This window comes from Dermacentor albipictus, unplaced genomic scaffold (assembly GCF_038994185.2).
Source record: "Dermacentor albipictus isolate Rhodes 1998 colony unplaced genomic scaffold, USDA_Dalb.pri_finalv2 scaffold_39, whole genome shotgun sequence".
NCBI classification, from domain to species: domain Eukaryota; kingdom Metazoa; phylum Arthropoda; class Arachnida; order Ixodida; family Ixodidae; genus Dermacentor; species Dermacentor albipictus.
Window position 1 is genome coordinate 1,639,058 of NW_027225593.1, and position 72,089 is coordinate 1,711,146.

The 72,089-nt window shown below is 46.6% G+C and overlaps 1 protein-coding gene across 1 annotated transcript; it reads right to left on the reverse strand.

Annotated features, from left to right (window-relative positions):
* Nucleotides 1-5,034: 5,034 nt before the first annotated feature.
* LOC139052836 (uncharacterized) lies at nucleotides 5,035-32,212 on the reverse strand. The gene is made up of 5 exons (XM_070529985.1): nucleotides 32,075-32,212; nucleotides 15,020-15,987; nucleotides 11,125-12,052; nucleotides 8,165-8,537; nucleotides 5,035-6,683 (listed from the first exon to the last, which is right to left on the reverse strand). The coding sequence occupies exons 2-4, from the start codon at nucleotides 15,910-15,912 to the stop codon at nucleotides 8,175-8,177; spliced, it is 2,184 nt and encodes a 727-aa protein (XP_070386086.1). The 5' UTR covers nucleotides 15,913-15,987; nucleotides 32,075-32,212; the 3' UTR covers nucleotides 5,035-6,683; nucleotides 8,165-8,174.
* Between the last annotated feature and the right edge of the window lie 39,877 nt (nucleotides 32,213-72,089).

Consider the following 72,089-nt stretch of genomic DNA (forward strand, 5'->3'; position numbering starts at 1 on the left):
GACGATTACGTTACTTCCTAATGCGAAATTTGAGCGCAGCAAATAAGCTGTTTCACCTTTTCGATAGATTGAGGCAAAGAAATCGAGCAACACATGTATGCGCTATCACAGATTTTTTTTTTATTTTTCACACGTATTCCTTTAACAAAGACTCCACTAACAGTTCTTGACAGTCATGAAGGAAGCTTTGTGGTCGGAGAAATAGACTGATATATTTTCGACTTGGTACACCAATGCTTGATTCTCAAAGACGAGATCTATACAAGTGCCTCGCGAGGTTGTCACAGCCGTGGGACGCGTTACGAGCGAGAGGAACGGGATGTTCTCCCGCATAAGTGTTAGGAAATTGCTGTTTGTCTTTATGTCAACATTAAAGTCCCCCACTACTAACATCGGTGTGGATCGATGGACGGTTAATGCGAGTTGCAGGAAGTGCACGACGTCTTTCGTGAGTGCGGTAGGGGCGAAGTAGGCAGCTACTACCAGCAAGCCGTTGGGCAACTTTGCGGCGCACAGTTCGCCAACTTCAAAGTTCGAGCCGGCGCTTTGACACCCGGAGACTCGCAGGAAGGGGTGGGAGGGGGGCGGCGTGTACACCCAGCGGCAAACGATGGGGGCAGAAGCGCGTGCAGCAAGCGGACAACACGATAAAGGGAGGAGGGAAGAGATAGCAGCGACTGACTGATGCCGCTGACGCCGATAGTGAGTCAACCCCAGCTGCGGAGTTGGTTTCAGGGACAACGCCGCCGATGCCGACACAAACAATATGATACCCTCGCTTCCGCAGCGCTAAGAACCAGGGGGGGGGGGACCCTTTCCTCCTCTTTCTGCATGGCGGCGACGGTGTTCTATGCAGTCACGTTATCTTGACTCTCTAGCGGCGTCAGCGGCATCCAGCGGTATCAGTCGGTCGCTGCTAGCGCTGGGGGGATGAAAGGGGGGCGGAGCTGGTTACGAGGCCGACGACAACGCCGACGCGAAACCCAGGAACGGACGCCAAAGAGCTGCGCTCTAAAAAACGGTGATGTGAACTCGTGACCCCAGGATGTTGGCCGTAAAGATTTCTCAGTTGGTTGGTCCGCCAGGCCCCAGGTTATACTTTGAAGCGGCATAGCTCCTATCCAGAGCCTCTTATTTACGTGGAAAGAGCCTGACGTTGTCCGCGATGGTTGATTCCCAGTGGTTGGAAGGCATACTTTCTCGGAAAAACGGCCGACCGTCGTTGAGAGGGAACTCGAGCGGATTATAAAATTATAATTGCTACCTTAATCGCGAACAGCGTGCTGGATTATATCACTTTGAATCACGGTCATTTCATTTCCATCAACTTCTCACAAGACACTTTGGGCAGCTCTCAGTCCCTTCACAAAGTGGGATGCGAAATTTGAGGTCAAGGACGCCAGTGTAGAGCATTGTTGCAGTAGCTGCGGTGAGAAATGTGCTTTAAACCAATTAAATTCTCTAAGTTCGCGACTTTGAAATAGGGTGTGACGTTTGCTGCCTACAAATAGCCTTCTCCTCTCTTATCGCCAAAAATATTTGTCCGTTTAAATGCAACAGTTCAAAAAATTCAACAGAACGCTTGTGCCATAGATGTTGCTGATAGCAAGGAGCCCTATGTTGAACTGTACCCATTCAATCTGCTCTGTTAACATTTCAAATGCATTGCGAGTACATAGTTTTGACTGTTTTTTCTCCTTAAAGGCATCACGCTCCAGTGGAGTCGGGATTATTGTTTTCAACAGAACTCGCTTGCGAGATCATCATGTATCTTAAGATGGGACAGTGCAGATATCGGCATTTGACTGTGGATTATCTGCATTTAGGTTACGGATTTTGTCCATATATGTACCCGCGCAGGCCATAAGTCCATTGATTTTTTTCGTCACCTCGACGTGTATATCCAGGTTAGTCATCACGTGGTGCTTGTTCGGGATTTTAACTGCGTCTTAGACACGCGAGCAGATGTGGAAGGCCCCGGCCTGGGGTTGCCCTGATTGGAACGCACGGGAGTTGCGTCCCCTCGTACAGCAATTTTCATTGCTGGATTCACATCGTCTTTTTCGTGGTTCTTGATCTGCCTGGACGTGGCGACGCGGCGCGTCGTAAAGCAGGTTAGACCATACGTATGTGCCAAGCACTTTAGGGCGGTATGTCACCCGATCTGATGTGATAACTTTACCTTCATCCCCTGTTATTTCCAATCACAGACCAGTTATGCTTGAAACTGGCTTCCCGACTTTCTCATCAGCAAAACCTTCTCGTCTAGACATCCACTTTCTACACGCGCACTCGCGCTGTTGTTTGTCAAGAGTTTTGCACGCCTCTATTTCTAGATCTGACCCAGAGTCATGGGACGCGCTCAAGGTGCAGTGGCGTCTGCATTGTTGAGTTAACGGACTTGCACTCAGACGATGTTTGTCAGATGACCTGGCGGATACTGCCACGAAGCTCCAGTTGATTGCCCTTAGGGTCAATCTACTGACTCCGCTGATGCGGTCATGGCAGCGTGAGCTATGGCGCCGCTTCCAACACCTCATCGCAGCGTCCTCTTTGGCAGCTGCTGCTTGGCGATGCAGACGTAATCCTTTTGCACACCCTGTAGTTCTGCGGTTTGCAAGAAACTCGCTTTTTCGACAGGCGAATGCATTCGGTTCGGCGGCCGCAAGAGCAGATTGTGTTACGTCGCTTCCCTCGTGTGATTACTCGCTCATTGTAACGCATTTCGAAAACATGGCCCGTACGAGTATCCAAATAGATTTTGACATTCGAGAATTTCGTACAATACTTAGTGGGATGCCTCAGGTTCCACCTGAGGTAAAAAAATTAATTTAAAAGGTTGTAAGTGTCAAACCCACTCTCTGATTATGAGGCACGCCGTAGTGGAGGACTCCGGAAATTTCGACCACCTGGGGTTATTTAACGTGCACCTAAATCTAAGTACACGGGTGTTTTGGCATTTTGTCCCCATCGAAATGCGGCCGCCGTAGCCTCCACCTGAGGGAGCTGACCGTCTTTGTGCACGACCATCAGCGGATACATAGAAGGGAGCTCAATCTTCCATGAAGCGTGGCTCGGCCCCAAGGCCGGACGGGTTACCCGTTCAGTTTTATCCAACGTTCTGGGAAGATATTGGTGCCACTTTCGTATCGGTTATCAGCCGCTGCTTTGAGAACCTTGAATAGTCCTCTAGTTTTCGCGACAGTCGCATTGTGCTGATACTTAAGGACGATCCATGCTCTGTTTGCCCAGACGAATGGAGGTCAATCACGCTTTTCAACGTTGACTACAATATCTTCATAGCTGTTCTCACCCGATGCCTGAGAAGTCTTATGCCTTCCTTAATAGGACACCATCACGCATGCTCAGACCCTGGCAGAGAGATGCTCACTTCAGGGTTTACATTCTTGACAAAGTTATTCCTCAGAATTTTGAGATTGGCAGCCCACAAACAAATGCCATGAAGCAAAACAACGACAGCGCATGCATAACTCCTTTGAGACTTAAATTTTAGGAGGGCGAAAAAATAACAAAGCTGAAACCTGAAAATTAAGCTAATTTTATTAGCCCGGATTTGCACAACCTGCGGGATCGACCCAGAAAAGTGATTTGAAACATACCCGATACAGAAAAATGGTGTTCGTCAAGAAAGACATTGGCTTTCACTGTTATATTGTTTTTCATATTGTTGTCCCCTGTTACAGGTTATCTTTAGCGATGTTGCATTTCCCCCTTATGTGATACATTCCAAGGAGGGCCTTTAGTTTATAATGAAATAAAATTTAAAAAAATAAATGAAATGAGATTGTCCGATGGCAGGATTCAAAAAGAGGTCGTCTAACGCGATAGCTCATTTTTACGTTTACGTTGTTTACGCTTACTCCAATTCGTACTGCCAGCACAGCTACGAACATTGCACTTTGTGTAACCATGCCTACTGGATTCATTGCTTGGCCCTCGCTTCGAAATTGCGATATTACGAAACTCATTCGTTTGCCTCAACAGTGCTCTGACAAGATTGAAAACGATGATTTAAAGGGGCTGACAAACAATTTTTATGGTGCCCGTTGTTTTAGTGCAACGGGAAACTTACTGCACTAAGTGCCCAATCACATAGTGGTAATGCGATATGCCTTGACGATCTTGTCGTGCTGATTCAACTTGCTGGAAACAGGGATAGGAGAGTGCGATATCGATGACACGCTGGCATTAGTGGGAAGCCGACGAGAAGTGCGGCTCTCGGTGACGAAGGCAGTGGCGTAGCGAGAAACTCATTTCGGGAGGGGGTCCTTGCCGGAAACTACCACTCCTCCCTCTTCTTCACGTCTTCAGCCAACAAACACGCACACCAAGAGCAACGCAAGGAAAATTACACACTTAATAATCAAAACAACGACAAACGAATGGAAATGAAAGTGAAGAACTGGCCGCAGGTCATATACGAGCCGACATGCTCGCATCACGCCTACCATGCTCTTGCCAATTGAGCTACTGCGGCGACCCCGGTTTACCATTCACTCTATGCGGTTTACTGCTAGAAGTAACCCTGGGAGTGTCAGCCAGCGCCACCACTCACGAACCTAGGCGTCGGGTGTGGGACATCCGTTTTGTCGCAGGCGTCACGAGTCCATGATCTATTTGGGCGACAGCAACCGGTCAATAAACGCCCACAAGTTAAATCCAGGCATCAATGTTGCCGGATTTTGAGACCCACGTAATGTAATGAACGAGAAGAAAGGGAACCGAGGGGGCCAATTTTTATTAACCATATCATAAGAAACCAACATACAAAGGCACCAAGGACGACATACGGTGCCTTTGTATGTTGTTAATTCAATTAAAGAAATGATAAATCAATGGACATGAAAGTGGATCAAGCGATACTCTTACCATTTGAGCTACGGCGGCGCCGTTTTCCTATCTACCATCTCGGGTATCAGTACTAAACTAACCCTGGGAGTGTTAAATTTCAGCATTTCTAGTATAAACAGCATGCACTGTATTCAATAAAAGGCCACAAACAGTCCGTTTGCCATGACACGCTCATTTATTGCAATCTTTTCTTACAGGCAACAAAAAACACAAATCTGTCAACAACGAGCTTGTTCTGTTTATTGACGTGCCACTGTGGCTATGAAATTCTGCTGCTAACACAAGTTGAGTAGTTCCTGCATGAATGAAACTCACTTTATGGAGGAAAAATTACTAGAAATTGTCACTGTGCCTAGTCATTCACTGCCCTACGCCGCCCGTTTACATGCCGTCAACATCTGCTGTGTCAATATGCCATCGTAATGGAGTTAGGCAATGTAAATACATGGCTAAACCTAAGATCACTACTCTTTTCGGTTTTGGATGCTAATTGTGTCCGTTGAGTTCTACCGCCGTAGTATCAACGCGTGGTTAGAGATCAGATTTATGCATACTGTTATATTTCTATTTCAAGAACGAAACGCCTTCTGACTGTCGATGTAGCATTACATACCGAGGTAATAAGTGCGATAATATAACTATATCTTACAGTTTATGTCGAGTGTGGGGTACTGTATACTTAACGTTTCCCCGGTATAAAAAGAACCTAAATACAATGCTTCAAAAGGGAATGAGAATCCGTTGAGGGAAATCAACAAAACTGCGTCACCTTCAATTCAAATAGGTTCGAGTTCTCGTCTGGAGTCTCTCACATTCAATGCGTGTAGCGAAATGATTCCAGCTCTAAATGCTAGCTGGGGCTCCACTGCAGAAACACGCTTGGATTATTTCTTACTTTCAGCAGGCATAACGATTACAATGCACAGTACAACACTGACAGCTGAAGCTTTACGGACAGAGTAATACAAAAGTACAGGAATGGTCTCGGAACTAGAAAACATGGTGGGAGACACGCTGCAAGACGCACGTTCGCTTTATTGAATGTTACTAATTACCGCAATAAAACCATGGACATTACTTTGCACAACACTAGCGCCTAATAAGAGCCTCAAATCACTCGCTCCGAAGTGCACAATGCAAATTGAAACAACAGTTGCACATAGTATCGGGTGAGAGATATATATTTTATTTATTTTATTTGTAAAATACCTTACAAGGCCCCTACTTGTGGATTGAGTAAGGGGGGCATACAATCAAGTACATACAATTAACAACAATAACAAATGAAAACAGCAGCCAAGTGCACAGCCTAAAAGTCATGAAACATATTAGCTACATAAAGCTGCATATGATCACAATAAAAAGGAACAATATAAGTTAGTAACAAACGTATAACACTTTCTATACTACACTACAAGCTTTCTTTCACGAGTGAAATCAGGGTCAGCAAAGAAAGATGGGGACGCCGCCATCGTTGCAAAATTGGCACGTGTCAAGCAAGCTCCTATCGCCATTCATGTAACTTGAAGTAATGCGACAAAAACGACACGACCTCCACTGCTTAAACACCACCACACAGTGAACACACACTGGAAAACATATAGATCGGCGATGGCAAACGGTGTTCCGTGGCTTCCTAACAGCTTCCTGGGTCGGCGATGTAACGAGTAGGAAAAATCAAGAGGCGCACAACCGAGCCCTACTAGTTGAAACGTTACAGCCTCTCTTTACAGCCGTACTTAGACGCCAGCAGGAGGAGCCAGCTTGGTTTCTTCTAGCATCGGGCTGCCAACCTGTGGTGCCGAAGACTGCTGAATGAATAAGATATTGGTAAAAGTTATTGATTAGCATTAAGAATACAATGAGGAAGCGATAATCATACAAACATGTGAATACCTTTACTCGCCTCAGTCTCACACTGCGTTGTGTAGAAAATAAAAGCATTCGTGCATGCCAACTCATTCAAAATAAGGGGTCGCGATATTTCATCACTTTCTAGTTTATAAAAGCTCTGTTTTAGTTACGAATGAAACATGTATTGCAGAAGTCTAGTCTTTCAATCAATTGGACCTTATGTGTTCCGTTATTGTCGCTGTGTCAGGACAGTATTGACTGTAGTTGAAGTTTGGGCATTATAATTTGGAGTCTCTCTTTGGAGAGCAGGAAGAAAGTATGACCGACCACCAACTGGCCCTTTTCACCGCCATTTTATTCGTCTAACTTGTGGTAATTTGTGCACCTTGGAAATAAAGGCGTTACGAAAAGGAGAAGGCCATTAGCAGGTCAAATTATGAAAAGAAAATAATGACGTTAAAGAAAATGCTTAGTTATGTCCAACACAGCTACTCACTGCGCGGCCCTGTTTGGTAGCAGAGCAGAGCACTGACAGAAAGATGTTTGCATCCCGCGTGCCCATTTTCCGCATTACGACGTCATGATGCATGGATCTCTCGATAAATTAAACCGAATGTAGTCTGTAGACCAGCTAGTATAAAACATGTTCTAGGTTCGTTTAGCGCTATTGGTATGTTTTTGTATAGTACATGCCTAAGACATTCGGTTAATGCAAAAGACGGCTAGATGAAATGGCATGTCACTTTTTCTTTATATATATACCGGAAAAAAAAACAATCGGTAAATGCTACACGAAATCTCAAGTGTCAAGCTCGTTTATTATTGAATTTTTCGCCTTAATTCTATTACTCCCCATACTATTTTATTCTCAGTAAACGAGCTAACAAGGCCGGCATAACCGGGACAGCATGTTTGCCTTTCAATAAACTCTCTCGCCTGTGGAGCTATCGATGAATAAGAAAGCCTGACAGCCATCACTGAAAACCAATCTGGTTGTCAGTCATGTCACTAGAAGTTTATTATTATGTATGAAAAAATGTTAAGGTTTAAATAAGAACGGAAATTTTTTTTATCCCCGATGTGACTGAAATGCTATCCAAGAAGATATTGAATACTTACGATATATGCGCCTTCTGAGGTTGTGCGTTTTATACTTCCAATTTAAGTACGTGGTACATAGAAACATCAATTTGAGCTTTAAGATTAAGTCATCAGGCTAATGACGCCCGCAGCAGGAATCTGACAAACTTAAGACTTCTTCGCAAGTTACTGTCGAATTCCGTTTCATCAAAGTATGAAACATTCGTGTTATTTCAATTTTTTGTTTATAGACAGCCACATTCACTTTCGTCATACTGTGTTTAACGAGCTACTCCTTCAAGCCCCTACCCCATGTAAACGGCGAAAAAAAAAAAGCCGCTAGATTGTTTTCACTGACCTGGACCAGCTCAACGTGACACGACGTCCGCTATCTTCAGGAAACTTCGAATGTGGAGCCAGCAGTCGTGGCCAATGTCGGCGAGCTGAAGCTTCCTGGCACCGGGATGACACAGGCACTGCACCGCCTCCTTGACGACGCCAGTCATTCTCATAAATTCGTCGATGCTACTGCTGTGGACGCGAAGCAGGGCGCTGCGGATCTTCTTCTTGGCTTCGGCCTTTGTGACGTCAGCACCTTCCATCACCCTTTCGAGGAGACGCGGGTGGTCACGCATCAGCTCGATGGCGCGGACACCCTCGACGCCATTTTGTTCGCCCAGCACGAAGTCTGCAGCGTCTAAGATGGCGGATGCGTTCTTCCTGGCCACTTCCTGCGTGTACAGAGATGAGCTATGGTGGGGAAAGCCAAGGAAATGTAAGCCTGCAAAAGTCAAACGTTCCAAGCACGTCTGTAGTGTACGCGAAAACGGGACTGAAGTGGATAGCGCGTGGGAATCGATAAGGAACTTGAAGGTCTCGATCGTAGCATAGCTTGCTTCATTAGAGAAATAATCTCACAGATTGCAGGTATGACGTCTACGCAACGTGATTTTGAACAATTAGAAGTTAAGCGCGATCCAGTGCAACCACAGGATTTCACATAGAGCAAACAAACATTACAGGCGAACGCCATGGTGGGTGCAGGAAGATCACATTCATCATCGTCATCATCATCATCAGTCTATTGTTACGTCATCTGCAGGACGAAGGCCTCTCCCAGCGATCTCCAATCACCGCTGTGCGAGCTGATTCCAAATGTAGCTTGCAAATTTCCCGATTTCTTCACTGCATCAATGTACGTAATGTATTCTTTCACAAAATTTTGGCATGTGTACAGTTGACGCATGAATCCGACGTGAATGACGAGCGTGCTGTCACACCTTGATAGCCGTAGTACATAAGCACTATAGCTGATAACTACGATCTGCTGACACGATAGCTTGGTAGTGTAATTAAACATCACGCCGATGCAACCCTGGTCAACACCAACTTAATTACCAATATATATATATATATATATATATATATATATATATATTACGCGCGCAAGGCATATGTAATGCTGAGGTTGTGGCTGTACGGCTTTGTAGATCATTATATTCGCAGTTATTATTGCAAAGGCTAATGTTAACTTTTTCTTTTGTTCGCGACCATTCAACGTCTTAGTATATAAATATACTTGAGGTAAGCTTGTTGACTCGTATTTTTTCAATTTCTTTTGTGGAAAAAATACACAGTTCGTATTGCCTTTGTTCGTTAGCAGAAATTCTTATTGCAACGTCTAGTCACCCCAGCGTGGCTTTAAAATGACTTCCCAATTTGAAGTCTTCTTCCATCGTTCATTAATTCGGCTTTTGTATCAGCATGTAGGACGCCGGTGAATGAATCATTGCTCTGTTAAAATGCTTCATGGTTTAAGTCTCGGTGACTTATGGCGATGTTCCCGCCTGAGACTTTCAATTAGAGTTTGGAGACAACATCTTTCACTACAACTGATGCCAGAAGTGAAATAATGGAGTGGAGCCCTACGAGATATGCGTGCGACGTTTGACGCTTACACGTCGCATTCGAGCATCGACTTTGGCGATGCATATTCAGGTTGTTTTCCAGCAGCAACCTTAAATTTCGGGGGATCTTCTATCGTGGTTACGTACCCTGTTTGAGGCTTATCATCATCCATGAATACTTTGTTTAGCGCAAAACGACACACGCAAGAAAGACGTTGTGTGTGTCGTTTTGCGCCAAACAAAGTATTCATGGATTCGCACCAACTAGCCCGCCAACGCATTTTGCTTATCATGATCATTGGGACGTAAGGCCTCTTTTGTGACACCGACGCTGTTTTCACGAGCGTGACAACGTGGCACATCGTGAAAAGGTCGCCGCCATCTTGTCAAAAACACATTGTTTTGCAATTCCCACGTAATGTAATCCTCGCACACTGCAATCCTGGTCCTTCTCGCCTATGAAATGCATGAACATTTTGCACTCCTTTGAGAATCAAATTGGAGCGGGAAGCCTTGCACTAATTACCCTGCACCGATGATCCGTGATTTCCTATATAATGGTTCGCGCGTTCGACACTCTGCAATGTACATTGCTCCTGTGGCACGGAGTTCCCATTCCAGTATAGGCAGCTGTGGAGATCCGTAGTACTTTCTTATTCATCGCGCTTAGGCAAATGGTGCAGATGGGGATTACAAGATGGCTTGGGAAAACAATTGGGAAAGAAAATGGGAAAATGGGAAAGAAAAAGTAATCGCGGTGCCACAGCCAGTTTCGAGTACTTAACCGCTCTCGCAGTAACGTTTTCTGGTGCTAAGGTCATGGTCGACTCGCATACCTCGAACAAGAGACTTAACGCGAATGTAAGGCGAAAAGCAAGTTCAATTTCTTCAAATGCCGGAGGGAATACTATACATGTGGGACACTTAACGATGCACGTCATTAGTTTAAAAGGTGCAGGCAAAGAAACGCGCAGTGTGCCACCGCCCATGTGTCAACGACCAAGCGATGCTTACTGCCCGATTAATCGGCACCAAGATTAATTCCGTAGGTGTCATGTAGTAGCCGACAGGGAACTCTGGCGACTTCATCATTCAGCTAACATGTGAATCATGTATAATAGGTGCATTAGTCTGCGCCTACTTGTAGCCTACCTTTATGGCGGTATTTAGCTTTATAAATTTGTAAGTACTCATAGTCTTCAAAGCAATGTTATCAGTCTGTGTACATATGCGCAGATCTTGGATAATGCTGGCGTTTATGAGGGAATAGGTTAATGAAAATCAAGAGTTCCGTCTTGTAACTTTCCTGGAATATTCAATGTGGACAGTCCTCTGCGTGCGCGATCTTTAGCAGGCTATCGCTTTCCTTGTATTGGCGATCACACAAAAAAGTAATAGTACAGAGTCATACCTGGATGTCCGCCAGCGCGCCGTCCTTGTAGTCGGCTGCTTCGAGGAACGCTTCGGCCACGTGTACAGAACAGTTGAACCCCATTTCATCAGACCAGTTGTAAACGATGCACGCAGGAGTCACGGTGAATTCGGTGAGGCTGATGCTCCTGCTAAAGCCTCGCGCGAGCACGTTCAAGTCGTCGTAGGACAGCTGCAAACCCTTGAGATTGGCTCTGACTAGCTTGATGTTAAAGGCGACTGCTGACACCAGTGCTCCCTCCAGATTCCGAAGGACGGAGCTCGGCCAAAGAACATACGTGGGATTCAGGTATATGTCTACCTCAGTGAGTGTGGTAGAGCCCCTTATATACGCTGCCAAGGCGGAATATTCATTGCGTTGGCATCTCAAGCATTCAACCCGCAACGAAGTTATCTGATCGCAACCACTGACAACACGTAAAGATGGGAGTATCGAGCGCGGGATGTTGGCAATTGGAATTTCCGCATTGATGGTTGCATTGCAGATTTGCGGGAACTGCTGCAGCTGCCTTGTGTTGTCGTGGCCGCAGTGTCCCTTGACGACAACGCGGTCATCGAGTCCCCGCTCCCGGAATGTTTTGGAGACTCTGTCGAGTCCGTCGTTGCAGGGCAAAGTGTTGACGACCACCGCCTTGAGTGCCTTGTTGTCCGCAACTGCACGGAAGAAGGCGTGGCACTCTGCTTCTCCGAAAATCCGCATGTCGATGCAGAGATGGCTGAGCGTCGAGTTCTGTTTCTGCAGGGCTTGGCACAAGGACTCCATGCACCTCGCGGCTTGGGGATCCGGAAATTGGGGATTTGGATTCCACGATGACGCAATACACTCGCATAACGTCGAAGGTAGCCTCAGCCGCCGTATTGTGGCACTCCGTGTAATGACTTCGGCAAAGAGGGTGACCGTACTCATGCTGGAAGCACATGTGGAGAAAAGAAATATTTCTTGAAGAATTATGCCTCAAGTAAAAAGCTATTTAGAGCTCCAATACATTCAGTGCAAGGAACTGAAGTCGAAGTATCTGAATTTATGGAAGATAATTTATGTTTCTAGAAATAAGGACCACATTCGGGGTTTCTACCAACCGGGAAACCCGGGAATTCTCAGGGAAAATGGATAGTCTCGAAATACTCAGGGGAAACTCAGGGAATGTTTTGCTTTTATCAGGACAAGTTAGCTGTAGTTTCATTGAAAGACGGCTTGGGACGTCGAAAGAAAAAGCAATCGTGGTGCCACAGCCAGTTTCGAGTACTTAACCGCTCTCGCAGTAACGTTTTCTGGTGCTAAGGTCATGCTCGACTCGCATACCTCGAACAAGAGACTTAACGCGAATGTAAGGCGAAAAGCAAGTTCAATTTCTTCAAGTGCCGGTGGGAATACTATACATGTGGGACACTTAACGATGCACTTCATTAGTTTAAAAGGTGCAGGCAAAGAAAAGGGAGTCGTGTTAATGCTGGCTCCAGTAACAGAGGAATTGTAGCGAATCGTCATTGACGCCGTGTCATCGGCACGAGGTAAGGCCTGAGTGGTTAAGGACCGATTTTCCAGACGTCCGATGTTACGAACATGCCCGAAAGTTCGCACGGCTTTGCGGCACCACCACGTACTATATTATAGTCAATGTATGTTGCCCTGACTGCAGTTCTGAAACGGCATTAATCAAGACAACCACCGCCGCCATTTTGATCATCGCGCCGCCTCGAACCGGCACTTTTGGACGCAGGTCCGTTGGCCGCCGTAGCCACCACAGCGCCAACGTTAGGCCTTGGTGCTTCTACGTTCTCTATTAAGCTCCTTGCGTGCGGTGCTGTGTTTTTCATTGAAAGAATTCGCCGCTGTCAGCAATGGCACCGACTTCGCCTATGTAATCTTAGCGATTGGCTTCGAAGCTCGCAGAGCACAGTGCGTTGCGTAATGCTAATCTCTGAAGGTTAGGCTTGCCTTAATACAGCATTATTACGCGCTGAAGGATAAAAAGCGTCGGAAGGGACAATTGTTATGGGGCACAGTATGTATTCCTTAATTATACACGCGTGCGCGCACCCCCGTCTGTTGTCACAGTGTGAGCTCTGATATATCTAATAAGTGTACTGGAAGGACTTAAGAGCTTTTTCTGACGTGCCTCTGACAATTTAAGCCCCTAACTGCAGCTAAACACATGCATTCATTCTTTTAGGACTGCCCGGTTTTTCGGATGTTTTTGCGGCCCCTAGGGAGTCCGAAATATCGGACGTTGACTGTACAACTGACCAAGAGTGTGCTTCAAGTGATCCACGCGGTGAACGAGTGACAGAAGGAGGATGAGGACAGAAAGGACCGACGCACTGAGGAATTAACGGGAAAGGAAGCGTGCCGCCGCATCTTTCAAGGAGCTTGAGCTCAAAAAACAAAGTGTTGGCTGACGCCGACATGCAAACGTTCCTCATTCAAACTTGCGTAAACTACTTAAAGCAGTCAAAGCCAACACTGAGATGTTGTGTACGGGCTGAGAGTATGTCAGGACAGTTGAGGATGACTTTCCAGCTTCTCCAAGACAATCTGAGTTGGGACAAAGTTCAGGCTTCATACCCATGAGCTTGCTATCAGTTGACAGAAATATCCCATATTCAAAAATATTTACTTAGGCATGCGTCTCCTGTTCATTCGTATTTGAATATGTTCGACTCAATTTGTAAAGGGATTTATGATTTTTTTCGCTGTGACCTGTTTTTATATAAAATAGATATTACTTCTCATTATTCAAGCTGCATTAAGCCATCTTTTTGTTTCAATATGCTTACTAGAGAGTGACAGCATCGAGCAAAATGGTGTCAGCCTGTCTTGGTATAAAGCAACGTTCTGGCTCAAAAGGAAATTTCGCAAAGGTGCTCAGGGATAACCTGGAAAACTCAGGGAATTTGGAAATCTCAAATTGTTAGACACCCTGCACATTATATTCCAAAGGATCCACAAGATCTCCACATCCATCTCGTCAATAAAACGGCTTAAATGAAAAAAGAAAGCATAATCATATCCATGAAGTCACATAGGAATCAGGGGCTGAGGTTCCGGCACAAAATTCAACCGCAACTAAGTTTGACCTTTTCTCCGGTGGTGCTTTCATTTCCCCTCGGAATTAGTAGCGATGATTTGAAAACTATAGGTAATCATACTCACTTAAATAGCGATTTCGTGTCCATTTATGAGCGAGTTCAGTGTCAAATAATGACCACTCACTGCTGTTTTCTAGAGTGACGAATACAACTGGAGCTTGGATACTCGACACCAATGGCAATCATAACAAACGGCACTACGAAGTCCAAGAAAATAACTAAACTCGCAATGACGTAAAGCGCCTTATGAACACGTAATTTCCAATCGTACTTCAACATCAAGGAACTATAAAACTTGTCCCCCTTTATTTGAAGCCATGAAGACCACTTTCACTCAAAAAATCTTGACTTTAAAGGAACTATATAGAGTTTTAGTTTAGGGGACGCAAGCCGCTTGCGTACGCAAGAACTAGGTGCGACGGTACTGCGCATGCGCAGACCCCTACGTCTGGGTCTGCGCATGAGCAGAACCATCGCCCCTAGTTCTTGCGTGCGCAAGCCGCTTGCGTCCCCTAAACTAAAGCTCTCTTATATCTCTGTGGCAAATATTCAATTAATAATTTGTTCGCTAAATTCTCCACAATTCAAAAGCTCGCTTCAGCGCATGAAATACAATAATATAGGCATTCCGTTAAGTTCTGTCCGTTAAATTATACTTGACACTAAGTATGACGCTTCAAGTTTTCTTATATGACAAGTTGGGCATTGCAAGGCCCGTAATACGTGCTGCGAGATGCTCTATTGGTGTGCCGTCGGTTCGTAATGCAATTCTAAGCTGTACTTACAATGCTTCGCCCGGCGTGACGATGTCTGCGTAGAGTTCCTGAAGGCTACGCATCTTGCAGATTGCGTCGACGATTTCGCTCAGGGGCAACCCTGTGTAATCAAACATGCTCGATTTCAGAGTTAGTTTGCGGAGCGCGCAGTCTTCTTTGGCGAGGTATCTGGCGAAGACCGCGTTAGAGGCTTCGTCGCGGTAGTGGAACACGTGTTGTGAGACACCGAGTTCAGTGATGCTCTTGTTGTCAGTGAGCTCCCGGATCAGCCAACATGCCTGATTAGCGGCCATTTGGACCTCTGACATGTCGAGTGCTGTCAGATGATCCATGCCTAAGCCGAGTGACCTTCCAGGCATGGCCACGTTGACTCCCCATTCCTTGTCGAACTCGTTGACACTCAAGGCGACATTTCCACGCTGTGGGATAGGATTGAGTATTTCGAGCAAGATACCGTCGTCGTGGGGTGATGATAGAATTGTTGGGCAGAAGGTAATGCTTTTCAAAAAGCGATTGCGATTTATCGCTGAACGCATCGAAGCGCGACTCATCCAAATGACCTTGAATTTTATCCCTGTGATGCAACGATGCTCGGCGAGAAGATGCTCGGCGAGATTCAATGCCCTTGCTTCGCGCGAGACTTGCTCCGGGCCGTATGCAGCGCACCCGCAAAGGCATGCCGCGCCACACGCAATTAGGACGGCACCTCTGCTATCTCCAAACCCATCTTCCCCAAGCTCTAGGCAAGCTCCTAGAAGAAGCTTGTTCAAATCACGACGGTGTTTCATTAAGCTGCAGCTGGCACCATCCTTCTTGGTACACGGAATGATCAGCCCATTCCAGTCGGTGTTGAACCTGTGGGGTGCACGTTTGGTGACGACAGCTTGCGAGGATTTAGACATGGTTCACCGGCCGCTTCTTTGGCGAAACGCTGTGCTGCCCCCTGAACGCAGTCCGTCAGTCGTCTCACGTAGAACCTGCGCATAGAAGAAGAAAAATATGGTTGCCGAAAAGATTTAGTGACTAATTTGTTGCCTCACAATTTAAGATGACCAGCGCGTTTCGCTCAAGGGAAGTTACTTCCGTTGTATAGCATGTTTTGACCACGAAGAGAAAGGATATCCCCAAACCTGGGCCAGTTATCTAAATGGCAAGAAATGCTGCGAAGATTGCGTTATGTTACTACTCGCCTATGTGATGAACAATTTGTGTCACGCCGCCAAAGCCATGGCGAGTGCCCTGACGTTCGAAGTGCGCCAAACCGCCCACAACGGTTGAAAAAATGTCGCAGTTTCGACCGAAAGGAGAAGCACCGATGATAGCAAATTAGTGGAAAGCTGTACGAAGTAAGGACAGTAGTTTCAGCAACCGTATATAAACTTCAAACATTCGCTTACTAACGAAAATAACAATGATAGAATATGTAAGCCTGACACAACGAGGACGTAGAAAGAAGCAGACACCCAGAGACAGCTCATTCTTTGTGTGTCGGCTGCTTTCTACGTCGTTGTTCAGTCGCGCTTGCACATTCTATCATGGATTGAAGCCAACAAGCCCGCCAACGTGATTTATCTAAATTAACAAGCACTGTGCCATGCGCGCACAGGTAAACATGACCACATCTGGCTCGATTAGCGCAAAAACTCGCTGTTAAAATGCTGGAGTTTGGAATTGCGGCAGCAGCAAGCTAATTGATCTTCGTGCGTCAGTCGCTTCTGCGCTAACGAAACATCGAAAGCACAGCGCATACCAAGCTACCGGCACTCTGCGCACTCTGCAAACATCGCAGGTCGATTTCAAGACCCACGAGCGCCGGCAAGGCGTCCCTACGGCGTCCGTCAAAGGCGCCAGCTACGGAGCCTGCCATTCGCGTGCCCAACGCCGTAGTAGACGCCGCAGTTGTCTCCACTCTATGGAGCGGCGAGTGAGGAGGACATCGACGCACCTTAGCAGCCGCCGGAGAACGCCCTCTGACCCCCGTGCATCGCGCGCGTCAGGAGAGGGCACGCTTCCGCCTCGCGTTCCTCGCTGGCGCACGCGAGGCGCTAGATTGAACCGCGTTCGCCGGCTCAGCCTCGCACGCTTTCACTCGCACATACAGCATATGCGGCACGCGGCGACGGTTTCATCGCCCTTGGACTTTATACGGAAGTGTCCATATAATTGCTATCGCAAAAGAACGCCTAAAAGTCCACAACCACGAAAAAAAGTTGCCCTTGGTCCCCGCATTATCGCCTCCTTTCCCACGGCGTGCTCGACGGCCTCAGGTTTGCGTGGGATCGCCAATGCTGTGTCCCTTCGGCGAGCAAGCCGCTTCGTGTGCTCCATAGTTCCATATTATAGAACTAGAGGGAAATCTGGCGCTTCGATCGTTGAACCGTCATGAGAATGATGGGAAGTACAGGATGTGGATTCGCATTCTGTTGACTGGCGAACTTGTCTACAAGTATTTTTTGGCAGTTTTGGTTTCGCTCCAAGCGCAATTGCTATAACCTGCAATATGACAGTGCAACGCTGAGCTCTCTGCATTTGTTATGTTGCTGGAAGTGGCGATAGCGCGCTGGGCCAGCGGCTGGGACGCTGTTTGTGTCGCGGTGTCGTGTCGAAGCCCTGACGACAAAGCGACGGTGTCGTAAATATTGAAATACCATATTTTGACCGTTTGTACCTTGGTTGTTAAGTGTGTTAAGTTCGTGCTGTAGCGTTACCTGCTTTATGAAACTTCAGAATAGGAAAAAGAAGGTACTGCTGATAGACGACAATCTAGTGGCTTGACAATCAAATTTTATTAAGGGCTTCATTATGCATTGCTCGTTTAGGTGCTCATTGAAATGCGTGTTTGAAGACTTTGAGAACACAAACTTACTTGTGGTAGGAAAGGTTGCTGCTTCCTGGCTGTTGTCTAGTGTTGCAAAATGGGTAAGTGGAAATATTACGCCACGCCATAACGCTTCGGAAGCGGAGCGTCAATATAAAATAAAATGAAGCCGCAGCGTCCTAGTTAGTACTACAGCAGATGTGTTTGAAAGTACTTGAAGACGTGACAATCGCGACAGCCGACGCAGCCATACGAAAGGGCGAGAGAGTTCGCAAGTGTCTGTCGTCTGCGAGAAAAATGTCGCGTTCGCAGCGAGCAGGCGTTGTAGCAGACGACACTTGTAGCATTCCTCTCAAAGACGCAACATTTTCTCACAATGCAACATTTTTATTTCCATATATACTTTATGAGTATTTTTATACAAGTACATGAACGGTTGTCATTGCTGTTCTACAAATAAATAAATAATTATTCTCTGGCGTTAAATCGTGAACAGTATCGCACAAGAATGCATACCCTGGTGGGCCCTCGTAATAAACCATAGTAACCCGTGCTTCAATCTCAAAGTCATACAAAGTTTATGTAACGTATGGTACGTTATATACATTCTAAGAAAAACCCCGGGGAAAACGGAAGTAACTGCGCCGTTAGGCGCTTTCGTCCCTCAAAGGACTAACTGCATGAATGTGCGTGCCGTGTGCAAATTTCGGAGAGTAAGTGTTTAGTCCCTGCTAGGAAAGAGAGCAATGGGAGGATGAACGGCAACAGTTACTCCCCAGTCACTTCGCTGTTTTCGTCCGTGTCATGGAGCGATGTGGTGAAAACGGTTTTGTCTATAAATCGTGAATGGTTCGAAGTTAGTGCATTGTCTATTGAACTACATGCAAAGCAGCACCTTGCCTCTTCGTGAGAAAATTACGTGAAACTTAAAACTGGAATGTGACGAGGCATGCCCGTCGTGTGCACCCCATAAGTGAGCGATACACATTAAACGCGCAAGTCGTTGATAGACGGCTAGATTTTCTTGGCCAAAACTACCGAAGTTCCTTCCGTTCCAAGGAGGTTGCGAACTGAAGCGATGTGTAGCTCAAACGGCACACGCTAAGTGACAGAGAAATTGCCCTTCTCTGTCGTCTTCGGTGCCCCGTTTGAGCTCGCTACACGTAGACATGGCGTAGTGCCTCAATTTAAATCACCCTAAGAATACTCGGGCTGATTTCTTTTCGCAGTCGCTAATGGTTGCGAGTACACTCAACGTTAGAATCTCACTGCATAGCTTGCACAAAATACGGAGTCACTTTTATATTGCCGCACTTGTGTTCCCATGCTTAACCTTGTCTAAATATCCCGTTTTGTCAACGAAGCGTCACAATCTCCTGTTTACAATCTTTGATTATGTCGGTGTTGGATCACGGATAACAGAGGGAGTTAAAATGGCATGCAATAATTGTACAACTAACCTCATTGTCAACCACGAGCTAACTGAAAGGATTGAAGTGCGTTCCTCTGTTCGTCAGGGGTGCCCCCTGTCACCTCTTTTGTTCGCAATATATCTAGAGGCTCTCTGTAAAAGGATTATTGATAGTCCGGATGTGCGAGGATTCAGCCTAGAAGGATGTGAGGTACGTTTGTTAGCCTACGCTGATGATGTTGTTTTCTGTGACGATAACGAGAGTGTTCGAGCTACCATGACAAATATGCGTGAGTTTTGTGACATGACGGACAGCAATATAAACCTGAATAAGTGTGCCGGCTTGTGGCACGGCCGGTGGCAAACAACGCCGCGTGTTTTTGAAGGTATGCAGTGGAAGTTCACGCCTGGGATTTATCTTGGTGTACCATTAGGCACACATCGAGGCACTAAAGACTTATGGAATGGGAAAGTGCAGGAATTAAAAGCTCAAACTGATAAGTGGGCCGGCGTGACCTCTTTATATTTGCACGTGCGGCTATCTGCAGAATCTTCTTGGTGAGCAAGCTGTGGTATCTCATGCAAGCCCTGAGCTGTTCCCGATTCAACTTCAAGAAATTCCATGGAGTATTTGCTGTTTTTGTGTGGCAGTCTGAGTATGAAAGAACAAGCAGGAACAACTTGTTTCGCAAGTTCGGTCAGGGGGGCTTGTCATTACCAAGTTTATACTTAAAGCAACTGATTTCTAGATTTTTGTTCTTACGAGACACGACAAATCCTTTCTTGCGAACAGTTATTCAAGTCCGATTGAGCAATGCCTTACCTAACTTTGTTGTCTCGATGAGGAAGGGTGGGTGTTACGCAACGAGTAAATTTTTACGTGAAGTGGTCGTAGCATTTAGATTTTTACACCACCACTTTTCCATAGAATATTTGGCTGCAGTCAGTCGTAAGCGGATAAGCTCGGATTTAATATATATTATGTTCCCAGAACCATTATATCGATTAATGTACCGCGAAGGCCAAGGGAAAGATGTCCTAAAACGTGTGAAACGAATGATTGTACCGGGGGGAGTGAAAACATTCTTTTTTAAACTACATACTAATACCTTGCCTGTAAAAACATGGCTAGAAGAAAGAGGGGACTATTTACCATGGGGGACTAACTGTTTGATTTCCAAGAAACCAGAAACTATAGAACACGTTTTTCTGGACTGTTGGAGTGCGGTCTTCTTTTGGGATATTATGCAAAGAACTATTAAAAAATAATTCCCGTTAGGAGCGAATGGTATCCGTTACCTATCCACAGTGCAAGACAGTATACCTTATGACATGTTCTTTCTTCTCGGCCTTCACAGTATCTGGAGAAACCGCATGTCTGTAAGGAATTGTGATATAAATGTGAGAACAGTAAACTCGTATTTTGCTGAAAATATCAGTAAACTACGGAAAGTGTTTCAGAAGTTAGCGTATGACGATGATCTATTGTCATTGATGGATGCCCTTGCCAAAATGAAAGTTTTGTAATTTCAACCGCAAGCTTCAAGTGCAGCGGTGGGAAAGCGAATATTGTCAGATGGTGGGAGCAGTGTGTATTGATGTGTTTGCTGATTGTCTGGAAATAAAGAAAAAAAAAGAAGCGGCGTGGTCAAGTGGTTAAAGTACCTAACATATGAGCGAGAGGACGTGAGTTCGAATCCTGCTCTCGGGCACGTTTTTAGTTTTTAATTTTTTTATTTGGGTATAAATGCTTAATTTAATTAATTCCACTTTTGCGGAGCATCGGAATGAATTACCGTTACTCCTTTGAGGACCATCGGGCAGGGGCAACTGTTAGTCCCCGAAGGAGTAAGCGCATGGGGAGTAACAGTTCATCCCATGTCAGTTCGTCCCTAAAAGGACTAACGGTTGTGGCAAATCAGTTGGTCCCCAAAAGGACTAACCTCCCTACCCCTTTTAGTACTTTTTTTCTTAGAGTGTAAGATACTGTAGAAGTAAGATTAGATTTTGCGCCATGATTTTGACATAGGTTTGTTTACTGCGCCGCAAGCAAATGCCATTAGTCTAAAGGTAGAAGTCAATCCGAAGCCCGTACTTCCCATCATGCCCATGTAGGTTGAGGAAACGCTCACGGGAGACCCCGTAGACACTAGCGCCACATTTTCCTCTGGAGTATTTATTTAGAAACTGTATGGTGTGTGCGCGCTCCCTCTTTCTCTTCCTCCTCGCTGAGCCAGTCGCCGGCGATGTCTGTGCGCGCGTCGGCCTTTCTGTGCGGCGCCACTGGCGCTTGGAAAACCTTAAAGGGCAACTCTGGCGATTTGTCGGTGTCCGCTAATCTTAATACAATTTTGAATATACGCTCGCTTTTTCACTCTGGTTATAGATCCGTTCCAAACAATATTGTATTTAGGTGTGCTGAAAATGAATTTTAAGCGTTGGTTGCGCGTTCTCTACTCGTGTCTTTTTACTAGCCACCTTGTGTTTGAGACTTCAGAGACTACGCCGCCACCGTCGGTGAAATCCTGGCTCTAATCGACACTGTCCATAGGACGGGAAAACTCTAAAATCTCCTAGTATCGTCAGGAGATATCATCGGCCATCAGCTTCGCTTATTTGGCGTTACCGCCACGTGTATCGCGTGTGTAGCAGGCGTTCGGCGTGTTTACACTGGGGTAGTGTAGAATCTGACGTCATCGACTCATCGTGATGCTACATGAGGCAGGCATCCGTTTCTGTTTCGGTACCTCGTTTATGAGCATATAAATTTATTTTTGAATTTCTATGCAAATTGAACCACCCTCTCGGTGACAGGACTGTGAATACCGTTTGAAAGTGACAATCGTCTCATCTAGTTTTATAAACATAGGAGTTGCCCTCTGAAGGGCTAAAGATAGCCCGACGTAGCGTGAGCGCGTAACGCGTCACGGCACGTTGTCGAGAGCAACCTGCGTCGATAGTGCGACCGATGGTTCGACGCACTGGCGTCGCGAACGTAACTGGACGCGACCAACGCGCCCGGCACGACGATCGCGCGATCATTGGTGAGAGAGGAATCACGTGACGAGCACAATCGGGCACGCACCATAACTGTGGAGCAGCCACGGCTTCGAATCGGAATGTCATCAGCGCACCTGGCAGCGGCACTTTGAGAAGTTTGCCTGCCCCATTAGTTCATGTTGCGCCGCCTTCCGCAGCAGTTCCTGGCGCCGCAGTGCTGTCGCATTTGCCGTAATGGCGCCAACGCGACTGCAGTCGCTTAGTGAAGAAGAACGGAAGCCCAGGGACGCAGAGTATTGGCGTGAAGACAGATTGTGCCAGAAACAACCGAATGACGCGGCGCAGAGCTGGGAATTGCACGTACTGCAACACGTTGTGGAACGCAACAAACAAGAACAACGCCATGCCGACGTTCCAGGGAAAGCTGGATGCATTTGCTTCATTTCAACGTCTCCCTCATCAGTTCACCCCACGTCCACTTTCGCTGCGGGCTCTCCGTAACACGAGTGACAATGGCACGGCGAGTCACAGTACTTATAATGTCGTCGTATGCTTGCTTCTAAATGACACAGACATGTTTGATGGAGTTATTGCTCAACATTTTTGCTGACAGTTGTGATTCTCCTAACATTTAAATATTTTACCTTCCCGATTGTTCGCTTACTCCGTATATGCCAGCAAATGCTGCGCCATATGCAGCAGTTAAGCGTAATAAATCAATAAAGCGTGACGTAGAATAGCCCGATGCAATGCCGTTTCGTTGGAGTTTATAAAGCACACAAATATAGTGGAATAACGCATGTCATATTCATGAGCTTTATTGATTTTCTTGCGATATGGCAAAACACCCCGATGCTTAGATTTGGGCGCACGTTAACGAACCCCCGGGGAGCCAAAATTATTCCGGAGTCCCCGACTACGGCGTGCCTCATAATCAGATCGAGGTTTTGGCGCGTAAAACCCCATCATTTAAATTGATTTCATTTCCTTGAAAGTATGTTGTTCTGGCTAAACAATTGAAGAGTCATTAGGCAGGTGTCCTTTATCGGGCCCTCCTCAAGAACGGTTGTATTTCACTTTCACACACGGAATGTAGAATTCCTATATGTATTTTTTTCTACTGCGTTAAAATTGTACTGAAATAATACACGCCGAGAAAACCTAAATGCATTGTTTATTTCATTCGTAGAAGCACTTTTTCTTTTGTTCATTCACTAGCTCCGCTAAAATGTATCTTGCTTATATATATACATTTTGATTCTGCTGGCCGAAGGACGTGTATTCGCAACTACTGTCGCTGTTAAATTGCATAAACAGTGTCATACGGCGCACCAATATCTCTTGTAGTACTACAGGTGTTGAAACAAAAGGAAATAAACGACCGTCCTTTTCTTTTTGATCTAAGCATGGCGCCGTAGAACTTGCACCCAATTCAATGCCGACAGCCTTAGTTGTTTTCTTGAAGAGACCTTTAACACAGTCAACTTTGTCCTCGACGTGCAAAACGTGACAAGAGAGCCATTCTTGAATCGTTACAACCAACACGGTAGTGCAGGGCAGTGCAGAGAATGTACGACTGCATGCCATTCAGCTCATCAACCATCTGGGCCGCATTCTGTTTTCATACATGTACTGCAAGGAATGTGGAACGCAACAGCGCTGTATTACAGCGAAGCTTGTTTTTTTTTTGCCTCTTCGTCTTTTCTACTGCTGCTGCTGTGCAGTCTTGCACGCCGCGTTGAAGGAGGTGGGGGCGGGGTGAGGGGGAGAAAGCTGGGGGCAAGATAGGCGACTTGAACAACGTTTCGGTGGAGCGGATCCACAATGCCCTCTGGACGCCGTAATTAGGCTTGACTTCCCCCACCCTGCATTAGCATTGCAGGGGCTGCCACGCTTGCCTCCGTGTTCACGCGTGAAAGGAACCACTCCTAAGGGAGGAGGTAGGGAAAGGGTACAACCGAATCAGTCCGACGCAGTGAAGAAGCGGGTGATTCTTGGTCAAGAAACGAGTGAAATTTCTGGCGCTCATGGCAGTTCATCTAACGTGACACGATGGCAAGAAAATGCCCCGCGAGAGACCATTGCAAATGAGCAATGCTTTCTTCAGCTGTCTTCCGTAAAGGAGTGAGTGAATGTACGACATGCCTCTCTGTGTTCTCTGCCCAGAGAACTCAAACTGAGCATTGCAAAACGTTCCTTTATAACACTCAACACAGGTGACTTAGTCCGCACCAATGTCGGCTGTACTAAGCTACATAGGAAATAACGAGAACGACAACGCCTGTTATGGTACGTCCGCACTAGCGACAAAAACGCGCGCGACACAACGCGCGCGGCGAGCGGTGCTGTCGCGCGCGGCAAGATTCACGAAAAGCGGCAGCAACGCGCGGCAAACGCGCGAATGGGTGGGAGACCCATTTTTCGCGGCAGACGCGAAACGTCCACCAATCCGAAGCGAGCCGCTTTACGAGCCGCGCTGTTGTGGCGCCACCTGTCGCATAAGCAAAGAATCATAATCTATGAGCTCCGAGACTGAACAGTGACACGCGCGCCGTAAAATCTCAGAGGCCATTTCCAGTCAAGGGGGCTGTTTTTGTTAAGCCTTACCACACCGCCACTGAGCCGTCGACGAAGAATTCGCCTCGCAATGGAGGCGTTTTTGGAAACCGTTCGCGGATATGCGTACCTCTATGATAAATCGAGCGTCGGACAAGGAGCTGCGCGCCAACCGCTGGCACATTATGGACAGCAGTTTGGCATGACAGGTGAGTAATTGGTGAAGGTGGGGAAGCAGAGTGTGCGCCTGGCCCTCAGTGTCCCTGTACTGCACTCAAAACTTTCTTGTCCGCTGTCTGGCACGTCGGCGTCACACAAGTAAAGAACAAACAAGTATTATAGTGTTCAGAGTCACCAGTAGCTCCTCGTCCGTATCCGACATGCCTGAGCGTGGCCGGCAGTGGCGCAAAAAAACACACACTTCCGATGGAAGACGAAATGGGCAGAACGGAGACAGGGTTGCCAGGTACAAAATGTGAAAAGTAGCCAAAAAATCTCGGAAAGTAGCCAGATAAGTAGCCAACTTTGGCCACATACAGAAATGTAGCCAAAAAAATTACCGACGATTACGTTACTTCCTAATGCGAAATTTGAGTGCAGCAAATAAGCTGTTTCACCTTTTCGATAGATTGAGGCAAAGAAATCGAGCAACACATGTATGCGCTATCACAGAATTTTTTTTTATTTTTCACACGTATTCCTTTAACAAAGACTCCACTAACAGTTCTTGACAGTCATGAAGGAAGCTTTGTGGTCGGAGAAATAGACTGATATATGTTCGACTTGGTACACCAATGCTTGATTCTCAAAGACGTTCACAAAGACGTTCACAACTGGGCCCTTAATGCCATATTGGCCTCCGCCGTGCATCAGTCGTCGCACTTGCATGAATGGGATTCGCGGAGATACGAGTCTTACACTCACCGCATTAAGTTGTGGAAGGTGCGCTGGCCTCGAGGGATATTTGTAACCGTTTGTTGTCGAAATAACAACCAAAACAAGCGCGAACGAGACCGACCCAACAGAACCAAACAGGCGCGGGCGAGAGCTGTGGCGCGAGCAGACGATAGTACGAAACGAGCGGATCGGCTGAGACCAGACACGAGTGCGCATCGAGCCGTAAGGAGGGTCCGCATGATACCAGCATCGCGCGCGCACGTCACTGAAGGGGCCGCTCTCATTGGTCTCCGCCATTCGCGGCTCGCGTCCTTCGTCTCCCACTTCAGCGAAGGGGGCCGGAGCTGGTTACGAGGCCAACGCCGACGACGACGCGAAACCCAGGAACGGACGCCAAAGAGCTGCGCTCTAAAAAGTAGCCACGCTATGGAAAAACGTTGCATTTTCATTTATTATGCAACTCTGAAGACATTATCACAGCCAACACTTAAAGTTGCTTTTAGTAAATGCAAGAACATACAAAAATATAATGAAACGTGTATAAATGACTACAGCTAAGAGCGCTTTGATCAGCATGTAATATGACTAGAATATTATCACAAATCAGAATCACAGTGTAAATGTTTGAGTTAATCTTGGCGCACATTTCTCGAAGAAGGTCAAAGCTCGAGGCAACCTCGAGCGATCGCTTTCGTGATTATTTACGTGCGATATTGCGTCTTGGCATCGGACGCGTCGCAGGCCGTTTGCTACGCTCTGCAAAGTGAGATGCCCAGTCGCGCGAAATCTCGCAAAAGTGATCGTATTCCAGAAAACAGCTCTATGTTTTCAAGCTGGGAACACATAAATGGACCGACTACCCCGAGAGCGCGCCGGCCAGACCGGCCGCTGACATGCTGGTAGCATGTTTACGTTTATCCCGTGACCAGCTGTCCAAGTGTTCGATTTTGCAAGCTTCGGGCAGCTTCGGGTTGTCTTAGGATCCCACCTCACGTTGCCTTCCCATCAGGACCGGCACTAGCTGGCTGCCAGCGGGCTGCCAGAACTCCGAAAATCGAAGAAGCCCTATGTGTGGAAGGTGGAAGGCCTGACGCGGAACGTCAATGCGAAGATGGAACACGCTGTGACGTCACCAGTGCGAAATCCTTTCCATGAAATGAAAGCGCCAGAGTCTGATTGACAATGATGATGGACCTGCTTGAAAAGATTTGAAGTGTCGTTGTTGCGGGTTGGCCTAAATATTTGCTAATGTTGCTGCATAATATGAGCTACACAAGTTTCTATCCAATTTTTACAATAGTCAAGCTATTTCAAAAGTAGCCAAAAAAGTAGCCAAGTAGCCAAGGCATTTTTTTCCCCGCCAACAGCCTCAAAAAGTAGCCAATTTGGCGCAAAGTAGCCAAATCTGGCAACCCTGAACGGAGAGCGCGTTGTCGCGAGAAGTATCGAATGGAACGAGACAACGCGGGACTCCACGGGCCGCTGCCGCGTGCCGCAAAACGCGACTGTGGACTTGCCCGCACGCGTCTGCCGCGCGGGCGCTTGCCGCATGCGGCGTGTCGCGCGCGTTTTTGTCGCTAGTGTGGGCGTACCATTACTCGAGAGCTTCCTGGTGCATCTGCGGGTGTCGTCGCAAAGGCCAACGCAAAACACGCTAGGGTGCGCCAGCCTCCAATACGACAGCCGTACGTTCCCATACCGAGGCGCAATGTGACCGTAACTTCGTCCATGCACGATAACGTTACTTGCGAGAGGGTCAGCTTTCCCATCTTACAAGCCAATGCAATGACCATGCACAAATCACAGGCTATGCACGACTAGGATAAGAGGCAGCCTCTCCGGCTCCTGTACGTCGCACTATCGCGTGCCACCACTGTTGAAGGCTTCCACCTAACAAATCGAAACAATGATTTTTCATTTCCGCATCGCAGTGGTACTGCGGATAGAACACTACATGACGAGGTGGTTCTGCTAAACAAGCGGAAATTAAGCACTTGAGTACACGATCGACAGCCTCCAACGAGCCGCAAGGAACTGACACGCCTCAATCGTGTCCTTCAATGTTCAGACTACACGCCCCATACATTGAAGTGAATTGCGCAATGCCGTAAGGAGACATGGTCGGCTTGTCGGAGACTTGTAGTGCCGAGGCGCAACCGACTTCAAACGAGTGTGCTACTGGAAGTGACAGTCTTACAGCAGTGCTGGAGTGGCCACTTACAAGAACAAAATGGCCGCCCGTCCGTCTATTTGATCGAGAATGCTGTCCCGACCACCGGATTGCGAAGCCAGGTGCGCAGTGGTTGACGGCGGTGCTGAGGCATGCGTTCTGCAGCTCAAGTGTGGAGAAGTCGACGTTGCACGGCCGCTATTCACATTGGCCTCTCGGCGACGCAAAAAGAAATCAAACGCTTTCATGCGCTCGAGTTCGCTCAATATGCACCCGGGGCATTGAACCCTGGTTGTAAATACGACGCCGTCGGTGTTCATCGCGAGTTCACCGTTGCTTTAAGGAAACGGGAAAACCGCTGGCTGCCAACGTTTATGCAAGAGCTGTCTCGTGTGCGCCTCGGGACATGCGATTACAACGCACCGTTACCAATTTTTTGCAACGGATCTGCTTGTTGGCCTTGTTGGTGATTGATGAAAGACACGTTTTTTTGCTGCAAGGGGTCGCAGCCCAAATTAAATCAGTGGGAAGTGCTGACCGTGTTGTCTTTCTGTGTGTTCGTTTTGTGTGTTTTACCTTAGGGCGAAAAACATGTCTTTTAACAACATCACCAACTTATTGAGGCATATCTCCTAAAACGAAGCACAGCAGTTTCCTTGGGTGAAATAATCATGCCCCTGCTTTCGCAAAAATAAAATTAATTAGCTTTAGTGGAGCTTGTAGATTTTGCTGAACGGCTGCAGTACTCGAGCCAGATACCCATATGCATAAGTCGTTTGCATATAGTCAATCACTCAAAGTAACAGGCAAGAGATTCCAGCTCGTGCTAGACTCAGCGTCTGCAAATTGTGCGACAAGTTTTAGGTATTATCATGCGTAGACGGCTGTCATCGGTAATATCACAGTACTAAAGCACGTAAGCGTAAATTCTAGGCTCATCAATTTGGAATGACGGATCGACTTTTACTCGCAACATAGTTAAAAAATAATGAAAAGAAAGAAAGGACAAGTATTAAACTTAAATTCGATTACGGGGCTGGAACGTGTCAAAACCGCAATTGGATTATGAGGCACGCCGTAGTGGCGGACTGCGGGTTAATTTTGACACTGTGAGGTTCATCAACGTGTCCGATATCTAAGCGCACGGACGTTTTCTATTTCGCCCCCGTCTAAATGCGGCTGCCTTGCTTGGGATCAAATCCACGACCTCTAGTAATGCCATAGCCGCAAAGCCACCGCTGCGGGCACAGAAATGTTGATTTGACGGTCGACAGCTTTCGTGGTGTCGCCTGGACCCTGCGGTGCGCTTTAATTAATGCGGCCCTGCTTCTGCCCGTGCTGCGTAGTTTGTCCGCTTGACATATTTTTATTTTTGAGAAATAGCAGGAACGTACTGTACCGTACCTTGACACTAATGGTATCCAGTTGGTATAGTAGTAATGTTTGCTTTGCTTACCTTCTCTCCGAACCCCGCCCCCCCCCCCTTACCTCACTTGTATCAGAACTGCCTGTTCTCATCACAGTTCTATCTACGTCCCCTCTGGACTCGCACCTTAGTAGAAAGGGAAGCGCTGCAGTTTCTACAATGCTTCTGAGGGCAGAACGTGGCGACGGCAAGGGGGCACCAGAGGCGATTGTGCTCATTCGACGTGGTGGGCTGAAAACTAGTTTTTAGTGTCGCCTTTCATCTCCGACTCAACCCTCTCATATATTGTCATGTATGCACGCGCTGTGCCCTCCCCCCCCCCCCACCTGATGCGAATATGCCGACCGGGTTGCAAAAATTTTTCGCGGTCGCCATCTTGACCCGTGCGAAATCATGCATGAAGACGGCAGCCCCATCGGCGTTGCAATGTCGCGAGTAATGGCTTCTGCAATCGCCTTAGCTGCGCGCCATGAGCAGCTCCTAAGAGCGCCGTAGCAAGCTGAAATATTGGGATCAAAAGGGCGTGACAAAGCCAATAGAGAGACGACAGAGGGGTCAATAGCAATGGTATGCAGGCATAGACACTGTCCATTCCACCCATCATTTGAAGCGAGGATTGGTTGCGCCACCGTTGGGAGAGGATTTTTATAGTGCAGGATGGCTGCTTTTGCAGGTCCTGACACAATAACCTGCATTCGTAATGAACTTTCTCAAGCAGCTGTCGTGAGACGTAAATTAGCGGCATAGACGGCGCCAAACAAAATCCCGTATAGCTACAGACGACGTGCCGTCAGTCTATACTGTCAACTGCGAGCGAACGCCTTGATAGCGGCGCTAACATTTAGCAGTATAGTAAACTAATAGCAGGAGCAAGGTCAGTGGTAAAATTTGCAAAACTTTTTTTTATTTATCCTGTTCTTCTCACAAATACTCGAATTCTTAAGAAAAGGTATACCTCCGTGTGATTATCGGACATATCAAAGTGTGCAGGGGAATACCGACATGTATAGTAAAGTATTTCTGAACGCGTCCACTTTATAAGGTGCCCAATGCAACTGAAATATGTCTTTATATGTATGAAAGCAAATATAGGACGAGAATATGCCCCCTTTCTATAGCAGTTCTGCAGCAACTACAAAAAAACAACACTATAACAGCCCAACCTGTGTTTTGGCTTCAATTCAACTTTATGCAAGTGGTGCTGAAGTATGTCAGCGTTATCGAAGTTTTGCCCCTCTCTCAGCATATATTACGACAAAATCGCCGCAATGAAAATGCCGTTTTCAAAGGCGTAGGCTGCAGCTGCGCCTGACCCTGGCGCAGGGTAGTCGTGACCTTGTGAAAATAGTGTTAACGTTATTTTCACTGCCAGTGCCGTTGCACTGGCAGCTGTTAACATCCGCATTTCGGCGACGCAAAAAGAAATCAAATGCTTCCTTGGGCTCGACTTAGCTCAATATGCACCCAGGGCTTTGAACCCTGGTTGCGACAGCACCAGCGTGAATACGACTCCGGCGGTGTTAATGGCGTCTTCACCGTTTATTTAGGAAACGAGAAAGCAGCTGCATGCTAACGTTTATGCAAGAGGTCTTTCGTGTGCGCCTCGGTCGCTCCGACTACAACACACCATTAGATGACCACAGAGTGGGCACGGGAACATTGCAAGAAGCATGGCTCCTGATTTTCGCTTTGCTCCGATGCAGGTTACGCTGACGCTCTTCTTCACCTGGCTGATACCGGAATCGCTATCTCCCTCATGCCCATCAGCTCAGATGCTACCACCGCCACTGCCCGACTGTGGCCACTTCAACAAATATTTCATCCCTGCGCACCCGATGGAATCGCTCGCCTTCGGCCGTTCAGCCCCATCGACGACTGCATCATCGCCCGCAAGGAATTTAAGCTGTGGCCACTCCGTCCTCGGATTCAGTGGGCACGGGAACATTGCAAGAAGCATGGCTCCTGATTTTCGCTTTGCTCCGATGCAGGTGTGTACGTTTTCCTTGTACGCTAAAAAAAGCGATGACATCTGCTTATTGCTGTTCCCGTGCCCAGGGGGGCTGTGTGAAACTGTGCATGATTGCTTTTCTATGGCTTTCCTACTCTTGTGTTCCGGCGACATAGAAACGAACCCTGGCCCCACCACTCGATCCGAATCCCTAATTAGAAATTGAATCACTACCTGAAGACCCTGCAGAACAGATGACCGTAATTTTTCAACTGCTCAAAGATGTTCACTCCCGCTCATTACAAAGTTCGAAGGCACAACATGAGCTGACCACAGACATTAAATCCATTAAGGCTGGGCAGAAAAGCATCGAAACAAAAATAACTAACGTTCAGAAGCGTCTGGATGAACTAGAAGAGAAAGGGAAAGTTCTTGATACCTTCAGCCATAAGTTTGCAGGCATGCAAGAATGTATTGAAAACCTAACTGTACAAAATAAATTTTTACGAAAGCGTCTAGATGATATGGAGGACAGGTCACGCCGCGATAATTTGATTTTCCATGGACTAATAGATTCATCTGAAACTTGGCAACAAACTGAAAGCACACTGACCAATGCACTAACAAAGGTTCTTAACTCGCTACCAAACGACCCATTTGAGCGTGTTCATCGTTTAGGGATATTTTCCCCTAATAAATGCAGACCCATCATTGCGAAGTTTACCAACTACAAAATAAAAGAACTAATCCTATCACATCGCAATGATTTCAAGGAACAAAAAATTTCAATAAGCGAAGATTTTTCACCCGCCACTCGAACTGCGAGACGGAAACTTACGGAATTTGGAATTGGCCATCCGGGTTCACCCAAATTTCGCCTTCGCTACAATAAGCTATACATACGCGGCAAATGCTTCATGTACAATCCTTCTAACGACACAATCGATGAAATCGAGCAGCCATCCGAACACGCGCCCCAAGGATCAAGCGCTTCGTCACGTGGGGCGTCCTAGGGGCGCGAGAGGGGCAGTGGTCATTCATCATCGCCATCTGGTGTTACGATTCTGTATACTAACATCAGAAGTATCTTGAATAAGAAAACTTCTCTTTCTCTTTCATCGGCAATCGACACCTGTTCTGCGCATATCATCGCACTTACTGAAACTTGGCTATCATCTCAAATTCACGATAATGAACTCTTTCACAACGCACACCGCTTCGCAGTATATCGCAATGACCGAACTAATCAACGGGGAGGCGGCGTACTCCTTGCTATTTCGAAGGACTTACCGTCATCATGCATCTACACTAATAGCGTCTTGGAAACTGTCTGGGCATCAGTTACTCTTGACCATCAGAAAATAATATTCGGCGTATGCTATCGTCCTCCTTCTTCTCCATGCTCGTTTATTAACGACCTTCATGACGAACTTAACATAATACACACCAGATTTCCATCGGCTTCCTTGTTTTTACTAGGTGATTTTAACTTTCCGAGTATTTCTTGGGTTACCCATCCTCCCACCCTATCTCCATTTTCATCCGATGCCAGCGATTTTCTTGATTTATGCTCTGTTTTTTCACTTACCCAATTAGTCACTAATGCTACCAGAATCTCTGTCAACACAGCCAACACTTTAGATTTGATCCTAACCAATCGAGCCGACTTTGCTTCAGCCATCACCTATTTACCTAACATAAGTGATCACTCTTTGCTCATTTTCAACATTAACACTGCCTGTCCTAAACCTGCAAGAAAGAAAAAGACCATACAAGATTATATTAGAGCAGACTTCGATGCCATTAACAATGAATTATCAGTTTTCACTCAAACCTTCTTCAGAAAATTTAACGAACGCTCTGTGCAAACTAACTGGGATATGTTCACGGCCAAAGTTCACGAACTAACTCAAAAATATGTTCCAAGACGCACCATCACTTCTAATCCTCAAGCCCCATGGTATACCGCCCATATAAGACGCCTATCTAACAGAAAAAAGCGCCGTTGTCGTACAGCCAGGCTATCACAATGTAACGCACACTGGGACGCATACAAGACTGCCGCTGATGCGTATATAACTGCGCTTTAGCAAGCAAAAGATAACTTCCTCTCTAACACTTTACCATCGATGCTATCTACCAACATTAAAAAATTTTGGCGCGTCATCAACCCGCATACCGAAGAATCTATTAACTTAACTGACGCGTCGGGTGACCCTATTCCGGCTCATTTATGCGCATCAGAACTTAACGAAACCTTTGTTCTCAACTTCTCGCGCACATCAAACACCAAACATCCCGTTCCACTCCGGTATAATTTCCCAACTATGCCTCAAATTTTCATCGATTCATCTGGTGTTGCTAAACTTATTGATGCCCTTAAATTTCATTCATCACCCGCCGTGGTTGCTCAGTGGCTATGGTGTTGGGCTGCTGAGCACGAGGTCGCGGGATCGAATCCCGGCCACGGCGGCCGCATTTCGATGGGGGCGAAATGCGAAAACACCCGTGTGCTTAGATTTAGGTGCACGTTAAAGAACCCCAGGTGGTCAAAATTTCCGGAGTCCTCCACTACGGCGTGCCTCATAATCAGAAAGTGGTTTTGGCACGTAAAACCCCAAATATTATTAAATTTCATTCATTGCCCGGTTTTGACTGCATACATGCTAAATTTAAAAAAAATACAATTGTCTACAGTTCCTTAATACTAACAAAGTTATTTCAGCAGACTCTCGATAGTTCCACTTTGCCAACACAATGGAAAGTCGGGAAGGTGGTTCCATTATTCAAGTCAGGAAGTAGAACATCCCCTATAAATTATCGCCCCATCTCGCTCACTAGTACTTGTTGCAAGCTATTAGAACATGTAATCTTCACTAACCTTGTGAACTTTCTCGAGTCTAATTCATTTTTTACACCCGCACAGCATGGTTTCCGTAAGTCATTTTCTTGCGAAACACAACTTGCCAGTTTCACTAACAAACTTCACCATATTTTAGATCGCGCATCAGAAGCTGACTGCATTTTCCTAGATTACTCGAAAGCATTCGACAAGGTATGTCACCGCTTATTATTTTTAAAGCTAACCCAACTGAATATCGACTACAATGTTCTGAAATGGATTGAATACTTTCTTCTTAACCGATCGCAGTTCGTTTACGCTAATAATTTTAACTCCACTTTCAGCGAAGTTTACTCGGGCGTGCCACAAGGGTCAGTGCTTGGTCCCCTTTATTTCTTATTTACATCAATGATCTCCCTTCCATTGTATCATCTAACATTCTTTTGTTTGCTGATGACTGTGTTGTTTTCCGCGAAATAAAATCCCCCGACGATGCTAACATTCTTCAGCGTGACCTCTCTAACATTTCTCGTTGGAGTAACGAATGGCTTATGGAACTTAATACTAATAAGTGCAAAATTATGCGAATATCAAGAAGTGCCAACTCTCCGCCTGTATACTGCCTAAATAACGTTGCGTTAGAAGCGGTTACTTCATATAAATACCTGGGTGTTCATATTTCTACTGACCTTAACTGGACGCGCCATATTGAATACATTACTAAAAAAGCTAACCGCATGTTGGGCTACGTGCGCCGTAACTTTTCCAAAACTCCATCTTCTTTGAAATTACTGCTTTATAAAACACTAATACGTTCTAATTTGGAATATGCCGCCGCGATATGGGATCCGCACCATGAAAAACTGATAACTTTACTTGAGCTGGTTCAAAATAACGCTGCTCGTTTTATCCTGTCCAACTTTAACCGTACCGCAAGTGTAACAAGCATGAAAGCTAATCTTTCTTTACCTCTTCTAGCATCCCGCCGGCAGACAATTCGTTTGAGCCTTTTTCATAAACTATACCATCACCCCATGCTACGCGATTCCCTCATTTCATTCCCCAGATACGTGTCAAATCGCATTGACCATCGTCACAAAGTTGGCATCGAAACATGTAACACTAAAACTGCATTTCAGTCTTTCTTGCCTCGCACATCACGCGAATGGAACCGCCTTCCCGCAGATGTAGTCGACATAACTGATAACCAGCATTTTCGTTCTGCACTAGCTAACATTGTATAACAGGAAGATGATAATACTTGTTCTGTAATATGCATTGTATTTATTTATGTATTTCTGTTTTGTAACCACTCCCCTCTTTAATGCCTTTGGCCTTGAGGGTTCAATAAAATGAAATGAAATGAAAGTACTGAGGCATCTAATTGTAAAAAGGAAGTACAGCAGTTTTATCATGTAAAATAATTATGATTCTGTTCTCGACAAAAATCATTCATTCGCTCTAGGCCAGCTTGCAGATTTCGTTAAATGGCTTGAGTAGCTTGAGTACTCGAGTCAAATTCCTATATACACAAGTTTCCCGCATATAGTTAATCATTCAACGTAGCGGGCAAGAGATTCCAGCTCGTGCTAGACTCTCGGCGTTTGCAAATTGTGCAATAACACAACTTTTTGGGTGCTATGATAGGTGGAGGGCTATCATGGGTACTATCACAGTTCTAAGGCACATAAGCGTAAACTCTAGGCTCGTCAACTCCGAATGACGGATCGACTTTTACTCGCATCATAGTTAAACAATAAAGAAAAGGAAGAAAGAGAAAAAAATGCAGATCCCACGCAGTGTCATGGGAATCTATGTGAGTGAATCATTCCGTGCTCTATGCTTTGATTGACGATAATTAGCGGTGATATTGATGACCAAAGCCTAATTTCTTCAACGTTTAGTTTAACACGAGAGTGATGAGTTGATATTAAACGTTACCTTGCGGGCACAACTGCTGTTTTTCTGCGTAGTGCACAGAACACACTGGGAGAGGTGTTTGCTTGAGGCGTTGTAGTGCTCTGTATTTCATAACCTTTGAGAAGTTTGGGCATAGTCACTGCCTCACATGGCACATCGCATTGTGGCAGACGTATTAAACTTGCATTGGATTATTGGACGTACGTTGCACAATTGGAGTATGAGGGGCGCCGTAGTGGCAGACTCCGAATTAATTTTGACGCTGTAATGTCCTTTAACATGTCCCAAAATCTTAGTGCACGTGCGTTTTCTATTTCGCTCCCGTCGAAATGCGGCTTTGATGAAATATTGATTTGACGGTCCACTGCTTCGCTAGTGTTGCCTGGACGTTGCAGTGCGCTTGAATTAATGCGGCTCTGCTTCTACGCACCCTGCGTAGTTTGTCTGCTTGAGGTATTTGCAAGGTGTTTATTGTTCAGAAATAGCAGCAACATACTGTAGTGTACCTTGAACCTAAATTTATCCAGTTCCCCCGAAAACGTCGTAGGGTTTGCTTGCCTTCTGTTCGTGCATCTTCTCCTCCTTCACCTCCCTTGTATGGGAACTGCCTCTTCTCCTCCCTCCTCTCTACAGTACTATCTGCGTCCCCGCAGGAATCGCGCCTTAGTAGAAAGGGGAGCGCTGCCGTTTCTGCAATGCTTCTGAGGGGAGTCACGGGTAATTACAGCTGTCAAGAGGCTATTGTGGCGACGGCCAGGGAGCTCCAGAGCGCATTGTGCACATTCGACGCGGTGGGCTGAAAACTAGTTTTTAGTGTGGCCTTTCTTCTCCGATTCGCTCCTGACATGTATGAACACGCTTTGAGCCGACTTCGCCACCCCCGATGTACTCAAGCGGTGCCCCTGACAGCAGCGGCAGCAGCAGCAGCAACAAAGGGGAAGCCGCAGGAAGGGGCAAAGAAAGCTTCGCTTTAAAACACTGCCGGCAAAGCGCGCGCCCCGATGTTGACGGGCAGTGGCTTTTTCGCATAACTTTGGTGCCAAATATGGCCGACCGAGTTGCAAAAATCTGCAAATTCATGCACGAAGGCGGCTGCCCCATGCCGCGAGCAATGACTTCGGCAATCGCCTTAGCTGCGCGCCACAAGCAGATCGTAAGAGCGCCTCAGCAAGCTGAAATAATGGAATCATAAGGGTGTGTCGAAGCCGATAGAGAGAGACTACAAACGGTCTATAGCAGCGGCATGCAGGCGTCTCCAGAAGCCACGTGCGTGCGCAGACACTGTGCATTGCAGCTATCATTTGGAGCGAGGACTGGTTGCGCCACCGTTGAGCGTGAATTTTTACAGTGCAGGGCAGCTGCGTTCGTAAGTAACCTGCATTCGTAAAGAACTTTCTCAAGCGGCTCTCGTGAGACGTAAATCAGCGGCATAGACGGTGCTAAAGAAATTCCCGTATAGCTACAGACGATAAGCCGTCAGTCTATACTATCAACTGCGAGCGAACGCCTTGATAACGGCGCTAACTTTGAGTAGTATAGCAAACTAATAGCAGGCGCAAGGCGAGTGTAAAAATTTGCAAATCTTATTTTTTTATTTATCGTGTCACCCTCACAAGTAACTGTTTTCTCAAGGAAAGATATACCTCCGTGTGATTATTTGGCATACCAAAGTGTGCAGGGGGATGCCGACATGTATCGTAAAATATTTATGAACGCGTCCAATATATGAGGTGTCCAATGCAACTGAAATATGCCTTTATATGTCTGACAGCCAATAGAGGAAGAGAATATGCCCCTTTCTGTAGCAGTTCTACAGCAACTACAATATAAAACACAACTCTAATAGCCCGACTTGTCTTGAGAAACAGCGAAAACGATCATGTGTGTCGCCAGTCTTTTAGTCCCATCCAAATTTTTCACTTGGAGGTGTGCTGAAATATTTCGGCGTTATCGAAGCATTGTCCCTCTCAGCATCTATTAGGACAAAATCGCCGCAAATCAACATACACAGCCATTATAGCTATTACTATGAGTAGAATTATTCCTATAGACATGTTATCTCCTTAGATTTAGATTTAATTGTCTATCTATAAAAATGGCGCTAAATTCACTAAAAAAACCAATAGCTTCAGATGTTGTATTGACTGAGTTTTTAGAATGAAAATATCGTTTTCACAGGCGTAGGCAGCAGCTGCGCATTACCATGACACTGGTAGTGGTGACCTTGTCAAAATAGTGTTAACGTTATTTTACATACGCCTCACTGACACCAACCGCTGAGGACAAAACGCGACCGCTTCCCCATTACGAACTCGTGTTTTCAGCGGTCGCCGCTGAAATGGTGTGCATGCAGTCATGTTTGGTTTAAGCACGCAAGATCTGTCATACAGCGCTAGAATTTTAACTTACTACGTTAAGGAACAACGACGTTCGTCCAACTGTCGGCTGTTTCGGTTCGTCAACGTAAGACCTCTCTCCCTCTCTGAACAACCAAAAAAGAAGCAAAGGTCGTGTATACGAGTTCTTTTCAACAAGTTAAACCGCATATATTGACGACTAGCTTCGTCATCTTCTAAACATTCGGCCACGCTTGTTGCGCGAGCACTCAAACAACTGTTGTAAAATATAATTTGGATGTAAAATTTGTTGCGGTAAGATACTGCATCGACAAAACAGGAGTTCTTGACTCACCTTATACGAGTGCCGGATGCTTTGAGTTGTGGTCCCGCATGACTGCACGTGGCGTCATTCCTGATAGGCCATGCGACGCTCAAATAATATCCACACACTTCACTCCAAGCAAGCAAGGGCGAAATGACAGAGAGCAACTCCTTTGGTCTCGTGCTGTCAGGCTAGCCTGCTCCTACTAAGTCGACCAAGCTTGCCAAAAAGAAAGGCACCACTTGTGGAAGCTGTCAGCAAGAACTACTAATTGTGTATTGCAAATACACAACTAGCGCGATCAGTGCCCTGCCTAGTCCCACGCACACTTTCCTTCTCGTTAACTCCTGTCCAGTAGAACCACTGATGACCTCCAAAAGATAGGACAGAGTATGAACTGTTGTGCCAACGCTGCCTGCCTACATCGAGACAACCCGCGCTCCAATCTCCCCTACCCGTTCTTCTGAAGTGGTTGCCCTTAGTGCTGGCACAGTACCACGAAACTGCCGAGCCCTTTCCGTGGGTCGCACTGAGTAGCCCGGGAGCACAGAGCACCACGACTACATTGTACCGTTCTAGTACACTATAACCACGACGAATCCACTGTCACCCTTCAGAATTCTACAAATCTGCTGACCCTTTCCGTGGAGCCCGGTTTTATGCAGCCTCCTGCTTTGACGAAAGAAGAAAGCGACGCGGTTGACGTCGGCACCGGTCCTGTCGACGGTGAGACGTCCTAAAGCCCATCCATACACGTTTCCGCGGTGGTGGCGCGTGGATGGAGGGGCTTTAGGACGTCCAAAGGAATTTTAGGCAGAACGGGCCCGTTGTTAGAGGGAGAGTCGCCACCGGCCGCTCCTCTTCGTGCCCTTCAAGAGCCGGGGCCCACGGCTCAGAACAGGCCCCGCACCTGACCATTTTAAATTCCAGCACTCAACATGGCGGGACACCCTAAATCCTTCCGAGTGTCACAACGCAACTCGAATACTGCTGAAATTCTGCAGTGGAATTGTCGAGGCTTCAAGGCGCGCACCAAGCGAGCTGACCTTAGACTCTTCATTACAACCCTCCCTCAACTTCCTGCTGTAGTAGCCCTCCAAGAGCCGGGAGAGGGCGTCACTTTCACGAACTACATAAGCTATCAGCAGGACGCACAGAGCTGTATCTGTGGCCATAAAAATTATACGGTCTCTCCAGTGGACCTGGACTGTAATGTAGCTTTTTCGTATGCGATGGTCACCCTTCTTCCGCTTCAAAAAAACAATCCCCCGCTTCACATTCTAAATGTGTATAGCTCACCAAACCTACCAAACGTCACTTTTGCTGATCTCTTCAGCAGGGCACTAAAGGTGGCAAATAGGGAACCCCTCATAATTGTTGGGGACTTCAACGCCCCCAGTCGATTATGGGGCTACCACCGCGAAGAGAAACGCGGACGCAAGCTGGCGGAGCTTGCGTCTACGCTGGGCCTCACTCTTCACACGGACCCTGCCAAACCCACTCGGATTGGGAACTCCGTGACTCGGGATACCTGCCCGGACCTAACATTTACTAAAAACATAAGATACGCAGATTGGAACAATACCGAGGAAACCCTCGGTAGCGACCACTGCATTCTCACGACCACAATTCGCACTTCACCCCTCACTCGTCCTCACCACAAGGCAACCCTTCCAGACTGGCCAAAATTTCGTTCCAACTACAACAACCCACAACCTATAGTGGAACAGGGGTACACCACCTGGTCACAACAGTTAATCACGCAACTCACAGACACTGAACAGCAGGTTCAGCTCTCTGAGGCGAATCCGGTGGTGGACAACCACCTCCTTCACCTCTGGGAGGCCCGGCACAGCCTTGTCCGCCGATGGCGCCGGCAAAAACACAACCGTAAACTCAAAATTCGCATCGCCGAACTCACCCAGGAGGCGGCAGAGTACGCGGCCCAGCTCGCCGACTCCAACTGGGTAGACCGATGCAATACGGCCGCTCGACAAATATCGAACCGGAGTACATGGCGTCTTTTCCGCGCCCTAATTGATCCTACGAAAACCCGGACAGAAACCCATAAACACCTCCAGCGAGCGATCCACAACTTTAATGGAGACACAGCCGCACTGGCTATCTCCCTCAAAGAGAAATATCTCTCCACACACCAGGATGCCCGAGGTCACGCGTACTCATATGCAGGCTCTGAGAACGCTGAGCTGGATCGACCGTTCCAGCTTCATGACCTCAAAGCGGCACTTGCCAAAATGAAACGAGGAACAGCTCCGGGCAGGGATAAGGTAATGGTAAAGCTTCTAGCCAACCTCCCCGACCCAGCCTATGAGCAGCTCCTCACTTACTTTAATGCTATCTGGCAAGGTGACACCCCTCTTCCCATTGACTGGAAAACGGCGTTGGTCACCTTCATCCCTAAACCAGGAAAAGCCATAAACACAGACAATCTCCGGCCCATCTCCCTCACCTCTTGTGTGGGAAAGCTGATGGAGTCTATGGTACGGGATAGATTGTCCACCCATCTAGAGACCCAACACATCTTTGCAGACACCATGTACGGCTTCCGCCCACACAGGTCCGCGCAGGATGTCTTACTCCAACTTCATATGGAGATTCTCGAGCCAGTCGAACACCCTAGTGACGGTAAGGTAGTCCTTGCGCTAGACCTAAAGGGTGCCTTCGATAACGTCACGCACGAAATCATCCTAACCCACTTATCGCAGGTAGACTGTGGATTCAACACCTTCAACTACATTAAAAAATTCCTCACAGACCGCCAAACCTTTATCCGGATACAAGACACGGAACATGGCCCGTACCAGCTCGGTACACGAGGTACCCCGCAGGGAGCGGTACTCTCACCACTCCTTTTCAATCTGGCCATGATGAAGCTCCCTGCCCTACTGGGTGAGGTCCCAGGCGTGCAGCATGCTCTGTACGCGGATGACATCACATTGTGGGCTACTCACGGATCGGTTGGGGCAATCGAGGCCAACCTGCAGCATGCGGCGGCTATTGTGGACGAATATGCCCGTCGATGCGGCCTGGAATGCTCCCCGACCAAATCGAAATTTGTGCATTTACGACCCAACCCGAAGTGCACCACTAAACTCCACCTATGCCTATGTACAGGCCCCATCCCGGAACGCGACGAGATCCGAGTTTTGGGCCTTTGCATACATAGGAACCGCAAAGTTGATACCACTCTTCAAAAGCTCCGTAAGGTGGGGGACCAAGTGGGTCGTATGATCTGCAGGGTATCGAATAAAAAGGGGGGCTTGCGATGCAAAGACGCTTTGCGGCTAGCGAACGCATTCGTAACCAGCCGAATACTCTACTCGGCGCCCTATCTCCACCTACGCAAATGCGATGAAAACGCCCTTGAGGTGATTTTACGCAAAATCTATAAGAGAGCCCTTGATCTTCCCATAACTACGTCCAACAAACGTCTCCTCGAATTGGGGATGACGAATAGTTTTGGGGAACTACGCGAGGCTCATCTTAACAATCAATTCTTGCGGTTGAGCAAAACACCAGCGGGAAGCCGCCTCTTGTCCCGCTTGCACATTCGATATATAGCCCACACGGAACCCAGAGTCTCCCTGCCAGACGCAGGGCGTCTCACCTTACAGGTAAACCCTCTCCCTCACAACGTGACACGAGATACTCACGAGAACCGCCGCCAAGCGCGCGCTACAAGGATCACCAGAACATATGGAGATCGCCCGGGAGTATTCTATGCGGACGCTGCCGGCCCTCACCACGGGGGTTGGTTTACGGCGGCAGTCGTCCATCAAAACACACCCGTTAATGGTCTCACTTTCCAGGCCCCCAATATTACTTACGCGGAGGAGGTGGCCATCGCGCTTGCTGCCGCAGATCCAGCGTCTCGGGTCATCATCACTGATTCGAGGGGTGCTTGCCGCAATATAGAACAAGGCCAAATTGCATATCGTGCCTTCCAAATCCTTAAGAAATGTGAGAACCAGGGATTCCAACCCCGGCGCTCCATTATTTGGGCCCCAGCTCATCAGGGAATAGAGGGGAACGAAGTAGCCGACGCTACAGCCCGCGCGCTTCATTTCCGGGCGTCGCCTCTATCACCCGTCGACGAGGTCCCTGAATTTAAACCGGCAGTCACCTTTAAAGAAATCGTACAGCTGTATCAGCTTAATCACGGCCGATACTTCCCCCCTTGCAAAGGCCTCAATAAGACGGAGGAGCGCTGGCTTCTCCGTCTCTACACAAATACAGTATTGTGCCCGGCGGTGCTGAAACACTTCAACCCGGCATTTTCGGGCGAGTGTCCGCACTGTGGGGAGGTGTTTGCGGACACATACCACATGGTGTGGGCATGCCCTTCCAACCCTGCTTTCCCCCCAAACCCCCACCCTACCCGAGAGGACTGGGAGGCCACCCTGCTCGGCTGCTCAACTCTCCAGGAACAACGTGCCCTGGTGGCCCGAGCCAAAGCCGCTGCAGAGGCCACGGGGGTCCCGGACTAGGGACCGCCCCCTAGACTTTGTAAGGGCTGGGCCCTTAGGGCTCAGCTCACAGCTCTCTTGTAAATAGAAGAAATAAAGTTTGTAACCACCAACCACCAAGAGCCCGTCTCTTGTCCTCGACGCGGGTCACAATTGTGGATGGCAGCTATGGAATGGCGGCTATAAACCGTTTTTTTTAAAACCTCTCTACTTTTGAGCCACCAATCTTCCAATCGCCTTTTGCTAATTTCCACTGCATATTTATTCACACGATTTTTGTTATCTCTGAATCCTAGGGCTACAAATGATGTGCTACTGCCCATCATTTGAAAATGAAAGACAAGATCTCTGCACAGCTCTCAACCAGTTAGATAGAAAATCAGTCACCTTGAACAAGAACTTGGGACCATGGCCTCGCATATCGCAGCTACAAAAGGCCACAAAAGCGCTGCTGCGATATTTGAAAGATACAGGATTGAGTCAGCGTCTGTAATCCGGACTCAGTGACTGAACGATATCCCCGGTGGACTTTCTCTTCTTTCTTTAATCTTTCCGTCCCCCTTTCCCTTTCCCCAGTGTAGGGTAGCCAACCGGGCTCAGGCCTGGTTAACCTCCCTGCCTTTCATTTATCATTTGCTCTCTCTCTCTCTCTTTCTCTCTCTCTCTAGGGCCTCAGGAAGCCTGACTGTGTCTGCATTCGACATAGGGATGGATACCATCACATTTTAGTATGAGGTGTTCTATTGTTTCTGCAGATTTCCCACACACAGTAGATGGGTCTTCTCCTTCGTTAATTTTTTTTTAATCTCCGCGCTCTAAGACATCCTGACCTAGCGTCAAATAGTAGGGCACTGCCTCTTGAGTTATCATAAGATGCTTCCTTCCTGATTTGCTGTTTCCAGTATCGATTAGTTCAACACTATGCTTCTTTTCCATTGAATTTATCCAATTTTTACCTTCCGCATTTTTAACCTGTCGTTTAATGCTCTGTTTTTCTCCATCCTCGTGTCTGGTATACTTACTGCTTAGTTTCCTAGTTCTTTTCCGCCATTGTGAGTCAATACTCTTTTTGTATAGGTATTTAAATACCTTAGCTGCCCACCTGTTATCGTCCAACTGCCTCAGACGTTTTCCGTATAGTATTTTACCCTTAGCTTACAGTCTTCGAAAGATGCCCAGCCCATATCCCCCTGTACTGCTTCGTTTGTGATTTTCCCGTGGGCACCTAGCGGTAATCTTCCAACAGCTCTCTGATTTACTTCTAGTCTCGATTGAACTTCTGCCCTTAAGCACAGGACCCCATCCCCGAAAGTAAGCCCCGGCACCATTACTCCCTTCCAAATACCTCTCAGTACCTCATACCTGTTGTACCCCCACAATTCCCTATATTTCATTATCCCGGCATCTCTTCGCCCTTTTGCTATGAGAGATTGTTCGTGCTTTTCCGTGTACACCTGCCCTTCGTTTATCCATACCCCGAGATATTTGTATTCTACCACTCGGGGTATTTCATGGCCTTGTATTGCAAGCTACTGATCAGTTGTATCGTTGAAAAAGATGCCACGAGACTTAGCTGCACTAAAACGGAAACGTAAGTAGTCTCCTTCGTCTCCACAGTAATTAAACAGAGTTTGCAAGTCTTCCTGGCTATCTGCTAACTGTACAATATCTTGCGCATACATTAAAGCCGGTAGTTATTGTTCAACAGCCTTTCCTCGTAATCTGTACGACAGATTATACCCTAGATTGCTTCCTTGTAGCCTTCTTTCTATACTCATCATATAAAGCTTGAACAGCAGCGGTGATAGCGGACAACCTTGCCTTAATGCTTTGTATACCTCGACAGCTATCGTACTCCTAATTCCTTCCCATGTTATTTCAACATTATTTTCTCGATATATTTCCTGTTGAAAGTCAATTACCTCATGACCGATACCTTCATCTTTTATTATGTTCCACAGGCGTTCCCTGTTCAAGTTGTCGTATGCACCGCTTATGTCCAGGAAGGCTAAATACAGGTGTATATTTTCCGCCTTAGCTATTTCTATGCATTGGGTAAGCACGGACAGGCACAATCATCTAAGCGCCTACCACTTCTGAACCCGTTCTGAAGTTCTCCGAGTATTCTATTACTTTCTACACGTGACTTCATATTTAATTTCACCGCCTGCATCGCCAGCCTATATAAAACTGATGTTATCGTTATTGGTCGGAAGGTTTTTATGTTCGTCTTATCGCCTTTTCCTTTATAAATCAAATTTATTTTACTCTGTTTCCAGCTGGGCGGAATTCGCTTATTTGTTATGACTGCCTCCAATGCTTTTATCAGCGTTTCCTTGCTTCTTGGGTCAAGTTCATTAATTACCTTGATTGGAATTTTTTCTATCCCTGTGAACGTGCATTTTGGAACATTTGCTTCCGCCTTTTCCAGTTAATATTGGTCAATTCTAAGCTGTTTTATATTGTTCTATCCTTGCTCCCTCATTTGGCGTGATTACCCTGTCATCTTTCCTAAATGACTGAGCTATAACTGAACCAACGTAGTTCACATCATCATCTCTCTTTAAACAATTTCCCTCGGCATCGTGAATCTGTTCCTGCTTTCTGTGATTCGCATTACCGAGCGAGCTTATATGGTTCCAGAATTTTCTTGACCCCGCTTTAGTTGCATCAGAGGACTGCTTTACTTTAGCCTGGACGAGGACCTGCACTTGTTAATTCTTTTGTCGATAAGATTTCCATTTTTTGCCCATTTCCTCTTCAGATAACTGCGCCCTCTTTGCTTTTCTTTGTTCCCATGATGCCAAACGTCGTTGTTCGATGGCCTCCCTAAGTTTCTTATATCACCAACTTCCTGGCTTCCTCTTTCCTCTCCAGCGGTTTACTCCTTTTACATCTTTTATTTTTGTACCAATAAGTAGTTCTAACTGATTATAATCCCACTTTTCCATGGGATGTTTCTCTATTGCTTCCTCTATGCCGGCCGCTATTTGCGCTATTTGTTCGTCATTTAATTTTGTATACTCTTTTCAACTTCCCTGCAATTCTCTTTTGAGCAGGGCTCTCAACTGTAGACTAACATGCTTGTGACCACTTCCGAGGCTGTACTTCCACTCTCCATCTATTTCCATTAGTTCGAGCTTGCTATACATCCTCGGCGACATTTATTTATGTATATATTTATTTATTTATTTATTTATTTGTAAAAAACCTTACATGGCCCCTACATGGGGATTGAGTAAGGGGGCATACAATCTAGTAACAACAATAATAAAAGAAAACAGCAGCCAAGTGCACAGCCTAAAAGTCAGAGAAACATATTAACTACATAAAGCTGCATATGAGTGCAATAAAAAGGAACTCTATAAGTTTGTAACAAACGTATAACAGAGCAAGAAAAAGGTAGAAAAAATAACACAGAAAAGTTAGTGTGATATTAATGGTAATCAAGCAACAACAAAAGTGATGGACTGGTTTCGGACTAATTTAGTCGATATCAAGGAGTCCAAAATGAACTAATCTGTTTCCACAACCCTGTCAAGCAAGTTACCCTATCGTCCCCATTATATTTGCACACATTACATTGCAATCCTTGTTCTTGTGACCCTGTGCAATACGCTAGTTCAATTAAATACCTTGGTGTTTTTTTGACAGTGATTTATCCTGGAACTCTCATTTCGCACATATTTGTCAAAAATTCGCGCAGTGTCTTGTCTTTTGTATACTGTTAAATTTTACATGCCATTCTCTGTACGGAGGCTTGTAGTACATGCCTTGTGCTACAGTGTAATCCGGTATGGAATATCTACATATGATCATGGCGCTCAACATTAGGTAAACCGGGTCAATTCCGTCCTCCGTATTATTCTGAAGCATGCTGCAAATGATGTCTCCCCGGAATCTGATGTGTTCAAAACTTTGTCTTTACCTGGTTTCATTTTTTTTGCTGCTAGAAACTGTTGTCTTAAAGCTTTTTTGGATAAGCCAGTATAATGTTGCTTATGTGCCAATTCGTTGCCTGAGGCCAAAGAATCCTTATGTTACACCCCGCTTTAAGACAAGATGCGGTCGAAGACTCCGTAAGTGTTATGCCCAGCAATGCTTAATTTACTTGCCCAATGCATACAAGATGTGAAGACGAAATATGGTCTCAGAAAGGCTCTTAGACACATTAATGCGTGATCGGAAGCCTGTTCATGTGTGTGTGTGTTTTCTTCACTGTTGTCAACAAACCAACAACGTGTTACTGATGGCTCTGTCGCTGTCTGCCAGGCACTGCCGTTCAAGCCCACTGCGGCTTCGGCAGGCCCGATTCTTGCACTGTATTATTCTGTAGTCACCAATAAAGTATTATTATTATTATTATTATTATTATTATTATTATTATTATTATTATTATTATTATTATTATTATTATTATTACTATTACTTACTTACTTACCATTTAGCATGACCTGCGCCTTCTGCACGCTAAACGGTTGTGTGAGACGTACTGAAGTGGTTTAAGCCAGTATGGACGTTCTTTCTGCTGGCATTGAGGCGGACGGAGCGCGCGTATATTTGAGCCTACAATCAGCCTCGGAGATCAATTGTGTGTTTCTGAATATTCCATTCACTAATTCGTACTTATTGCAGTGTTATCCTCTAGTTCTAAGCTGCGGTTTAAGAGAAATGAAACATACGCGACAATCGTAGCAGCGTGGGTGCCGTTCTGCTACGGTAGGAGATTTATTGTTATACTTTGACAAGCGTTCAGCCGTTTGCTGCAGGTTACATTGCGTGACTACTTGGTTCGATGGATGAGGTTTCCACCCATGAATAAAATAGTTTTGGCTAGTAATAGCAGCATACGTTAAACTCTGAATTAAGCTTGTCCAGCAAAGCGACCGTTTACGAACTGCGCGAGCGTCGTAAGCAGTGGTATAGGTGCTGGACTACAGATCTCTTTGTTCTATATAGCGGATGGTCCAAGCCTATGGCGTCAGTGGTTATATATCTATACATGTTGCACGGCGTGACTATGCGAGGTCGTGTTATGGCGTTAGCCCCTTTTCTCTTGCTTTTTCGAGAAAGAGGATGATAACCGAGTTTTTTTTTTTTTCGGTTGTGCTCGTTCCGTTCTCGACGACGAACTCACCCGCGTATTACGGAAATTTTGTCCTCAAAAATAGCCATCGCATTCTTCCTATGCGATCCCTCTCATTTATTATGACTGTATACAGGCCAAAAAGGCTCTGCCGAAGCACACGACTTGTATATGTGCCGCGCTGGTTCACCAACCGCAGTGATCGCAGTGTTGAGCAGCGGCATCGGCCTCATGCTGGAAGGCTATAGCGTAGATATATCGTAATTTCAAGCCTATATACTAGACTTGAAATGCACCACAAGGATGCTGGTTTATCACAATTATTTGATAGCGCCTGCCGCTTACATGTTTCATGGTTGCCTTAGGTTGGCCGTGCATGATCATGCGCTCTTATGTTTTATGTTTTACTCCCAGCGCAAAGCGATCAGATAGTGATGACGTGTGGTGTTTCATTGGAGCTAGGACAAGGTGTGGCCAAAGAGCGCCATGACAAGTGGTAATGTTAACGACGTATTATGGATGACGTGCACAATGAATTCCTCATGGTAGATGTGATATGGCTGTAAAAGGGCCTAAAAACTGTCGCTGTAAGTGGCGTGGAATATATAGATGCAAAACATATCGATGTTGACTGCGTAGTGATGTGGGCTATGGCAGTGGGCTGTAATTAAAAAAAGCATGATGCAACAAAACATAACAATGAGACCACAGTTCCACGAGAGCCCTTGAATGCAGGTCTGTTGCCCATGTGCTAAAAGTTAACTGGTCAAATGATCTCCAGGGTGTCGGTTTCGTCTAAGAAATTTAAAACTATTTGCAGATTAAAAAACGGTTCATCGATAATAAAAAATGCAGGGTGGAGAGGTATATTTTCGCGATATGCAGAAGGGAAACACTTTTCCTCTCTCTTTCTATTGCTGGACACTGAATAAGAACATGGAGGACTTTGAGACTATTGCCGCACTTAAAGGGCCCCTGAAACGGTTCGGACAAATTTTGTACACGCGTAGGATACAGCTTAAGTAGAACATTCGCACTACAATTGAGGTGAAACGTTACGTATTAATGAAGTTGCAAGCAATTAGAAGTTACCCTCTTCCCTAGCCATGCTTTTCTTCCTCAACTCGTTCGCCGAGCGAGCGGGGCTAAGCTCCGCCTTCACTGGTACAACGCCACGATGCGGCGTCACGTCGTCCACTTCCGGTTGTTTTGGAGCCCGCCCCGCCCGCGCGAGACCTCTCCGCAAGCCGCTTGGCCTTCGATCTAGAGCTATCAAAGCACCGTGCGTTGCGAGCATTCTGTCGTAGCGCCGAACGTGTCTGGTATTGCGGTAACCACAGGCAAACTGGTCATTTCGGCAAATGACTGGAGGCATAAACTCGAGCTGATGAAGGAACTTTAGCGTAGACGTACGTGAGCGGCCTGATCGGTCTGCACGGTCCAGACACTTGTTGGCGCAGCGCTTAACCAGCCAAACAAAGCGCTAATTTGCTCTAGCCAAGTAAAAACATTTTAAAGATTTATAAAACAACGTGCTGATTATTACACTCCCGCGAAAAATACACACCAGCAGCAAAGAATACACTTCGTTGCTGCTACTGTGTATGGTTGAGCTCTGTGCCACCAGGTGGCTGCACCGTGCAGACCATTCACATTTGCCCTTCTGCTCATCTCATGGCTCAACCCGTTACGGCACAGTCAAGCGGCCAGACCCTGTGCCCTTGTGCTTGCGTTTGGCCTAAAACCGAACTCGCGAAACGCTATTGCGTTAGCAATCTTCCGGTGTAAAGTGACGGCCACAAACGCGCAAATCCTGGCGCCGATCGGATAGCGAGTCCGATACGCAGCAGCCAGTTCGCTCGTACGCTGCCTTGCAGAGGGACACGATGTCGCAGCTTGACATATTGTCAAGCTGCGACATTTGTCACTTGTCACTTGTTACTACGTTTGCAGCCCACAAGGCAACAAAGTCGAATCATAGTGCTCGCGAAAAGACTGATGCCGAATCTGACCGCGGAGTTCTCGTCAAAATTGAGTACGTTGTAACACAAGCAGGCGACTCTTGTTGTGTGCCGGAAGTGCTTAACTGTACTGAAAAATTGTTCTTGTGCATTCTCTTTCTGTTGCTTTCTTTTTATAAAAACAAATGAACTAACATTCCAACTATTACGAAGATCATTTGTTTACCATAAGGTTGGAAAAATTATCGATCACGCGCCCTGGTCAGACAATCGGATAGTTCGCCCCACTGACGTCATATGGGTGATTTCCGTAGTATGGGCAGAGGCGGCTTAAAATTCCGCTGAGCAGTGTGCTGCGATCATCAGCGATGTGCCTTTTTAAAACCTTATAATAAATTACACGCCTTACGCGGAGCACTTAGATGTGTCAACTAATGATGAGAAGGACGTACTCTAAGGACTCAGTAGGTTGTAGAAAATCGTCAAAATCGTTTCAGGGTCCTTTAACACAATTTTGAGGATCGCCTCCGGTCAAGAGATAACAGTGAGTACGGTATGTGTGGCCTATCCCTAATCGGCAAAGAAGCACTTCCTTGCTCCGTGCTGTTTTCCCATTTATCCAGTTCCCCAGTTTTAGGTTTATTACGTGAAGCTTATTCATTGCTTGTGTATCCCACTCGCTTTGCAATGATTGCTCAATTTACGGTGTAGGAAAGGCTTTAGGTCTCTGGTAGGGATGGGGATATTTCCATCTGCATCTCTAAAAGTTACTGACCTAGCACTTTCGTCAGCAGATTTGTTGCCTTTTATATCCTTGTGACCAGGTAACCAGCATATGACAATTACTATATTGCACAACAGACTGTACAGCTCACTAAAAACTGAGTTCTCATATTTTCTGGGACTAAGTAGGGCTCTGACTACACTTAATGAATCAGTAAACCCAATAGCCCTAGCAAGGTTTGTGAGCCGTATGTTTTGAATAGCCGATAGTATAGCGTAGGCTTCCGCCGAAAACATACTGTTGGAACCTCCGTGCTGACACCCGTTGTTGCAATCGGACCGCTGGCACGAGTTGTTGCAACTGGGTCGCAAGCCCCAAGGGTAGCGTTGGCCTGGTGGCCTGGGGCACAACTGGAAGCATCCGAAGGTCCGAGCAAAGCATGAGTCGACTGCTAACAGAACTTGTTTATTCTAGCATCGCTAAAGAGCGGCCGGTCAGGTCGACCGAAGTGGAGAGAGGGGAGAGCACGTTACTCAGCAGAAGAAATCGGAGCCTCTCTCCTGGCGTCCGGGGGCAGCTGCTTTTATACTCTCGGAGTTGAGGGCAAGAGGGAACGTCACGGGACGAGGCCGCGTGACAGCAGGGCACGGACAAGCTGAGAGACATGTTGAGACGAGTGTAGTGACGCATCAGCCGGGCCGGCGCCGGTCAGATCTCCTCGCTTCACACTTGGGGAGCTCCTCTCCCCGGCTGCCGCGCTTTGACAAGCGAGGGCACACACACACACACACGCACACACGAAGACACGTGGCACTGAATCATGCCTGGACGCGCTTGGCGGGGATGCGTTGCGGCAGCTCCGAACTGGCCAAAATGTCCGCCGCTTTGAACGAAGCCCTGGCGTCCGTTGCATCCGCGCCGGCTATACCGCGCGTCGTAGGCGAAACGTAACAATACGTGTGTGTGGATTTAGTGCCCCAGGTACTGAAAATAAAGGACCCAGAGCTGCGCAGGAAACTCCTTTAGAGGACTTGGAAGCGTCTGTATAGTCTTCTGTACAGGAGTACTTTTCCTGAAGTTCACAAAAATGAAATTGCATATGTGCTTCCGGCGCCCTCTTAGATATTTCTACGAAAGAGATGTCGCATTCAGTGTTCTGCCATTCCCACGGTGGGGGCAGGCGAGTGGGTGCCATTAGGACATTCTGTGGGACTGAGACACCCAGTGCTATCATACGAAGGTTCAACGGAGCCCCAATAGGTGGGTGGTTACGAAAAAGCCCGGCAGTACATAGGTCACGAATAGATGAGGGGCACGGATGCTGCATGTCTGATTTAACCTTGAGAGCGTAGGAAAAAGTTAAATATGTCCTTTGGAGATGTAAAGACCATCCATTAGGCTCCACATACAGGCTTTCTATACGGGATTTGTCCTAAAAGTGCCTGTAGTCAGGCGTATACCCAAGTGGTGAATGGGATCTAGCATCTTCAAAGCAATATAAGCGCAGCAGAGCTATATACTATACTTCCATAGTCGAGGCGGGAGCGTATCAGTTTTTTGTAGAGCCTGCAAGCTGCAAAGGCATCTCCTGTCACTTCCCTAAGATGTGCGGCCACTTCTCCCTCTCCTTCACATCTCTCTCTCTCTCTCCCTGTCTCTCTAATTATATATATATATATATATCGATATATAATGGTACCAGAAGAAAGGGATCCGAAGGGCCCCATTTTTGTTAACCATATCATAAGAAGCCAACCAACAATTGCACCAACCGCACCATAGGGGAAAATACGTACTTACTAATTACAAGATGAGAAACTAATGGAAATGAAAGTGGATGAAAAAGAACTGGCCGCAGGTGCGATACGATCCGGCGTGCTCGCATCACGCGTACGATGCTCTTACCAATAGAGCTATGGCGGCGCCGTTTCCCCATTCACTTTCTGCGCTTTACTACTAGAACTAACCCCAGGAGTGTTAGCCAGCGCCACCAGTCACGAACCTAGGCGTCGGATGTTGAACATTTTATATGCCGCAGGCGTCACGACTACGTCATCTATTTGGGTAACGTCAACTGGTCAATAAACCCACACGAACTACCTCAAGGCATCAATGCTGCCGGATTCGAAACCCTCGTAATGTAATGAACGAGAAGAAAGAGAACTGAGGGGCCCGATTTTCATTAACGATATCATGAGAAGCCAGCAAACAGGCACCAATGACGACATAGGGTAAGTCACTTGTACTCACTAATTATGCCTTGCTACTAAACTGAACCTGGGAGTGTTCACTTTCTCAATTTGTATTGTACACAGCATGTGCTTTATTCAATAAAAGTCCACACACAGTCTTTTTGATATGACACACTCATTTATTGAAACTTTTATGTACATACAGGCAACAAGAAACACAAATCTGTCGACAAGGAACTTGCTTGTTTTTCAGTTTATTCACGTGCTACTGTGGCTACATTTTGCTGCTAAAACACGGTGATGGGTTCCTGTGTGAATGAAACTCGCCTTACGCTGGCAAAATTACTAGAAATTGTCACTGCGCCTAGTCCTTCGGTGCCCTCGGCCCCCCATTTACATGCCGTCAACTTCTACTTTGGGAAGATGTCACCGTAATAGAGTAGGCAATCTATACATATCTACACCTAACATCACTACTCTTTCCGGTCTGGTAAGCTAATTGTGTCCGTTGAGTTCCACCACTGTAGTATTAACGCGCGGTTAGAGGTCAGAACTACACATCCTGAAATATATCTAGTTCAAAAAGGAAACGCATTCTGACTGTTGATGTAGGCATACCGAGGTAATAATTGCGATAATATAACTATTGGTGACAGTTTATGTCGAGTGCGTGGTACTGTATACTTGACTTTGCCCCTGTGTAAAGAGAAACTTAAATACAATGCTTTTAAAGAGGAATGAGAATCCGTTGAGGGAAATAACCGAAACTTCTTCACGTTCAATTCAAATACGTTCGAGTTCTCGTCTCTAGTCTCTCACATTCAATGCTTGTCGCGAACTGATTCCTGCTCGAAATGCTAGCTCGGGCTCCACTGCGGAAACACACGTAGAATATTTGTTACTTTCGTCAGGCAGGAAGACTACAATGCACAGTACAACACTGAGAGTTGACACTTTGCGGAGAGAGCGATACAAAAGTGTTAGAATCGTCTCGGCACTCGAACAAATGGTGGTAGACACGCTCAAAAGACGCATGGTCGCTTTATTGCATGTTAATATTTACCGCAATAAAACCAAGCAGAACACTAGCGTCTAATAAGTGCCTTATATCAGTCGCTCCGGAGTGCACAACGCAAACTAAAACAACAGCTGCACATAGTATCGGGTGAGAGAGAGATATGTCTAAGCTTTCTTTCAGGACTGAAATCAGGATCAACGAAGAAAAACGGGGCCGCCGCTATGGTTCCAAAATTAGCACGCGTCAAGTGAACTCCAATCGCCGTTGATGTCACGCGAAGTAATACGAGGAAAACGACAGGACGCCTCCTCCACTGCTTCAACGCCACCACAAAGTGAATACACGCTGTAACAGTTCCACATCGGCGATGGCAAACGGTGTTCAGTGACTTCCTAACAGCTTCCTGGGTGGAAGGTGTAACGAGTGGGAAAAGTGAAAAGGTGCACAACAGCCCCTATTTACAGACGTACTTCGACGCCAGCAGGAGGAGCCACCTTGCTTTCTTCTCCCCTCAGGCTGCCATTCTCTGCTGCGGAAGACTGCAAAATGAAGCAGATATTGGTAAAATTTATTGATTAGCATTAACAACACAACGAGGAAGCGATAATCATACATATGTGTGAATACCCTTAGTCGTCTCAGTGCCACACTGCAGGTTGTGTAGAAAATAATAGTATTCGTACAGGCTAACTCATCAAAATTAGAGGTCGTGATATTTCATCCCTTTCTAGTTTGCAAAAGCTATGTTTTAGTTACGAATGAATTATGTATTGCAGAAGCATAATCTATCCGGACCTTGTATGTTCCATTTGTTTCTGTGTGTCATGACAGTATTGACGGTAGTTTATGTTTGCGCATTATAATTATCTTCATTTCTTGGGGTCTCTTGCTTTTCGTACTAGGTTCATAAAAGAAGACTGCATGAATGGACGCCAACATTCCCTTTCACCGCCATTTTGTTCCTCTAACGTGTGGTAATTTGTGTGCCTTTAAAATGAAGGCGTTAGGGAAAGGAGAAGACCCTAAAGAAAGTTAATTTATGAAAAAAATTAATTAAATAGCTGAAGTAAAATGCTCAGCTATGTTCTACACAGCTACTCACTGCGTGCCCCTGGGCGGCAGCACAGCACCGCACCGAGTGATGAAACACGTGAACCAACCATCCCGATGTTCACACCACATTTAACGATTTTCTGCATTATGACGTCATTACACACAAATCTGCCGAGAAATTAGCCCAAATGTAGTCTGTGGGCCATCTAGTACTAGGTATGTTCTAGGTTCGTTTGGTGCTGTGGGTGTTTATTATATGGTACATGCCGAAGACATTCGGTTTATGCAAAAGTTAACTAGATGAAAGGGCATGTCAGTTTTCCTTTATATATACAGGGAAACAAAAAAATAGCAATTTGTAAATGCTTCACGGAATCTGAACTCTGAACCTCGTTTATTATAAATTTTTTCCTTTCATTCTATTCCTCCTACTACCATTTTATTCTCCGTAATTGAGCTAAAAAGGCCTGCATAACCGGAATGGTATGCTCACATTCCAATAAACTCACTCGCCTGCACAGCTGCCAATGAATAACAAAGCCCACCATATGGAACAAGTCGTGTTGTCTGTGATGTCATCACAAGATTATTATTGTGTATGAAAAACGGTAAAGGTATTAATAAGATAGTAATCATTTGATAATCCATGTGACTGAAATACTATCCAAGACGCTATTGAATATTTACTAGATATGCGCCTTCTGAGCTTGCGCGTTTTATACTACCAAAGGAAATATGTGGCACATAAACAAATCAATCTGAGCTTTACGATTAAGTCATAAAAACGCTAATGACGGCCGTAGCAGGCATCTGACAAACTTAACAAATTCTCCGTAAGTCGCTGCCTAATGCCTTTCCAGCAATCTAGGACAAATTCATGTAATTTTCATTTTTTTGTTTTTGGATAGTCACATTCACTTTCGTCTTGCTGTGTTAAACCAGCTATTCCTTCAAGCCCCGACCCCATGCAAACGGCGAAACAAACAAAAAAAAAGCTGCTAGATTGTTTTCACCGACCTAGACTGGCTCAACGTGACACGACCTCCGCTATCTTCAGGAAACTTCGAATGTGGAGCCAGCAGTCGTGGCCAACGTCGACGAGCTGAAGCCTCCTGGCACCGGGATGACTGAGGCACTGCACCGTCTCCTTCACGACGCCAGTCATTCTCATAAATTCGTCGATGCTGCTGCGGCGGACGCGAAGCAGGGCGCTGCGGATCATCTTCTTGGCTTCGGCCTTAGTGACGTCAGCACCTTCCATCACCATTTCGAGGAGACGCGGGTGGTCACGCATCAGCTCGAGGGCGCGGGCACCCTCGACGCCATTTTGTTCGGCCAGCACGAAGTCTGCAGCGTCCAAGATGGCGGATGCATTCTTCCTGGCCACTTCCTGCGTGTACAGAGACGAGCCACGGTTGGGAAAGCCAAAGAAATGTAAGCCTGCGAAAGTAAAACGCTCCAAGCATTTCTGTAGTGTACGCGAAAACGGAACTGAAGTGGATAGCGTGTGGGAATACATAAGGAAATTGAAAGTAGCAGTGCATATACTTTAAAAATATGACGCGCCGTCTAGATCATAGCATCGCTTGCGTCGTCGCAGAAATAATCTCAGAGTTTGCCGATATGAAGTCAACGCAACGTGATTATGAGCATTTTGGCCATCCAGTGCAACCACAGGATTTGAGATAGAGTAACCAAACACTACAGGCAAACGCCATTGTGGGTGCAGGAAGATCGCCTTCATTATCGTCATCATCATCATCAGTATATTTTTATGTCATCTGCATGATGAAGGCCTCTCACAGCGATCCCGCTGTGCGAGCAGATTTCAAGTGTAGCTTGCAAATTTCCCGATTTCTTCACTCCATCAGAGTACCTAATATATTCGTTCACAAAATTTTGGCATATGTGCAGTGGAGGCAAGCATCCGACGTGATTGACGAGCGTGTTGTCACATTGTGATAGCCGTAGTGCGTAACATAAGCCTGGTTGCAAATGCACCCGCCGTGGTTGCTCAGTGGCTATGGTGTTAGGCTGCTGAGCACGAGGTCGCGGGATCGAATCCCGGCCACGGCGGCCGCATTTCGATGGGGGCGAAATGCGAAAACACCCGTGTACTTAGATTTAGGTGCACGTTAAAGAACCCCAGGTGGTCGAAATTTCCGGAGTCCTCCACTACGGCGTGCCTCATAATCAGAAAGTGGTTTTGGCACGTAAAACCCCATAATTTAATTTTTAATTTTGGTTGCAAATGCAATGGCCCGCGAGACTCGGCATTTGCTGACACGATAGCATGGGAGTGTAATTAAAGATTAGGCCGATGCAACCCCGGTCAAGGCCTACGTAATTTGAAGCATTCGCCGTTTAGTAAAAAAACACTTGTCAGGAATCGTGTCTGCAACGAATGGTTACTTCTCCTGCCTAGCGCGCAGCGTCTCTCTCTCTCTCTCTCTCTCTCTCTCTCTATATATATATATATATATATATATATATATATATATATATATATATATATATATATATATATATATTGGGGACGCATTGGCTAAATTAGCTGTTGTTGAAAAGTACGCAATCATCAAGAAAAAGGGAAATGAAAGTGGACGAAATGGTAACTTGTCACCGTTGGGAACTGAACCCACAACGCCAGCATTACGCGTTCGTGGAACTACCAATTGTGATACAGCCACGGTCATCGATCCGGCCACTAACTTGGGTATCTATATTTACGAGATATAGGGCCGTAAGAGTGTTAGCCAGCGCCGCTCATAGTGGCTGGATGTGTAACATCCCTTTTTGTTTGCCCGATGGCGAGGATATTGAATCTGGCTGCCTTGATAGCATTAGGTAGCTCATGTAGAATTCATGTATGAATTCATGTAATTCATGTAGAATGGTGGCATTTATGACGCAATATGCTAATGACAATCAAGAGTTCCGCCTAGTAACTTTCCTATATAAGTAACGTGCCTACTCACCTAAGGTCACGTGTTAAGTGACGCTGGACATGTTATTGTATTCGAGCTACCCTGCAAATATACTGTTTTTGTGCTTTTTCTATAAGCTATTGCGTTTTTTTTACTTGTTTTGTGGAAAAGTTACACAATTCGTATTTCCTTCGTTCGTTAGCAGAAAGTCTTAGTGCAACGTCTAGTCACTTCAGCGTGGCTTTTGAAATGTCTTACCAATTTTAAATCTGGCTCCATCGCTTGATTAATTTGTCTTTTGTACCAGCTTGTAGTACGCCGGTAAAAGAATCGTTGCGCTGTTAAAACGCTAATGGTTTTAAGGCTCGGTGACTCGTTTCGAAGTTCCTGCCTGATACTTTCAAGCAGAGTGTGGAGTCAAGATCTTTCACTACAACTGATGCCAGAAGCGATATACGAGATATGCATTCGACGTTTGACCCTTAGACGTCGCTGTTGAGCATCGTCATCGGCGATGCTATTCACGTTGTTTTCCACCAACAACTTTATACTTCGGTGGATCTCCTATCGTGGTTACGTACCTTTTGTGTGGTTTATCGTCATCATTGTATTGTAGGGCCTCTTTTGTGCTACCGGCGCTGTTTTCACGAACACAACAAGTAACATCGCGAAAAGGACACCACCGCCATCTTCTCAAGAACACATTGTTTTCCAATGCACAAGAATTTTATACCTCGCGCCCTGCAATGCTGCTTCTTCTCGTATACGAAATGCATGAGCATTTTGCACTCGTTGGATAATCAGCGCGAAGCCTTGCACTAATTACCCTTTATTGATGTTCCGCGATTACTTAGTGGTTAGCGCGTTTCACTCTGCAATGTACATTGCTACGGTGGCACGGAGTGCAGATTCCAGTACGATCGGTTGTGGAGATCCGTAGTAATTTTTTTCTTCGCGCTTAGGCAAATGGTGAAGCTGGGGATTGCGAGGTGGCTTGGGACGTCGAAAGAAAAACACAATCGTTGTCCCACACCCAGTTTCGAGTACTTAACCGCTCTCGCAGTAACATTTTCTGATGATTCGGTCATGCTCGACTCGCATACCTCGAACAAGCGTCTTTACGTGAACGGAAGGCGAAGATCAAGTTCAATTTCATGAAATGTCGTAGGTTTATTTTACATGTGGGAGACTTAACAATGCACTTCATTAGTTTAAGAAGTGCACGCAAGGAAAGGCGCAGTGTGTCGCAGTCTATGTGTCAACGACCAAGCGAAGTTTACTGTCCGATTTGTCGGTACCAAGATTAATTCCGTAATGTCTCACGGAGTCTCCCACAGGGAAGTCTGGTGATTTCATCATTCAGCTAACGTGTGAATCATGGATAATCGGTACATTTTGTGCGCCTAACTGTAGCCTTGAGCATTCTTTTGACGCCTTTTATCACAGATTTTAGCTTTATAAATTTCAAGTACTCACAGTCTTAAAGCAATGTTATTAGTCTCAGTGCATATGTGTAGATCATGTAGAATGGTGGCATTTATGACGCAATATGCTAATGACAATCAAGAGTTCCGCCTAGTAACTTTCCTAGAATATTCAATGTGGACAGTCCTCTGCGGGCGCTGTCTTTAGCAGGTTATCACTTCCTTTGTTATTGTGATCAGACAAAAAATAGTTAGAACAGGGTCATACCAGGATGTCCGCCAGTGCGCCGTCCTTGTGGTCCGATGCTTCGACGAACGCTTGGGTGACGTGTACAGGACAGCTCTCTTCATCACACCTCTTGTAAAAGGTGCACGCAGGAGTCGTGGTGAATTCGGTGAGGCTGAGGCTCCTGCTAGCGCCTCGCGCGAGCACTTTCATATCGTCGCAGGACAGCTGCAAACCTATGAGGTGGACTCTGACTAGCTTGGTGTTAGAAGCGAGAGCTGACACCAGTTCTCCCTCCATTTTCCGAAGCTCCTGGCTTGTACTAAGGACAGGCGCGGGAACCAGGTGTATGTCTACGTCAGTGAGCGTGGTGGAGCTCCTTATAAATGCTGTCAAGGCGGAATATTCATTGGGTTTGCAGCTATAGCAATCAACCTGCAGTGAAGTTATGTGGTCGCAGCCACTGACAACACCTAAAGGTGGGATAATTGAGCGCGGGACGATGGCAATTGGGATCGCCGCATGGATGGTTGCATTGGAGATTTGCGGGCACTGCTGCAGCTGCGTTGTATTGTCGTGCGCGCAGGGTCCCTTGATGACAACGCGGTCATCGAGTCCCCACTCCCGGATAGTTCTGGAGACGCTGTTGAGTCCGTCGATGCAAGGCAAGGTGTCGACGACCACCGTCTTCAGTGCCTTGTTGTCCGCAACTACACGGAAGAAGGCGTGGCACTCTGCTTCTCCGAAAGTCCGCATGTCGATGCAGAGCCGACCGAGCTTCGAGTTCTGTTTCTCTGGGGCTTGGCACAAGGACTCCATGCATTTCTTGGCTTGGGGATTCGGAAGCTGGAGATTTGGATGCCAGAATGACGCAAGACATTCGCATGACGTCGAAGCTAGGTAGCCTCAGCCTTCTTAGTTTGGCACTCCGTGCGATGACTTCGGTGAAGAGGATGACCGTACTCATGCTGAAAATACATGTGGAGAAAAAATATATATTTGTTGAAAAATTATCCCTCAATTAAAACGCTATTTGGACCTCTAATACATGAGAGTGCAAGAAACTGAAATCGTCGTTTCTGAACGTTTAGAAGATAATTTATGTTTCAAGAAATAAAGACCACATCATATTCCAAAAGATCCATAAGGTGTCGACAACCCTCTCGTCAATGAAACGGCGTCAGAGAAAAATAAAACCATTTTGATATCCATGAGGTCACATTGAAATGATGGGCTGATGTTCCGGCACAAGATTCAACCAGAACCAAGTTTGGCCTTTTCTCTGGTGGTGCTCATCATTTCCCTTCGCAATTACCAACAGTCTTTTGAAAACGATACGTAATCATAATCACTTAAAAAGAGCGTTTTTGTGTCCTTTTAAGAGCAAGTTCAATTTTGGCTAATGACCATTCACTGCTGTCGTCTTGAGTGACGGAATGAAACAGGAGCTTGGATACACGGCACCAGTGGCAATCTAAACAAATGAGATTACAAATCCATGAAAATAAACAAGCTCGCAGTCACGTAAAACGTGCCCATAAGCAGGCATTTCCAATCGTAGTTCGACATCAAGGTAATGCAGGGCGTTTCAGCGAACACTTTCAAAAATATTTAAATGTTCCATGTGCCAGATATCACAATTTTAGTTTATGAGCTGGTCTACACGAAACGGTGGACAATACTTGCTCAAAAAATTGGCATGTGAAATCGTCTAATTATTAAAAGTTCACTGATTAAGTTTTTAACTAATTGCATTATGTCCCATAGTGCAAGTTACAAATTCTAGCGTTGGAATTCGCAAGGCGAATCCACTTGGAACGAATGTTCAAGATGACACCAGTTTTGAGATTAAATTCGCGAACTTTGCGAAGAAATTCATTGGCGTTCCAGTTAAATCCTTAAGAAAACGTATTTTCATGCACTGAAGCACACAAGTAACTGGAACGCCAATGCATTTCTCCGCGAAGTTCGGGAATTTATATGTCGAAACTGGTGTCCTCCTGAGAATTCGTTCCAAGTGGATCCGCCTTGCGAAGTCCATTGCTAGATGTCATAAATTGCAATATGGGTCACAAGATAACTTACATGAAAGCTAATTAGTCAATTTTGGATTTCAATTTCATGTGCAAATAGTGTCCGCCCCTTCGAGTAGACCAGCTCATGATCTAGAATTGAGTTATGTCAACGGCAACGTTTAAATATTTTGAAAGTGTTCGCTGAAACACCCTATATAAAACAATATGTGCCCTTTTATTTCAAGCCATGAAGAGCGATGTCATTCAAAAATATATCTGTTATTTTAAATATTCTGGGGGGCAAATATACAATTAATGATTTGTTCGCTGAACTCCCCATAACTCAAAAGCTCGCTGCAGCTCATGGAATACAATAATTTAGGCATTGCGTTAAGTTGTGCCCATTAAATTACATTTGACAATAAGTATGATGCTTCAAATGTTTTTATGTCACATGTTGGGCATTACAGGGAGAAGCAGCCAAAGTCTCGTAATGCTTGCTAGGAGTTGTACTGTTGATATACCGTCGGTTCGTAATGCAATTTAAGCTATACTTACAATGCTCCGCGCGCCGTGACGATGTCTGCGTTGAGTTCCTCCAGAGCATTCATCTTGCAGACTGCATCGACGATTTCCCCCAGGGCCAACCCTCTGTCGTAAATGATCGCCGATTTGAGAGTTAGTTTTCGCAGCGCGCAGTCTTCTCTGGCGAGGTATCTGGCGAACAGCGCGTTGGAGGCTTCATCGCGGTAGCCGAACACGCATTGTGAGACACCGAGTTCAGTGATGCTCTTGCTTTCAGTCAGCTCCCGGATCAGCGAACACGCGCGATTATCGGTCATTTGAAGCTCTGAGACGTCGAGTGTTCTCAGATGATCAATGCCTAAGCCGACTGACCTTCCAGGCATGGCCACGTCAACTCCCCATTCCTCCTCGAACTCGCTGACCTTTAATGCGACATTTCCAGGCTGTGGGATAGGATTGAGCGTTTCCAGCAAGAAAACGTCGTCGAGAGGTGATAGAATATCTCCGCAGATGGTAATGCTTTTCAAATAGCGATTGCGATTAATTGCTGAACGCATCGAGGCACGACCCATCCACATGGGCCTGGATGTTATCGCTGTGATGCAGCGATGCTCGGCAAGTAGACGCTCGGCCAGATCCATTGCCTTCGCTTCGCGCGAGACATGCCCCGGGCCGTGTGCACAGTACCCGCAAGCGCGTGCCAGGCTACACTCGATTAGGGCGGCACCTCTGCCCTCTCCTCGCCCATCTTCCCCAAGCTCTAGGCGAGCACCTAGGAGGACTTTGTTCAAATCACGACGGTGTTTCATTAAGCTGCAGCTGGCACCATCCTTCTTAGTGCATGGGATGTTCAGCGAGTCCCAGTCGATGCTGAACCTGTCGGGTGCACGTTTGCTGACGAGAGCTTGCGAGGATTCAGACATGCTTCACCGGCCACTTGTTTGGCGAAAGGCTGTGCAGACGCAGACCTGAACGCAGACTTCAGTTGTCTCACGTAGAACCTGCGCGTAGAAGAAAAAAAGGGTGAGCGAAAGATTTAGCGACTCAACAGGAGCTTCACTATTAAAGATGACCAGCGCGTTTCGCTCAAGGGATGGTATTTCTTCTGTATAGCATAGAAATAATATCGCCAACCATTGGCCGTTTATGCAAAAGGCATGGAACGCTGCGAAGATTGGGCGATGTTAATACTCGCCTAAGTGATGAACAATTTGTGCACGCCGCCAAAGCAACGGCAAGTGCCCTGACGTTCGAAGTACGCCAAGCCGCCCTTAACGGTAGAAAAAAAAATGTCGCAGTTTCGCCAGAAAGACGAAGCACCGATTGCGATAGCTAATTAGTGGGTAGCTGTCCGAACTAAGGATAGTAGTTTTAACAACCATATATAAGGTTTAAACATTCACTTACTAACGAAAATAACAATGATAGCATATGTAAGCCTGACTTAACAAGGACGTAGAATGAAGCAGACATCCACAGACAGCTCTGTCTTTGTGTGTCGTCTGCTTTCTGCGTCGTTGTTCAGTCGCGCTTACACATCCTATCATGCATTGAAACCAACAATCCCGCCAGCGTGATCTATCTAAATTAACAAGCACAGTGTCACGCGCGCACAGGTGAACATCAACACACCTCGCTCATGAGCGCGGAAACTCGCTATCAAAATGCTGGAGTGGGGAATCGCAGGAGCAGCAAACGAATTCATCCTCGTGCATCTGTCGCTTCAGCGTAAACAAAACGTCGAAAGCACAGCGCATGCCAAGCTACCGGCACTACGCGCACTCTACAAACATCAAAGATCGCTTTGAAGACGAGGCACGTGCCGGCGCCCACTTGCGCCACGTGGGAGATCGCTTGCAAGACAAACGAGCGCCGGCAATGCGTCCCTACGGCTTCCGTCAAAGGCGTCGACTATGGCACCCGCCATTCGCGTGAGTAACGCTGTAGTAGACGCTGTGGTTGTCTCTACTCTTCGGAGCGGTGAGCGAGGAGGACATCGACGCACCCTAGCAGCCGCCGGAGAACAGCCACCCCTCCCTCGCCTGACCCCCTGCATCGCGCGCATCAGGAGAGAGCACGCTTCCGGCTCGCGTTCCTCGCTGGCGCACGCGAGGTGCTGGATTGAACCGCGTTCACCTGCTCACCCTCGAACGCTTTCGTTCGCACATACGGCATACGGCGCTAGGCGACGGTTTTATCGCCCTTGGACTGCATACACTGTAATAATAATATTTGGGGTTTTACCTGCCAAAACCACTTTCTGATTATGAGGCACGCCGTAGTGGAGCACTCCGGAAATTTTGACCACCTGGGGTTCTTTAACGTGCACCTAAATCTAAGCACACGGGTGTTTTCGCATTTCCCCTCCATCGAAATGCGGCCGCCGTGGCCGGGATTCGATCCCGACACCTCGTGCTCAGCAGCCCGACACCATAGCCACTAAGCAACCAGGGCGGTTTGCATACACTGTAAACTGAAATAACTCACAGGTGGGAGTATAATGCTTGTCCTCTAGCGACTCCCCGATTGGGAGTTTATTATGATCCGTATGATCGCAGTAGAATTTTTACTCCGTGCGAGCGGAATGTTTGCGCGGAACCATGTGAGTTTTTTGCTTTCCAATGGACGGAGACTTTTCGAGGTGCAACGGGAGTAGAAAAAGAGGCATCGCGTGAGTTTGCACGAACATCTTTACATGCAGAGACTGCCGGTGAAATTTCGAAATATACAGGTGAGACCGCGTCAAATTCAATGAAACAAGCGAATGAAATCACATATATCATAACGTACATGAACATTTCAGAAACGCACAATGCAGAACTTTGAAAGACATCCCACGTACACGTGATACTCAAGAAGCAACGCTGCCAGTATATATAGCCACGATACTGTGCGCCTCGAAACCGCCCAGGGAGCAGCTGTACTGTTTTCAGAATTACGAATCACATGCTCGTTTACGAGATCTGCCTCTCTGAAATTAACAGAATACCTTAACCAGCACAAACTGTTAATTCAGTATAGTAAGAGAAAAATGTTAATGGCGTAATTTTTCCAAATTAGCATGCCATTCTGTGAGTGCTGAAGCGACTTCGCACACTGCATGCCGGGGTTCGCGGCAAAAAAGTACTGCGTTAGTTCCTGTAAGCAAGAAAAACGTAAGTGCGTGTGCTTCATAGCAAAATTCACAGGACAACAAGATTTTGAAACGGAGTAGGATGGCGTCATGTCGCCGTAAATCGTCCCACAGCTAGCCAACAGAGTGAAACGAGGGAATGGCGCTGTATTGCTCCCACACATCAGAGTAAATATTCGAGGATGGGAGGTTTTAGGTCATATCACCTGTTGAAAACTCCCAGGTGTGTTGATTTTCGTTTAAAGTGTACGGAACCTCATGGCTACGGCAGGAATGCGCCTGGAGTGCCCATATAATTGCTGTCGCCATAAAACACTTAGAAGGCCGCAACCGCGAAAAGACGTTGGCCTTTGTGCGCGCATTCTCGCGTCGTCACCCACCGCGCGTTCGACGGCCTCAGGTTGGCGTGGGTTCGCCAGTGCTGTCTCCCTTCGGCGAGTAAGACGCTTCGTGTGCGCATTCCCTCCTTCTCTTCCTCCTCGCTGAGGCAGTCGCAGGTGGTGTCTGTGCGTGCGTCGGCCTTTCCCTCTGCTGAGACAGTGGCGGTTGGAAAACCTTAAAGGGCAACTCTGGCGATTTCCCGGTGTCCACTGATGTTAATAAAAACTCCAATACCCGCTCGCTCTCGCACTCTGGTTATCGACCTGTGCCAAACTGTATTGCTGCAAGACATTTAGGTTTGCTGAAAATGAATTTTAAATGTTTGTTGCGAGTTCTCTACTTACGTCCTTTTACTAGCCACCCTGTGTTTCGGACATATGAGACTACGCCGCAAATGTCGCGGAAATCCTGTCTGAAATCGACGCTGTCTAGTCCGGAAGAACTGCAAAATCTAATTGTGCCATCAAGAGATATCATCAGCCATCAGCGCCGCTTCTTTGTCGTTAGCGCCACGTGCATTGCGCGTCTAGCAGGCGTTTACACTGTGGCATGCGTGTTTACACTGGGGTAGTGTAGGATCTTGCGTCATCGACTCATCGTGACGTTACACAAGGCAGACAACCCTTTCGGTCTCGGTATCTCATTTATGCGTCACTTAAAATTATTCTTCGATTTTTATGCAAATTCACCTCCCTACCGGTGACAGGACTGTCAATACCGTTTGAAAATGACGACCGTCCTATCTGGTTTTAAAAACAGCGGAGTTGCCCTTTATAAGGCTAAATATATTCCGACGTAGCGTGACGCACACGTTACGTCACGTTGTCGAGAACAACCTCCGTCTATTCTGCGACCGATGGTTCGATGCACTGGCGCCGCCAACGTAACCTGGTGCGACCAACGCGTCCGGCACGACGATCGCGCCAATGGTTGCACGAGCGCGTCTCTGTGACGACGTGACGAGCACAATCGGTCACGCACGAGAACTGTGGAGCAGCCAAGTGCAGTAGTTTGCGTGCGTCATTAGTCACGTCGCGCCGCATTCCGCAGCAGTTCGTGTCGCCGCAGCACTCGCATTTACCGCAATGGCGTCAACAAGAACGGAGCCGCTTTGTGAAGGAGAGCGGAAACCCGGGAAAGCAGAGTATCGGCGTGAACAGGCCAGAAACAAATGAACGACGTTGCGCAGAGTGGGTAACTACAGCAACACGCTCCCGAACTCAAGCAACAACGAGAACGACGCCATGCCGACGTTCCAGGCTGATCTGCATGCATTTGCTTCATTTCCTACATGTCCCTCTTCAGTTCACCACACGTTCACATCCGCTGTGGGCTCTCCATAACACGAGTGAACATTGCTTCTACACTCGCCTCTCTTGCGTCGTCTCATCTAGGGTCTCACTCAACAGTTCGGTGGCGAAACCACCCTTCTCCCCTTCGCGATTATTTCGTGGTCGTTCTCCTGATTGTACCAACCGCACCAGCGCACGACCACGCAACACCACGTCGTAACTGCGAAATGCGTACGCATCATTCAGATAACTACCGGAGCAGATTGTGCACGTACACTTTTATTGCATCCAGTCTAAAACGAAGCAACGCTATAGCGTACAGCGCTGGCCTCAGTCTGTATATGGATGTTCTAAAAAAAAAAACGGTGTATCTTAACGTACAGCTACAGCGTTACTTCCACTGGGCCAGTACACATCGCGCCAGCCAGATAAGCACGGGTACACGCATCTTGATTGTGTAGATTAAGCGGAAAGCAAAGCTAAGAGGTGTCTAGTTAGATAGCAATAAGGCGCGCTACAACGTAAAGCTATTCCAAACGTTTCTATTCCAATTGTGCACTCAGCCCTCCACGATTGGTCAACACATTTTCGGGCCACCTGCACTCCTCCTGTCGGTCACCTGACGTCACAAAACCGCGATAGCTCCCCATCTGATATGACGAGCACACGCTGATGACCCACGATTACACCGAACGAAAGAAAAGCCGTCATTTCTCATTCGACGCCATTTCGCCGTTAGTTCTCTGCTACTGGTCAAACGCTTTCGCGCAACGCCCACTTCCGCTGTTGGCCACGCAACGTCATAAAATCGCGAAGACTGACCGCGCTAAAAATGCATTAATATGCGCAACAAAACTGAATTTGTTTTATGATTAGCCGAAGGCTGCCTCGTTCCGAAAGGAATAAAAGATGGCTGCTCGCCGAGCGCTCAGGCACTGGCCACTCTCACCTTTGAGAGAGCGTGGATTTATTTCCGTATAATAAATCTTTTTGCCTGAGATTATAACATTATTGCGCCATTCGGCACGTATACGGCATCGCACTGCCATCTCCTTGTTAAGTATTCGTTTTAGCGACACTCCTAACCTATGGACCAATCCTTGCCTTCGGTTGCAGGCCACCGCGATTTTCGAGCAGCCACCTCAAGCCAAGTAAGGGGAAGCGGATCAATCGCGGACTCCAACACCCATACGCGGTAATCGATATTCACTGTGCTGGCTCGGCCCCATCGAAACCCTCTCTCTTTCGGCGTACTCCTCGCTTCTTGATGGCCCATTATATAAGAAATACCGCTCAATGTAGACAGTGTTATACATTTTGAAGGCAAACGAAAGTGACCCCCTATGTACAAACGTTTGATTGGCCTTTTCAGACAAGGCTGCAGGTCACCGCCAGATGCTTACATCGTCGTTTACGAAAATTTGACGTCATGAGATTGGAATATAAACAGATTGGAATAGTTTTACCTTATTGGGCCCATGTTGTCAACATGGCTAAGCAAATACAGCACGTGTATCGGCCTCGAAATTACATCCACATCTGTTTGGCGGTAGCTAACTAAACTCTGATGCGTGTTTGTGCGTGTTACTTACATTTTATGTTATTTTGGTTTAACTATGAAACTCTCCTGAAGGCTTCAGCGCAATTAATTTCGTAGCAAGATTTTCTTTCCTGGGCTCATTTTTTGCTCATTTTTACTGGAAGTTGTGATTCTCCTAACATTCAAATATTTTGCCTTCCCGATTGTTCGCTTACTCGGTATATGGTAACAAATGCTGCGCCATAACCCGCAGTTAGGCGTAATAAATTAATAAATCGTGACATGGAATGGCCCGATGCAGTGCCGTTTCGTTGGTGTTTATAAAGAACACAAACCTAGGGGAATAACGCATATCATATTCATCAGCTTTGATTTCCTTGAAACACGCGAAAAGTGCCCGGTGCTTAGATTTAGGCGCACGTTAAAGAACCACCGGTGGCCCAAATAATTCCGTAGTCCCCCGCTGCGACATGCCCCTTAATCAGATCGTGTTTTTCGCACGTAAAACCGCCTAATTTAAATTGATTTTATTTTCTTGAAAGTATGTTATGTTGGCTAAACAATTTAAGGGTCACTAGGCATGTGTCCATTATGGAGCCCTCTTCCGGAATTCACACATGCAATGTAGAATTCCTATGTGTATTTCTTCTGTTACGTTGAAATTGCGCTTAAATAATACACACCGAGTAAAGCTTAACACATCCTTTATTTCATTCCTAGAAGCATCTTATTTTTTGCTCATTGACTAGCTTCACTGAAACCTCTCGTGCTTACTTCTCGCTGCTGCTGACCGAAAGATGTGTATTCGCAAGTGTTGTCGCGGTTAAATTGCATAAACAGTGTCATACGACGCACCGATAGCTCTTGTAGTCTTACGCGTGTTAAAAAAAGGAAGTAAAAGACTGTTTTCGTTAGCTTAGCATGGCGCTGCAGAGCTGGAGCCCAATTCAATCCCGGCACCCTTAGTTGTCTGCTACAAGAGACCTATAACACCTTTAACTTTGTCCTCGACGTGAAAAACGCGACAAGAGGTCCATACTGGAATCGCTAGAAGCAACACGGTGGTGCAGGGCAATGCAGACAATGTACGACTGCATGTCAATCAGCTCGTCATCCACCTGGGCCGTATTCTGTTCTCATGCATTAACCGCAAGGAATGTGGGACGCGACAGCGGTGTTTTAAAACTACGCTTTTTCTTTGTTTTTTTTTTTGCCTCTTCATTTTTTCTACTGCTGCTGCTGTGCCGCCTTGCACGCCGCGTTGAAGGCGCCGGGGGTGAGGGGGGGGAGGGGGAAGAGCTCACGGCAGGGGTGCGAGAGGCTAAGGTAGGCGTCGTCAACCACGTTTTGCTAGAGCGGACCTACAATGCCCGCTGGACGCCGTAATTAGGTGTGACTCCCCTCCCTCCCCCTGCAGACGCATTGCTGGGACTGCCGCGCTCTCCTCCGTGTTCACACACGACAGCCAAGACAGACCAGGGAGGAGGTAGGGAAAGGATACAACCGAATCAGTCGGACACAGTCAAACCGACACAGTAAAGAAACGGGTGATTAACCTTACACTTCTGGCGCTCATGGCAGTTCACCTAACGCAACACGGTGGCAAGTAATTCCCCGTCAGAAGCCTTTGCAAATGAGCAATGCTTTTTTTAGTTCTCATCACAAAGGAGTGAGTAAATGAACGACATGCCTCTGCGTGTTCTCTGCCCAGACAACTCAAATCAAGCATTTCAAAATGTACCATTGTAACAGTCAACAAAGACGACTTACTCCGCGGCAAAGTCGGCTCTACTAAGCTACATAGGAAATTACGAGAACAACTATCCACAACGTGGATAGTCGTTCAACGTGGTTGATCAAGCACACGATCAAACGATCCACAGGACACGTCTCAGTCGTGTTCATTAATGTTCAGTCTACACGCCCCAGACATTGAAGTGAATTGCTCAACGCCGAAAACAGACATCATCGCCATGTCGGAGACTTGCAGTGCCGACCCGCAACCGACTTCCAATGAGTGTTCTACTGGAAGCGACAGTCTGTCACGTGCGCTGGAGTGGCCACTTACAAGAACGAAATGGCCGCCCGTCCGTCCATTGGACCGAGAATGTTGTCCTGACCACCGGATTGCGAAGCCAGGTGTGCAATGGTTGACGGCGTTGCTGACGCATGCGTTCTGCAACTCAAGTGCGGGGAAGTCGGCGTTGCACTGGCAGCTGTTAACATCGGCCTCTCGGCGACACAAAAAGAAATCGAACGCTTCCTTCCGCGCAACGTTGCTCAATATGCACCCGGGGCATTGAATCCTGGTTGGGATAACACTAGCGTAAATACGACGACGCCGGTGTTCATCGCGACTTCACCGATGATTTGAGGAAACGCGAAAACCGCTGGCTGCCAACGTTTATCCAAGAGGTCTTCCGTGTGCGCTTCGGGAGCTGCGACTACAACGCACTATCACCAACTTACAGAGGCATTTCCTTGTAAAAGTAAATGCAGCTGTTTTCTCGTGTGAAATAATTATGCCTCTGCTTCTAAAGAAATAAATATTAGCGTTATACAAGCTTGTAGATTTTAATGAACGGCTTCAATGAGTACTTGAGTCAGATGCCCATATGCACAAGTCGCCTCCATACAGTGAATCATTCAAGGTAGCAGGCAAGAGATTCCAGTTCATGCTAGGCTCTCAGCGTCTGCAACTTGTGCGCTGACGCAGGTTCTTGGTTATTATCATAGGTAGACGGCTATCATAGGCACTATCACAATACTAAGGCACGTAAGCGTAAAGTCTAGGCTCGACAACTTCGGATGACAGGTTGACTTTTACTCGCAACATAGTTAAATATAAAGAAAAGAAAGGAAGAGAACGAAAATTTTATGCATATCCCACGCAGTGTTGGAATAGATGTAAGCGAAGCATTCTGTGCTGGATGCTTTGATTGACGATAATTAGCGCCGATGTTGATGGCGAAAGCTTAATTTCGGCAACGTTTAGTTTAACACAAGACTGATGAGTTGGTATTAAACGTTACCTTGCCTGCATCACTGCTGTTTGTCTATGTAGTGCACAGAACACACAGGGTGAGGGGTTTGCTTGAGGCGTTGTTGTGCGCCACATTTCATAACCTCTGATTGGGTTAAGCTTGGACATTGCCTCGCATGGCACATCCCATTGTGGCAGAAGTATTAAACTTGAATTGGTTTACGGGGCTTTACGTGCCAAAACCACAATTAGAGAATGAGGCACGCCGTACTAGCAGACTCCGGGGTAATTTTGACACTGTAATGTCCTTTCAAGGGCCCCTGAAGCGGTTTAGACAAATTTTGTAGACGCGTAGGGTACAGGTTAAGTAGAACATTCGCACCACAATTTAAGTGAAGCGTTACGTATTAATGGAGCTACAAGCGATTACAAGGTACCGTCCTCCCTAGCCATGCTGTTCCTC

Coding starts and splice junctions, on each gene's coding strand:
- LOC139052836 (XM_070529985.1), bottom strand. CDS start 15,912: ATGTCTAAATCCTCGCAAGCTGTCGTCACCAAACGTGCACCCCACAGG. Junction 12,053..15,019: donor GTCACGCCGGGCGAAGCATT/GTAAGTACAGCT, acceptor ATGTGCTTCCAG/CATGAGTACGGTCACCCTCT. Junction 8,538..11,124: donor GCGCGCTGGCGGACATCCAG/GTATGACTCTGT, acceptor CTGTACACGCAG/GAAGTGGCCAGGAAGAACGC.